Source organism: Spodoptera frugiperda, chromosome 1, assembly GCF_023101765.2.
Source record: "Spodoptera frugiperda isolate SF20-4 chromosome 1, AGI-APGP_CSIRO_Sfru_2.0, whole genome shotgun sequence".
NCBI lineage: Eukaryota > Metazoa > Arthropoda > Insecta > Lepidoptera > Noctuidae > Spodoptera > Spodoptera frugiperda.
Genome location: NC_064212.1, coordinates 2,716,370 through 2,788,458, shown reverse-complemented (window position 1 = coordinate 2,788,458; position 72,089 = coordinate 2,716,370). Strand labels below are relative to the sequence as shown.

At 36.5% G+C, this 72,089-nt stretch overlaps 3 protein-coding genes and 1 non-coding gene across 4 annotated transcripts; 2 read left to right on the top strand and 2 right to left on the bottom strand.

The window, feature by feature from the left end:
• Window positions 1-44,252: 44,252 nt before the first annotated feature.
• Window positions 44,253-46,759, bottom strand: LOC118273652 (juvenile hormone esterase-like). The gene is made up of 3 exons (XM_035590734.2): window positions 46,455-46,759; window positions 44,688-45,976; window positions 44,253-44,446 (listed from the first exon to the last, which is right to left on the bottom strand). Exons 1-3 carry the CDS (start codon window positions 46,638-46,640, stop codon window positions 44,284-44,286), a joined length of 1,638 nt encoding a protein of 545 aa, XP_035446627.2. The 5' UTR covers window positions 46,641-46,759; the 3' UTR covers window positions 44,253-44,283.
• Window positions 46,760-52,789: 6,030 nt separating this feature from the next.
• LOC118273315 (HEAT repeat-containing protein 1) lies at window positions 52,790-60,507 on the bottom strand. The gene is made up of 5 exons (XM_035590213.2): window positions 60,360-60,507; window positions 59,091-60,268; window positions 54,234-58,748; window positions 53,408-53,827; window positions 52,790-53,037 (listed from the first exon to the last, which is right to left on the bottom strand). The coding sequence occupies exons 2-5, from the start codon at window positions 60,251-60,253 to the stop codon at window positions 52,845-52,847; spliced, it is 6,291 nt and encodes a 2,096-aa protein (XP_035446106.2). The 5' UTR covers window positions 60,254-60,268; window positions 60,360-60,507; the 3' UTR covers window positions 52,790-52,844.
• A 1,355-nt stretch (window positions 60,508-61,862) lies between these two features.
• Window positions 61,863-71,761, top strand: LOC118273341 (lysosomal thioesterase PPT2 homolog). Its single transcript, XM_035590244.2, has 6 exons — window positions 61,863-62,226; window positions 63,211-63,352; window positions 63,833-63,940; window positions 64,716-64,887; window positions 67,986-68,087; window positions 68,719-71,761. Exons 1-6 carry the CDS (start codon window positions 62,092-62,094, stop codon window positions 68,915-68,917), a joined length of 858 nt encoding a protein of 285 aa, XP_035446137.2. The 5' UTR covers window positions 61,863-62,091; the 3' UTR covers window positions 68,918-71,761.
• Window positions 66,903-66,974, top strand: Trnaq-cug (transfer RNA glutamine (anticodon CUG)). Its single transcript has one exon. It is a non-coding gene; the product is annotated as a tRNA-Gln (tRNA).
• Window positions 71,762-72,089: the final 328 nt, after the last annotated feature.

Genomic DNA, 72,089 nt, shown 5'->3' with positions numbered 1-72,089 from the left:
AGAATTCGTACCAAGAAAAATGTATAACCCAATTATTGCCGGAGATCGACCAGACTTTTCCTGAAACTCAAACACGAAAAATAAATCAGAAAAAAATGAAAACTTCAACAACGCAACGTAGGAAAAATCAATAAATCATATTTCATTCAATTTCTGATTCCGAAACCAATTTGCCGACATGGATAAGAACGTTCGAGTATAAATAATAAATAACCAACCAAGAAAAATATTATTATTCTGGAAAAAGTTTTTCCCAAAATGTATTATAAACTTCGGCGGACCAATTTCCATATCCAATTTTAACCCGTTCGCCGCCACGGACTTTTTAATTATCTGCACCGGTAACTGTTTTTCGACGAACAAAATAACTATTCGCTGTACCCACATCAATCAGATATTAATTAATATAGATGGATGAGAGTTATCCTCGGAAAACAAACAACAATTTTAGTACAAAATATATATTTTGGTAATTTTTACTGAAGAGCGTAGATTTTGACAGGTAATGAAAACGAAAATTGCTTGTTGTAGGTTTTTTTTTATATTTGCTATAATTATGGTAAGCAATTATTTTTTTACCTTTGCCCTACACTAGGGTTTTTTCTTTGTCGTGGGTGCCTTACAAGCATACAAGTTCACATATACAACACACATACAAGACCCGAAACAACAATTTGTGAAACATTTAGTAGGTTGCTCCGTGCGGGTCTGGAACCCGTAAAATTTTGCATGGCAGCCAGTTACCCTGCCACCACCACAACAGTGTTAAGTCAAACTGTGAGGCCGTGGTATCACCCCGGTCGAACCAACTCATTCGTGCCGAAGCATGGCTCTCCCACACTTAAAACCCATATTAAACTACAACTAAACAACACTTTTACTTGTAATTACATGATATAAATTCTAATTAAAATACTGCACTACAATAGGAAGTTCATACAAGCTCTCAAAGGCAAAAACTAGCATACCCTAGGGACAACTTACTACAATTATTTACCCTACAACATAGAGGCATAAGGACCAAAACACAATTTAACCCTTAAACCTAAGAGTCATAAGGTTCAAAATTGCAAAGAGCACATAAGCCTTTATGTCTGTAAGGTCTAGATTTATTTATATTACGACTTTAAACCTAATACTGTGCTAGTGTGTGCCTCCAGGCGATGTCTACTTCCTTTTACACAGACTAGTTGTATATGAACGGACTAAAGAGTTGGTAACATGCAATGCGACAATACAATGAGTATTTATTTACTTACTAGCTTTTGCCCACGACTTCGCGTGACTTCAAGCACAATTTGTGATGAAAAAATCATATTCTCAGCTCATCCCCTGTGGGTGCGTTTACAAACATATAAGTTAACATACATATGACACCCAGACCCGGAACAATAATTTGTGGATCACACAAAAAGTTGCTCCGTGCGGGAATCGAACCTGCGACACGTTGCGCGGCCAGCGCACTAAACGATTATACTTAAGTTTGTGTAGATGAATATTTTTTTAAGTAAGACTAGTGTGAAGAAAAAATTATTATGTGTCCAAAAACAAAATAGGAAAATGGTCCTGTTAAACGAGAGATTTGTAGGCTTTTATTTATGGTCGAAAATAAGGAAAGCCACCCTTCAATTCTGCTTCATAACATCACATTTTTCCCCATGATTGAGGGTCTATGCCGAACCCAACCTCGTTATATACGAGTCCATATATAAAATAACTGTACAAAAGAAATAACAAATAAAAAATACTCTTAGATCTCGAATTCTAAAACCCAATAAATCTTAATACTTCACTTACCTTAATCGAAGTGTTTAATTTCCTTTTCTAATTCAATTAACTTTGTGGTAATAAACACCCACGCAAAAAACAACTATATAAAAGCTAAGGTTTTTTTATATATAAAACAGAGAAAGATTTCTTTTATGTAACATTTAATATATATCAAAAATATTAACGAGAGCGCGTTCGGCGCTCTGATTGGTTGGTTCGTTCTTTCCGGCCAATCAGAGCGTCGAATACTCGTTTAGATCTCATTCAACGTAAAACCAACTCAGCGAGCAAGGGTAACTCACAGCCCTACCAGAACCAGACCGTGCGCCGAAGAGCAATTACACCACCTGTTAGTTAGTGTTAGTGCTCAGTAAGGCTGATGCCTGCTCCGGAGCTGTGGACTACCTAGTTTGTCTGTATGTAGGGCTTCGGTTCCAAAAGCATGAGTAGGAACGGGGACGAGGAGGTTTTCTAGACAGTAAGCGTCTAACACTTCTCTGCCACGCCCAAGGTGGGAGAAGTAATTGGATGATTGTCCCCTCTTAAGAAAAATCACATACTGAGAGAAGCTGTGACCACGAGAAGACTATCCAAAGTAATTTTTCTAGTCAGACAAAGCCGCGGGCACAGCTTGCTAGTAAGTAAAATATCACTATCTGCGCACACCAGGAATATAATATTATTGTATATAATAATAACAACGCAAACTCACTTCCAAGCAAACTGATGTACCGATTTACGCTCTATGACTTCGTTTACCGAGCAAATCGGTTGCGGTGATATAATAAACGACTTTGTCGCTACCCCGCTACCCGTCCGAACCGAAAGATAGGTTGGGACAAATCGACCCCCTGTCGCTCGCAAGTGTTAAGTGTGACTTCACTTCGGCTTTCGATTTTAAGTCAATTCGTGTGTTTATGTTTTAGTTTTGAAGTTCCAAAGGGTTGATTAGTTGGGAAGTTGTGAAGGTTATATGTATTTAGAGTTTGTTTATTATTCATCGTGATTACTGTTTTATTTAATGGGTGTGTTGGTAGTCTAATGGTGTATGGGTTTGGTATCTGGGTCAGTCAAGACTTATCTTAATTATTCTCAGGAAGAAATCTTATTTTTTTTTTGACGGGCCAAAATCATCAAATGTCTTCTGGTCTCTAAAGGGAGTGTCAGACTCTTACTGACTAAAAATCACCCCGTTCCTTCTCCTGCTTTGAGCCGGAGCCCCGGTAACATGTTAGGTTGTCCGCAGCTCATAAAGAAATCTTGGACTACTTTTATTTCCATAAAAATACAGCTGTCGATTCCCGCACGGAGTAACTCTGTACATGATCCACAAATTGTTATATAAGTTTTTAAATGTTCTAATAATACTACAAATTGTTGTTCCGGGTCTGGATGTGATGTGTATGTGAACTTGTATGTTTTTAAACGCACCCACGACAAGAAAATCCTAGTGCTGAAAAAACTATTTATTAAAATAAACGTATAACAATATAATGTGTCCGGACATAATTAATAAAGGGCTGTGGTTGAATTCATTTTCAATTACTTTATTTCCAGTTGTAACAAGTAAAATACATTTAAAACATTTATTTTATCTTATGAAAATATCCGTCAGCTGCAGCGATGAATGCCTCTTATTCAATTTTAATCCTTAATCCAATACTAATACGACTTAAATCAACATAAAACAACATTCACAGAACTAACTCGCGCGATAATTACTAAAAAAACGAAGATTTACCAACCGTCATCACATCAAAGAACGCAGAAATTCTAATTTTCTTTCATACCCTGCAAACGCCAGAGGAAAAAGGGGGTAAAAAAGACCCCGCTGCAAATTATTATTAATTATTAAAACTGTAATTGGTCGGGTCCCGTCTACCTTTGCTTTGCCAACCCTTTGACCGCTCACCGTATGAAGCTTTCAAATAAACCCGGGGTAATATTTACCCCTAATTAAGGTATTCGTTAATTTATTTGTAATTTAATTATCGTTTGGAGTTTATTAATTTAGTGATGCGGGTTAATTTAAGAGATTGTTGATGTATACGCAGTATGCGTCATAAATTATTGAATAAAACGTTTTAAGATTTTAATAGTAATTGTAGTCATAAAATATATGTAAATAAATATGTCTACTGTATACAACATTTTCAGTTCGATACTCAAGTCTCATAACTATTGGGTTAATCGTTTTTATCTAATATATTAAATAGTGCAGTGCAAGCTTCTCACCGGATACCAGCGTGAAGTGCGACTGAGTGAGTAAGTGAGTGCAAGAGTGAGTGCAAGAGTGAGTGCAAGAGTGAGTGACTGAGTGAGTGAATGAATAAATGAGTGAATTAGTAAAAATGGTATAGACATGATAGTATTTTGGTGATATTTCTACATTCCATTCCAGGATATTTCTTAATTCATACTCATTAAATTTTACCATAAGTGATAATTTACGGCCAACGAAAAGTGTTTAATTTAGTTAACTAGTAAGAACTTTTACCAAAAATAATTTCGCAAGTAGGTTTCATTTTTAATAACAATCAATTACTCAAAGAAAGGTCTAATTTTGAGACCTTTTATCTAAACACTAAAAGCTAAATATAATAGGACACCAAATTCATTATGTACATAAATATTACCTGAGTGGAAATGAGAACACCAATTTTCTTTGAAATACAACGAGAATTACTTTAGGTCTCATCGTTTTGTTTCTGAGAATTACCTCATTTTACTACGCGGTCTTATAAAAATGTAATAGAAGACGAACAAATATAAATTATTTAGATTTTGTTAGTAGTTATGCTATAAAGACTATATTGTGGGTTTAGTAAAATATTTCAGCCAGAGGGTGAAGACACGATATTTAACATTTTTTCACAAATAACGTTTATAATAAATTATGTTTTGACTTCTGCTAAAATAATAAAATTTAACCAAACCAAATCTGACATTTCAATACCATTTCATTCAATTACTTCAACACAATACACGAAAATAAATCTAAAACAAAAACAGCATACGAAATAAAGCCCTAAAACAATTTCAACAAATTGCAAATTTATTTCAATTTATCACCTAACCCTATCAACGGCGACGTCCCTTAATTTTATAAGTCGTAACAGAATGTACCATAAATGTCTTGTAAACAGAAATTCACAACGTTATCAGAACATTTGCATTGTTCCTAGAGGTCGCTGTAACAATATGGCGTCTGGTACCGAAATTAATGTCCTGCCCCATCATATTTGACAGCTTGGTCCAAGGTTTAAGCGAAATTTTTGTCAATACAAGAGAAATGTGTATGCAAAATTCACTTTACTCATCTGCCAACTGTTTACTCAGCTGTCGATCGCAGTATTCATCATCATCACCGCCAGCAGCTTCGTCCACTGCTAAATGAAAAGTTTCCTCTAAAAAGGAGGTTTACCATAAATTCCAATCTTTTATCAAATATTTTGTCTTAGAGCATGCTGCTATCGGCCGGCGGCTGATCAGATAACCTGGGAAACCTGGAGTACCATTCCAAATTCGCGATATTTTTTATAAAATGACAGTAGCAAGAAAGCACACGACCCAGTAAGTGGTTACCGCGGCCTATGAACGCTAGCAACACTTGGGCTTGATTTCCATTGTAAATTATAAAACGCTATTTAGGAATTTTGCTGAAGCTTGTAACAACAAGCCTTAACCCTTAACCATACCTAACCAGTTACACATACAAATGGCTAAAAAGAAAATGAAAAATAACTCTCTAGAGACTTGAACCACAATAAAAACAATCGAGCGACACAAACAAACGACTACTGACCCCAATTAAACCGCGATGACGCGACATGACGGAACCCACGTGCGCTCGGACACGTGTCCGTTTGAGGGTTAACTCATAAAATTACGTATTATTGAGGATTTAAATTAAATGCCTTGGACAAATGAGATATGCTTCTGGACTCCATTAATTAAGCTTAGAACTTAATGTCGTAGAATTTGTTGGTGCAAAGAGGTTCGTTATAATGTGTGTTAACAATTTGAGTTTGTTAAAATTCATTATGTGTGTTGTTAAAAGAAGATTTATTTGTTACTCGATGTTTGATTTTGTGATTGTGTTGTTTATACATACGTATTTTTTTGTAAAATAAACCGGTAAACTAGCTTACGGGTGGCCTGATATTAAGCAATCGCGAAATACCCAAGGCAACCGTCGTTTCACGTCGGTTTTCTTTAAAGCCGTGGTATCAATCTGGGCGAGCCCGCCCATTCGTGCCGAAGCACCGCTTACCCAGTTAACTACTAGAAATAGAATCATTAAAAAAAATTAAGTACCTATAATTATATGTAAAAACGAAATCCTTTATCAAAAAACTAAGTAACAAACCAATTAAAAATCAATTATGTAAAACGGGTTGGCTATAAAGCAAACATGTTTACAAATGGGGCGTGACCTGAAATTGTCGTGCGTTATTCAGAAAAGCCATGAAATATGTATGAGAATGGAATTAGCCGGTAACGGTACAAGGCGAGGCGTAAATGACGTTTTATTTTACATTTTTATTACATCGACATGTTTTTTTTTCTCGTCACAGCTGATTAAATGCGTTTAGGGAATGCTTTCTTATTGTTGCTTGTTCAATTCCCGTTTTGAACCAATAAGATATTTTTTTAATCGACTTAAAAAAAGAGCGTTCTTAATTTGAGCTGTATGTATGTTTTGTGACACGATTATCTCGCGTTTGAGCTGAACCAATTTAGATTTTTAAGACTTAAGACAAGGTTTTAGGGATATTACGTGACTTAAAATGAATAGAGACGGTATAAAATACCCGCGATTCCCCGACAACCTTTAAACACGCGTAGTTTAAATTTCTAACCCCGGAAAAGGCCGGCAACGCACTTGTAACTACAAATGACTGGTATGTAAAGTGTCCATGGGCGGCGGCGATTGCTTTTTACCATCAGGTGATCCGTCTGCTCGTTTACCGGCTTATACAATAAAAAAAAAATATTGAAATCAGAAACAAAAGAAACTTGCTTTATATTTTTTTAGGCTATTTGATATCTATTGGATTGGCAAAATGGCTGTGTTGAAAACATTTATTTCAATTACAAACGATTTTCGGGTCTCGTGAAGTGTTAAGACAATTTCAGATTAAAATTTTCTTTTGCAAAATCATTGACATTGTTTTTACGCTTAGTTAGCTTATAAAACGGTCGACTGCGTTTCTATTAGTTTTATTTTTCACTATCTCTTGTTTGTGACTTCGCTCGCTTTTATACAGATTTTATTTGGCTTCTGTTCTTTAGAATATTATTGTCTTTGTGTTACAATGTCTTTCTTACTATTAAAAAGCCGTAAGTCGTCAAAGTCATCGTTTTCTTGTCAAAGTCTTATCTAAAATAAAAACCGACAAAGTTCGATTTATAAGGGTTGTGATATTTAAGCTTCCTACTCTGCCGCACGACTTAGAAAACATCACGCCAAACCATAAACAAACAATTTATGAAGAAGATTCTAAGGAAATATGTAAATCAGGTATTAATGAAACCTCACACCAGTGCCTTTAGTACAAGTTTGCTTTATGTTTAATGAGATCGAAACGAGACCGCGTTTGGCGCTATGATTGGTTGGTTCGTTCACACCGGCCAATCAGAGCGCCGAACTTAATATGTTGTGAAGAGATCGCTGCTGTCCGATTTCTGTCAAATGTGTTGTCCTGTAGTCACCTCATAAGGTACCCACAGAAAGAGCCATGCTGGTAACGTGATATTAAAGCTTCCTACTCCGCCGCACGACTTAGAAAACATCACGCCAAACCATAAACAAACAATTTATGAAGAAGATTCTAAGGAAATATGTAAATCAGGTATTAATGAAACCTCACACCAATGCCTTTAGTACAAGTTTGCTTTACGCTTAACGACATTGAAAAGAGAGCGCGTTCGGTGCTCCGATTGGTTGGTTCATTCACACTGGCCAATCAGAGCGCCGAACGCGGTCTCGTTTCATTTTCGTTCAACGTAAAGCAAACTAAGGTTACAGAATAACTTATTTGTATCGTAAATATGAAATTAACTGATACCCACACAGACTCAGCCCGTTTAGCATTTTTATTACGATGACATTTTTCCTTTCTTGTCACGTTAGATTAAACACGCATTATGGCTGCGTGATTATTTTCTTATTTATTTTTATATTATGTTATTACATGCCGTAATGTATACCTCTGCCTACCTCTTCAGGGATAAAAGATACGATACGAACTCTATTAGAAAATGGCATCGTTATATTATAACTTTCGTGTGACATACTAAATTACTACTCAGTAACAGTTTGACAGTCAGCGCGTCGTGTGTCGCGGATTGCTACTCATGAATATGAGCCTCTAGCATGGCTTGAAACTAGTCGAGTTCCTCGTCAAATGGTTACATGAGTAATCCGATAACATAATAATTAAATGGCACCTGATTGTCTTCAAAAGCTTGTAAATATTGCTAGCTCATTACAAGTTTGTTTTACGTTTGACAGGATCGAAATAATGACCGCGTTCGACGTTCTAGATTGGTTGGCTCCATTAAACCAACCAATCAGAGCGCCGAACGCAGTATCGTTGCAACATCGTTAAACGTAACGAAAACTCGTACTAAACCCTCTGTATATCGACATAAAACAAACTCCATGATACATTCTATTTCTTTTATTGTGCTATATACACGCCACTCTCCCATCTAGGCTTAACTTCACGCGATAATCTTCAATCCTTCAAGATAACAACAGGTTTCATTACTATCGCGCCATTAAGTGTTATTTTCTTTTTATTTTATCTGTGTTTCGCGTTTGCTGCCATTGGTCCGTATATCATGGAGTATTTGTGTTATTGTTTAATGGTATTTGTGAAAGGAATTGTTATGTTGTACTGTTTTTAGTAAGATTGATAAAGTTTTGGTTTTATAAGTGTGTTTGTTTTATTAAATTTTATTGATTCCTTGAAGAATGAAAAATATTTTACAAAGGTTGATTTAATTATTATGTTATCGACATATTCATGTAACTGTTTGACGTGGAACTCGATCAGTTTCAAGACATGCCAGAGGCACGTGAGCAGACACAGCGACTGTCGCGCGGCTACTGGCGATTCGAGTTCCTGCAGTAACGTGAGCAAGCCGATAACATAATTTAGATTGTCAAAGTCAAAGGAAAGTTATAATTAAAATGTTGATTTAGTTTTAAGGCTTTCACTATTTATAGAAATAAAACAATCGTAGTTATAACCTGGCGAGCCAAATATCAAAGAAAGGATTTCCACAATTACAGCATTTTAACTCTTCACCAACACAAATCACATTATCAAGAACAAATATTTCGAACAAATAACAAAAACGCGAAATAACGTAATTTCCTTTCCCTAATTTAATAATGCTCGCAACATGACGTTGTGCCTATAACATTAGGCGGTCTTTGGACGATCAACTATTTATTGCGCAATATCGCGCATTGTGCAATATTATTGACCATTTAATGAAGATTCATATTTAGAGCTTTCTTGGGTTAATATTGCACAATATTTTTTGTTGTCACTTGCAAGTCTATATATTTGTCAGACTGATTTGTAAACTTCCGTTTAGAATACCAAATTAACTAAAAATAACGGTTTACTCACGAAAAAATACTGAGAAAATCTCCACTGTGCAGCCTAACCTGCCGATAACCGTTCGTACTAAACAGTTGGTTGAACGCTCTGGTTGGTTGGTTTATTCAATCCGGCCAATCAGAGCGCCGAACATGCTCTGATTTCGATTACTTTAAAGATAAAGCAAACTCATACTAATGGTACTGAATACTTGCCGATCTAGCTTTCGAAAAAGACCATTGGACAAGTCGCTACGTATAAAGTATATTTCTCATCAATCAAAGAACAAGGTGGTAAGATTTTTAAAAATAAATGATCCAAATGTCACACAAAATTGTCTCATACCAAAAATCGTTGTGCTATTTTTATCAGGTAGTAGGTACTGTATTTAATATTATTGTGTATGTGTGTGTAGAAAGCCTTACATAAGAATAAAGAGAATCAATTTTTGATGCCGGAGAGCAAAATCGTGACGTATTCACACGTTTCACGTAGGAGGTCTTGAGAGCAGCGAGGAAAGGAGCGATTTGTATGTAATATATAATGTAAGTACATTATGTATGTATGTACGTGATGACATAACGTTCCTTTAATGATGTGAGGCTGTTGTTAGAGGAGATATTTCGTAGGTTCAGTGGCCTCAGTGTGTTAAGAGACAAAGTTTGAAATAAAGGATTTTTATGGATGAAGCTGGGCTAATTGCATAGCTTTGGGATTGGCTAGTTTATATTGGCATTTGTGTGTGTTATCTTTGCTTATGTTTAGGGTCTGGCTATTCCAATAGAGTGCTGTGCTCTGTAGATGTGTTTGGCTTCCACTAATCATATTCATTGGTACACATATTTTATATGGAAAGATGCGTGCTACGGATGGCTTCCTTACTATCGATAAACCGCGCATACTCGAGTTGCGCATCTTCATCAGCTACTTTGCATCAGGGTACATTCCTAGCTCAGCTACACAGCTTAGTATCAATGGAAACAAACGGTCACATAGTTTCACAGCTTAGCTATTACATCTTCGTAGGAAAAGCACCCTTAACCTCCTACCTGAAAATAATAAGAAAGAGCAGGTTTTCTACAGTATAAAAAATACAGAATGTTTTACTTCCTCCAAAATCGAACGCAAAAGATTATAAGATATGATCGAACTTCTACAACTGATGTAGAAGTTTGTCGTGTTCAAATCCTATAAACCAAATCTGAATAAGTTACAAAACGAACGAGTCTTTCATCAATATATTTATTATTTATACTAAAACACCACTCAACTTGAAGCCGGAACGGTTTTAGAATGTATTTCTGTCTCTTCATTTCGCTTTAAAAAGACAGAGACAGCATGAGACTTCATTGAAAAGTGAGACCATTTTCAGTATTTCATGGCCTCATGTAATATGCATGGCGCTGTCTTCAGCGCTGAAGTCCTACGCGCTGACAGTTACTCCTACACTATATTTTATTTGGTGACATACGATACAGCTTAATAGAATCATATTTGTTAGGAACAGTCTCCGCCTTTATTACTGTGCACGTATTTGTAAAGCGACTTTATTTGTGTGTACGTGAGAAGATATTGTATCTTTAGGTTTTTTTTTCTTGTAATTCGTAGTAATGTGTAGTAGTATTGTTGTCTGTTATTTTCTTGAAAATATAACGGATGTATAAAGTATACTTTTATTAAATAAATTAAAAAAGACGACGACAAATAATTGGTAAATATACTTACACTACACCCAACGCTTCCTACGCTTCATTGTAGATATCCCACCCACTCGCAAGAAGCGCTTCGCTTCAAACTTCCTTGTGCGAACTGTTAGGAGTAGAATTCTTTGCCAGAGTCTGTGTTTTCTGATGGGATGGGATTTCTATAACCTTGGTGTCTTCAAGGCCCGAGTGAACAGGTTGCTTATGAGCAGTCGTGCTCCATCGTAGGCCGCATCATCTCTTACCTTGGGTCAGATGGTAGACAAACGTCCACCCACCAAACAAAAAAAAAAACAGACATTTTCGAAACTGAAATATCATAAGTAATCTTAACTAGAAAATTAAACATAAACCTTCATACACCAAGACAGTTACCTAATAAACACCTTATTATAACTAACCTAGCTAGACTTTACATTATACGAAGTACATTTTCCTACCCCCTTTAGCTAGTCTACCCACAACGCCACACGCCACAGTTCCTGAGCAAACAACAACATGATGTCATCTCACGTGTTCGAGTAATGGCGTGTTGATGCTCATCAGCCACTGTTTAGCATAACCTAACAAATACATACATCCTAGGTAATGTAATGTAAGATAGAAGATATTAATGAAATGTCCTCATATATCTTCACAAATGTTGTTACTTGAAGTATTACAACACTAGTATCTCTATTTTTCTGATCCGGAGTTGCGGACTACCTAGCGGGTTTACCGGGGCTCCGGGTCGAAAAGCAGGAGTAAGAACAGGGTGGTTTTTAGTCAGTAAGAGTCTGACACTCCCTCTCGCCTCGCCCGAGGCGGGAGAAATCATTGGATGATTTTTCCCCCTTAATAAAATAAAAAAGTATCTCTATTTTTATAATAAGTATCGTGAGACATACTAAATTAACTAAAAATCACGTGCGTTAATGGGGAAAAGCTTTACTATTACTGTGCTTTTTCCGAAAATTCCTCTTAAGTAAACGGAGTCCGGCAATAGGCTAACCCCCCCCCCTCTCCTATTACATGGTACATATAACACAAATGGTGAAAAGTGAGTGTACATAGTACAATTGCATTACGTGCCGTAATATACACCTCTGCCTACAACCTCGAGGAAAAACGGTGTGACGATACTTTATATGCAGAAGTAGGAGTAATTTAGGCTGCTTTCATTAATCCACGCAAGCGAAGCAGTGGGCACCAGCTAGCTCACAATAGATTTTAAAAAGTTACAAGCCAATTAAAAAAATCAATCTCAAAAACGCCACCATAAAAATAGCTTGAACAGCAATATTCTCAGAATTATGAAGCCATTGTTCATACCAGGGACCTAAACTAATTAGAAATTCTGGTCGGCAACTGTCATCAAAGAAAATTACATTGTACCCAGTACCCAGGGCGTGACCTAAGCAAATGGAATTTACATTAGGTACACTAATAGACTTCAATCTCGGTCTAGATTTTTGTTATGAAGACTAAGATTTTAGTTTGGTTTGGATTGGATACTCCATTAGAGGTTCAGTATCTGTCATTAAATAATATTTTTTGTTGTTGTGTTAAATAAAAATAATTAATGTTAATAACAAAGTGTTGATTTGGTATATTAACATTTTAGGAAACAGTGAATAAAGTTCTCTAAGAAAAGGAAGATTCTTTGACCAGGCGACGTGATCATGCCTAGCGGGCTTTCTGCCCAACTGTTGTTAGTTGGGATTTTCTATCCATGTTTATTCGCATGTAAATTTAATGTGTGATAGTTGATAGTCTATATGCCACTTCTGTCATCTGTTGCCACAACATCAACAGCTTTTGACAATCAACTGTTGGACTCTCCTGCATGGTTATCAGCGGATTGGTAAACGCAGTTTAAAAGATTCAGGTTTATTAGAGAGCGATGCTAACCTGTCTCCATGAAAGGAGTCGTCTGTCAGACTCTAACTGATTAAATAACACCACGTTCTTACTGCTGCTCTTTGAGCCGGAACCCCGGTAACTCTAGGCAGTCCGCAAATCCCATGCATCGTCGCTTAATAGATTCCTACGGCACTCGCAAGAAGAATAGTGATGGTAATACGCATTTTATTCCGCCATGCCCACATAGCTATGGTTCAATTTTGAAAGCATACACATTGAAATTCAACGCCTATAATCCTAGGTTACGCCCTAAGAATTCATTTAGACCTTCATTTATAGCGATCCAGTCAGCCCATTCAAATAACTCGGGCTTCACAAACTTGACTTTAAGTCAACATCAGTACTATTAAATCACCCCCTCGGTACCTATTTTGAATAGAAATTTTCAACGATTTAAATATCTAATGACAGACATTAAAGTATCTGGAATGGTGAATTTATTTTTTTAGATTTACATAATGAAGCCGATCTTCTTTTTTTTATTGTTCTGGTGTTTAAACAGCCTGTATTCATGATGAGGCGCTCTGTGTGCCAGTGTTTATTTGAAGCAATTTTTTAAATGATGAAATAACGCACCCTTTGAATGAAAGTGACCGAATCCAAAAACTGCAAGTTTTTATGTATTAGTTATAACGCCAGTTTATGATAAAATCGAATGTTAAAGAAATTTTGAGATAAGTCACTTTCATTCTAAGGATGCGATAGTGCCGTTATTTATTTCCAAAAGGTTAAAGTTATTTAACAATACCCACACGTACCATATGTTATGTTATATGGGCGAGTCTATCGTCATACATGTGGCATAAGACTACGCTCCATTACTACTGGTTATTTAGAAAACTATAAGTTGTACCCGTTCACGAACAGGGATCGAACTAGAGCCTGTAATGAAAAAATATCCCAATAGTAACTTTCGTAAGCAGCGACACATTAATAAAATTTGGGAATCCCATATAAATAGCAATGAACCCCAGTCTCGATGGGAAAGTAAACTGTTTTAGGAGTTAGAGCAAAACGCAAAGGTTTTGTAGATAAGTTTTCTACATTTAATATTGTAAATATTTCGCTTTATAGATAAATAATGTTGGATTGACATTAGTTATACCTACTATAAAAATAAATTAAATAAGTTTTGCCCACGACCTAAACGCTTAGAACAGTAGTATTTTATTTTGCCCTAGATTTATTCCTAGACAAGGAACAACCTACAACAACCCTTAAATTCCGAACCCTCAAAAAACCAGTAATGCACTTGTAACGCCTCTGGTGTTTCGGGTGTCCATAGGCTGCGGCGATTGCTTACCATCAGGTGATCCATCTCACAGAATACGAGTATAAACAAAGCCAAATTTTGGTGAAGCAAAGAAGTTGTTCAGTTTCATGGACCTGATACATTAATTTATTGTGTGTTCATACCTACTATATTAGGGTACAGTGGGACTGGCATACGCTATGCGTCATAAAAGTCCCTAAAATATAAAGAAATAAAAAGAGAGTAAACCACGGGCCCTAACCAAGTATTCAAGTAAATATATTCAAAGTTTACATTCACATCCTTCCTAGCTTCTATAATATTCTACAAGCTTAGACGTACCTATATACCTATATCTATATACACACAACCGTCCATACATATCGAAATATATTATAACAAGAACTTACCGGGATGCATCTCGCATATTGAAGTGATTTAGTAAAGAGCTTTGCATATTATAGTACTTGCAGTATTATACTTCAAGTTTCTACTGAGTATTTGTTGGTATGTTTCGTCGAGAAGTCTAGAAAGGTGTTGCGTACTTCAGTTAGATGGTAAAAGCCATATAATTTAATAGTTTATTAAAGAAATACAGATTTTAATCTACCAACCAATACCAAAATATGGACTTTTACGGTTAAAACAACATATTATGTATAAAGACTTGTAATTCGATGGTGTCCATCCATCCAACTAATATCCTACAAAATTAGTCCTGAGGTCCCTGGTCCGAAAGTGGCTAGTTTCTGAGATATTCAAAATTTTTGGTTTTGGTCAAAAAATCCCGAACTAACTACAAAAACATCAATGAGTAAAAAAGTGCTGGTGTGATTTAAGTTGTTTTAGTTTTTTCAGTTGCCAATACGTCTAAAACCTTCTAAAGGGCATATATTTTTTAATTTATTAAAGGACTTCTGACTGTCACTTAGAGAAATCATCGCCCAGTGCCTTTAAAATCACAATAATTTATGGTCTAAACAGTATTGTCATCACATGTATTTACCAAGTAATCCAACAAATGACAGTCACTTATTATACAATACAATAACCTAAACTAAAAAGGTTAATCAAACCTAATACTTATTAAATACGTATTCAAAATAAGAAAACCGATACACAAGCAAAACAAAAAAAAAAAACACAGCCTATAAACCCTCTCCAGTTGCATTGCAAGCACCCTATACACAGCTAGGTATGTATGTAGGTACGTGGTTAACTACTAAACGTTTCGAGAGCAGACCCAACAATGATGGGGCTGATCGAAGTGATCGATGCTACCGTATTGCAATATAGCTAATGTGGAGATGAATAGAGGCTGTGGTTACGCAATTTTAGACTAACAAGCCTAGCTTAGAATAAGGGTGCTTTTCCTATGCTATGTAGCTATGCTACGAAGATGTAATAGGTAAGCTGTGAAACTATGTGACCGTTTCCACTGATACTAAGCTGTGTAGTTGAATGAGGAAGATGCGCAGCTCGGGTATGTAATGCATCGATAATAGGAAAGCTATCCATAGCACACATCTATAGTACGCATCCATAGCACGCTTCTTTCTATATAAAAAACATAGCTTAGCAGAGTCCGTTTCCACCAGTGTTCAGCTATGTGTGCTAATGACTATAATTGGTGGAAGCCAAACGCATCCACAGCAACGTAGCATAGCACATCTCTAGTAGAAAAACACCCTAAGCCTTCCTACGCTAATATTATGAAGAGGATTTTTTTATTTGTTTGTTTACTCCGAAACTACTTCACTGACTTTGACCAATCTATAACTAATAGAAAACTATATGGTCAAGAAGTAGCACAGGTTATAAATTTTCCCATTACCGGGACTGACCGCTAGTGTATAATAAATAACATTGACTATGAATTTTGACCGGAGGTCTAAGACACCCACTCCTCATGCATAAAAGTGCGGGTTCAAAACCAAGCAAGCAAGTACCAATGTGACTTTTTCGGAGTTATATGTACTTTCTAAGATTATTTAGACACCACTGACAATGGCGAAGAAAAATGTTATGCTATATTTCACAAATAAATATTTTGACTTTGACTATGATAGGGCTGATTGATGCTGCATGCAATACAGATAATGTAGAGATAAATGATATAAGAGAAATTATCTTCTGTCAGCGGTATCATTCGTGTTCCGGTGGGATAAAAAACATCATATCACGTAAGTGAGTTCATACCAAATTATTGATATGCCAACTTCCATCAAAATCCGTTCAGTACACTGAAAGTGTGATTGACGGATAAACATCCAAACAAACAAAATTTCACATATTTTATAATATTAGTGTGATTAATTATTATATGTTATCAGCTTACTCACGTAACTGTTTGATGAGGAACTCGACTAGTTTCAAGCTATGCTAGAGGCTCATATTCATCAGCAGCTTTCCGCGACACATAACGACGATAGTCGTCGTCGAGTAGTCGAGTAGAGAAGCCTATAACATATAATAATTAATTTAGTATGTCTCACGAAAGTTACAATAAAATTATAATATTAATGTGATATTTTTTTTTTGCTAGTTTCTATAGTATGATATACTATAATGCCAAAACAAGACCAATGCCGTCACTATCCCCCACATGTCGGCATTACAAACAGACCGGGCACGTAGAGGCACGATCCTCGGTACTCCACCATGCTGTGTGTACTTTGACGGACTGCTGTGTTTGATTTTATGTGTGTGTTCTGTACTTCTGCCAGTATAGGGTAGTAGGAGGACTGGGTGCTCTTGCATGCAAAGGGAAATATTTCTGTATTTTTTGTTTTTAGAGTAAAGGACTAGATTTTCTTGATTGAAAGTGGTTGATTTTGTCTTTTTTATTTTTGAAGCTATTTCTTTTGGTATCCACTGTGATATGACACCCGAAACAACGATTTGTGGATTACATAAAGAGTCAGCATGATTGACGGACACAAATCCAAACAAAAAGCTTTCACATTTATTAAAGTGTGGAAGTATGATATAGAAACTATCAGTAACAATGCCAAAACAAGACCAATGACGTCACTATCCCCCACATGTCGGCATTGCAAACAGACCGGGCACGTAGAGGCACGATCCTCGGTACTCCACCATGCTGTGTGTACTTTGATGGACTGCTGTGTTTGATTTTATGTGTGTGTTCTGTACTTCTGCCAGTATAGGATAGTAGGAGGACTAGGTGCTGTTGTATGAAAGGGGTGAATATTTTTGCCATTTTTGTTTTTAAAGCTATTTCTTTTCGTATATATATCTACTGTGATTTTCTGGTTTTTTAATTTTAAATTTAAGAGATTTCATAGTCAAGTTCTGTGGTTAGGATCTTGATTAAATTAAACAAATAGTAAAAAAAACACATAAATGTTCAGCATTCTGACCTAACGTAACTTTATGCCAATTAAAAATAAGTCTTTCCTCTTATTTATAATATTATAAAATCGAATGTTTGTGAGTTTGTGTGTTTGTTTGTTACTCAATCACGTCAAAATGGTTGAAAGGATCGGGATGAAATTTGGAACAGGGGTAGATTATGGTTTGGAATAACACATAAGACACTTTTTATCCTACGGGCCCGCGGGCGGTTATCGGAGGCCTAATTACACATAAATGTTCAGCATTCTGACCTAACGTAACTTTATGCCAATTAAAAATAAGGTAACGAAGCGTTCAGTATATTTTAGTTTTCATTAAACACTCTTTCCGTCTAGAATATAACACTTTTTTCCTATCGAATTTTAAGTCTAAGACAAACAGAAAGATAAATCCTATAATAATGGACCTACATCTAAAAACCATACTTTCCACTATAAAACCATCATCCAACATTACAAGACTACTTTATGGCGAAGCTAAAAGCTGCTCCTCGCTTCTATCATTATTTCCAGTGATTATTGTTAATATACACCCCTCACCCCTTCCCCCCTAGCACCCCCTCACACCCCCTCTCTACGGAATGTACTCGTAAACCGCTTTTACGCTCGATATAAACACCGTTTTGTACGACAAAGTAGAAAATATTGCGTTCTAAACTGGGCTGGATTTTGAAGTGGTTTGTCTTAATTATTATGTTATCGGTTATATATCAATATGAGCCTCTAGCATAGCTTGAAACTAGTCGAGTTCCTCGTCAAAAAATTACGTGAGTAAGCCGATAACATAATAATTAATTAGGTTTGTCTTATTGATAATATTACATAATTTGTTTTAAGTGAGTAACATAGTAATATATGTTATGCAACGTCACGCCTTTTATCCCCGAAGGGGTAGGCAGAGGTGCACATTAAGGCAATTAATGCCGCTATACAATGTACACAGACTTTTCACCATTGGTGTTATAAGCTCTATGTAATAGGAGGTGAGCCTATTGCCATTTGGGCCATCTGGGCACAATTTCAGGATGGGACGTTGGATGAACTTCACTACTCAAAACAAAAAACTCTTTCACCAACGAAAAGTCTAAAATAATTAAAATATGAGGTAACAGGAGCTCAAAATATGATTAATACGCAGAATCCGTCTCTGTATTTTATCACGAACACAGGTTTACTACCCATCTAGTCAGAAGGACAGCTGTAAATAATATATTTAACATCTCTGACGTCAGATATATATAGATATATAATATATCGTTAACGTTTGTACCTTTGGAACTGTTACTTTTTTATGTATTCATTCCACTTAAGTGCTTTTAAAGGTTTATTACGAATTTTTGAAGAACTCATTATGGTGTTTATACTAATTGAATTGAACAGACGATTTTTCATTACAATTAGTCTTTATTTTTATTAATATTATAAATTCGATTGTTTGTTAGGTTGTGTGTATGTTTGTTACTCAATCACGTCAAAATGGTTGAAGGGATCGAGATGAAATTTGGAACAGGGGTAGATTATGGTCTGGAATAACACATAGGACACTTTTTATCCCATGGGACCGTGGGCGTGAGTGAGGTTACCGGAGGCCTAATAACCCTCTGCCCAATTCCCCAACAACCCTTAAATTCCAAACCCCCAAAACGCCGGCAACGCACTTGTAACACCTCTGGTGTTCCGGGTGTCTATGGGCGATGGCAATTGCTTACAATCAGGTGATCCGTCTGTTCGTTTACCGGCTTATAACATAAAAAAGACCATTATCATCCACCACAAATATAATTCATACAACGGCCATATTAATGGTAAAATTAAGGAAATAAGGAGCTTATAGTAATTAAACAGATTCATTAACAAATGTCAGACGGAGATGGATTTATGCGTTATTCATTAATTTATGAAATTTGATATTAATGGGGAAAATATGAAGATCCGCGTGGTTCGAGGGATTTTAGCCTTAATGAGTGTTAAATGATTGGGGTTAGGCGATGAGATTTTTTAATTTAAAGTAGGTAAATTATATTAGGGTGCAGATATTTGTTCACATAAACCATTGTTCAGTCTAATAATATTTTGTAGGGATTAGTGTTACGCCAATGTAGTAACAGTTTAAGTTAATAAAAGAACATAATTATGATTTTGTTAACATTTTCGTTAATAACAAGCGTCCTATAAAACTAAGATTCAATAAACTAAACTTAAAAAAAATACGACACAAAAACCATAGCGTAAAAAACCAGAAATCCTTGTCATCAACAAATCCAGAAACAACCCTTTTAAAACATAACCCAACATAATACCTTTCTGAAAAATAAACACGAAATTATGACCATGTAATCAAAAAATTAAAAATTCATGATCCAATCCGTCATACGTAGACCTAACGTCATACCTTCTAATCCCGGAAAGGGTAGGCAGAGCCGCAGAGGTGCAGAAACACAATGATATACTTACTTTTCACCAATTATGTTATTAGTCTAAAGTAGCAGAGCAGAGGGTGCAATTCCAGACTTCGTTCTACTACTGAGAAATTTCGAAAATCTGGAACTGATCATTAACATTTTACCGAACCTAAAACTCAGGACCCATAAATCTGTACCCTTAGTACGAGTTTACGTTTAAAGTAATCGAAACGAGAGCGCCTTCGCTGTGATTGGTTCGCGCTCTCATCATCTCATATCAGCCATAAGACGTCCACTGCTGAACAATGAACATAGCTGGCTTCCAGATAGGCCGATTGGCAGCGACCTGCATCCAGCGGCTCCCTGTGACCTATCAGGTCGTCTTTTCGATAAATCGATTACTTTAAACGTAAAGCAAACACATCGTAAAGTTACTATAATTAAACGGACAATCAACAAAACAGTCACTTTAATTTTTTTTATGATACACGCCAGTAAACGAGCAGACGTATCACCTGATGGTAAGCAATCGCCGCCGCCCATGGACACTTGAAACTCCAGAGGCGTTACAAGTGCGTTGCCGGCGTTTTAGGGATTAGGAATTTTAGGGTTATTGTTCGAGAACCTGGGATTGGGAAGGGGGAATTGGGCCTCTGGTAACCTCACTCACACAACGAAACACAACGCAAGCGTTTTTTCACGTCGGTTTTCTATGAGGCCGTGGTATCACTCCGGTCGAGCTCATTCGTGCCGAGGCATAGCTCTCCCACACTTAAATTCATATAAGTAAATATAACTCAGACTGCAATACCGAAGAGATTAAAAACCTTACCACCAGCGGTTCGGTGCTGACCACAAAAACATGTAATCCTCATACAATATGGATGACCACAAAACCATAACCTTTTACCCTGGAACACGTGAATAAATAAAAAGTACTTAATTTTTCACGGCCACGACGTATAGGGCGGGCGTTTAGAGCGCGATTGTTGATATCAAAAAAGGAGGTCGTGATTTTGATTTGTATGTATGTTTAAATGTCCGTACTGATGGTGTCAAGAAAAAAATAGGGGTTCTTTATGTACAAGTAAATTAGGATTAAATTGACTTTTCCACCAGAGATGTGCCAGATATGCTACGTTGCTGTGGATGCGTTTGACTTCCACCAATCATATTCGTTGGTACTCATTGTTTAACACTGGTGGAAATAGACTCAGCTAAGTTTTGTTTTTCTATATAGAAAGATGCGTGCTATGGATGCCTCCCATACTATCGATACATCGCATACACGTTGTATGTCTTCCTCGCATCGCTACATAGCTTATTATTATCAGAGGAAACAGTCACATAGTTTCACAGCTTAGCTATTACTTCTTCATAGCATAGCTACATAGTACATCTCTAGTGGAAAAGCACCCTTAGCGGACTGTCTCACTGTCTCTGACAGTGTGTTAGAGATACCTTTGAAAAGTTTTTAATTTTTAGCGAGTTAGTTAAATCTATTCCTGTGGTGTGGTATTTGTTATGCTATGACGAATAAAACATTACTATGAAGAAAACTAAGACAGGATAAATCTTTCTAATATTTTATATCCTACCTGTATATCAAAACCATCAAATACCACGCAGACGGGGATAACAATAAAACATAAAAATAGAATTTAATATTAACACACGCTGTACCTATAAACATGTTCAACATGTCTTATGGATTTACCCTCGTGTAATATTTTACCTAAATGTTGGGTAACACCTAATATGATTTTATTCAGAATTAATTTTGTATTCATACACTTTATACCTCTCATTATTTGGTACTCTTTAGTTAATGCTAAACGGAGATTAAATTCATCTTCTAAACCATGTCTGTGTTTTCACATAGATACAGGCTGTTTTAATATTTTATTAACTCCTATTAGTGATGTGTGTTTTATATTTTTTTCGGTGAGAGTTGGTTTTTTTGATAACTTTGTGTGTTATCTGTGATTGTTGAAATGGAATAAGTTTCGTTTTATTCGCTTTCTTTAATGTAAAGCAATCATATAACTGCATATAAATAACAAAATCACAGTGCAATACAACATACATACATACACACGCATATAACCTCACGCTTGTCTCCCATAGGGGTAGACAGAGTCTATAAAACACAAATTGCTACAAATCTTAGATACCTGTTTCGCTTCATCAAATAGTCATCATTGTTTTTATGCACGATCGTCGGTTAAGGATACCTTTAATATGGCCTTTCTTTAATATACCGCCAATCTGGTAGATATATATCCATCTAAGGTGCCCTGTAACCTCTATAATGTTTTATTAATTTAAAAAATGTTAGCTATATTTATGAATCATTCATGTTAGTAATTGTAGTATCAAAACATCACGATTTTGTTTTTAAATCACTGAAAATCACTCAAATTCATTTTAAAACAATCTAAAAATCTTCACTAGCCAAATAAAGCCTTAAAATCCCTCCTCCTCAGCCATACCAGTTCGTGTTGAGTGTAACAAATGAAGCCATCCATTCGCAAACTCCGAACAACAATAATATTTCATAACACGTTTTCTATTTTGTCTTCAGTATGCTATCGCCTGCAGCTGAAACTACTGAAATATAAAAGCAAGCTCCTTATATTTCTTCAAGATAATGATGATGGATATAAAAGTGCAAGTTTGCAATGCTATGCTGAATGCTGAATTTTTATTTTTACTTTTTTTTTTCGAGTAAATTATGTTTTGTATGTGAGTGCTGGTTATTGCAGGCTTTTATATTCGTTACATAGTCTTTGTTCTACGCGTATTACTTGGCATAAGCTGTGTGTTCATGACAAAGTAGGATGCATTGGTCACTATTCATATTCTTTACGTGAGCATCGTAATGGTTCGTGGGTTATCGTAACAGCTGACTAAAAGCAATGCTCTATAAAAAACAAACTCTATAAACAGGAGGCTCATAGTCCAACAGTATACCTTCACTGGCTCCCAAGCTGCGGACTGCCTAGCGGGTTACCGGGGCTTCGGCTCAAAATGCAGGAGTAGCGAGGTTAAGTTTTTAGTCAGTAAGAGTTTGACACTCCCTCTCGCCTTGCCCAAGGAAAGAGAAATTAATGGATGATTTTACATAAAAAAATAAAACTTCATAGACCTTTTGATATACGTATAGAAGTCAATGATCGAGTCAAGAAAGATCAATTGCCAAATACCGATTTTGATTCGAGACTCCGTAAATCGTAAGTCGTAATCGTAAATAATCCCGATCCAGGGAACGAGTCTGGGAGCTACTCTATTAATTTGTAATAATAAGCAATCAATAAAAAACAAACAGTTCACGATATAAAAAGGCTTAAATTCAACAATTCCTAGAAAGCTAGAAAGAAATTATTCAATGTAACTGAAAAAACAGCGATAAAAGTTATTCAAACAGGTCTCGATAATAATTTAGATGTTGTGAAGAATCGATTAATAACGAGTCGAGTTGGAGGTCGCGACGGGGGATGAAATGTCAACTCGATTACAATAGAGCATTATTTAACATCCTGTAGATGGAGGCGACATAGGTGTGAATGTTTTGGGCTGGAACTTGAACATTTTTATTCTTATAGAATATAAAAAGTTTTTAAACCTGTCGCAAATAAATAGCAAGGGAACCCGGGTTCGACTTCCAGATCGACGAAGTGTTAATGAGTTTTCAGTCAACAATTTCTCGATAACAACAGGAAACTATTGACAATTTACAGAAAATCGCAACCCCTATAACACTTTATCCGACTCTGAGATTTATCACGAGACGTATGGCTAGCCATACGTCTCGTGATAAATCGACGCATTTGGATGTTTAAAAAAAAGGTTAAACGTTTAACTACAAGCAATACAACACACATCTCATTTTTTTAACAAGTTACCATACACTCCTATGTCGTGGTATCCTTAACAAACATACAAGTTCAAATGCACATGACGTCCAGACCTGAAGCAACAATTAGTGAATCACATAATGATCTGCTCCGTGCGGGAATCGGAACCGCTACACGTTGCACTGCCCAGCTACCACTAACCGTGCAGTCCTGTGATTCAAATAAAACACCAATAAAATATAACCGTAGCGTTTACAAACCAATTCTCCGTCCAAATGTTTCCACCTCTCAAGTTCCCCGGTGTGGTATCCTTGTGATTTTACGTCGCCATTCACCACTTTCCAACTCAATTATTCTTTGTTTGATTCTTTTTTAATGCAACTCATTTTATTAGTGGGACTTTGTGTTTGTGCTCGCTTTGTCGCTTTGTGAGGACTGGATTAATTGAAGATTGATTTAAATTAGATACGTTTTCACTTTACAATGTGAAGATTATTATGGTATAAGCCGGAAAACGAGCCGACGGACCTGGTGGTAAGCAATGGACACCCGAAACACCAGAGGCGTTACAAGTGCGTTGCCGGCATTTTGGGGGTTAGGAATTTAAGAGTTGTTGGGGAATGGGTGTAATTTGGCCTCTGGTAACCTCACTTACAGAACAAAACCTTACGCAAGCGTTATTTCCCGTCAGTTTTCTGTGAGGCCACTCACAGTCAAGTAGGCCCATTCGTGCCGAAGCATAGTTATCCCACACTTGACTTCAACTTTCACAATTTTATAGATTTTCAAGACAATATTTCTCACTAACCCAATTCTATTCAGTCCAATAACCCCACACTTCTACAATACAACAGCGTCAACACTTCAAGAGTACTATTCTCAAGTTGGCTACAAAACTCGTCATTACGAACGAGCCTATCATTGATCCCGCTCGATACATCTAAGATATCACTCACGCCGAGCGAGTATCCATCCAATAATGTAAGGATTACGTCAATTTTATCCCGTTATTACTGTATTTTTCCTTTAACATAAGATATAAGAGTTCAATTTGAAGCTTTTTGAAGATTTATCGAGTGCCTTGGGAATTAATTCGAAACGAAATCTCGATGTGTTATAGTATTCGTGATTGTTGAGTGTGATGTTATTGCTTTTAAGAATTGTTTCGTTCATTGTAATTTTGTAGTCTTAATGTAAGTAGCTTGTAAAGGTATAAGTGGCAGTAGGTGGAAAATCAAAACTGTACATTGAATATTTTTTTTAACAATACTTGGGGCGTGATGAAGTAATTTTTTGACGAGGAATTCGATTAGTTTCGAACCATGCTATGAGCAACATTCCACGACACACGATGCAGCGACAGTCGCGCTGCTACCGAATCTAGTCGAGTTCATCGTCTAATAATTACGTGAGAAAGCCGAAAAACATAATAATTAATTTAGTATATCTCACGAAAGTTATAATATAAAAATATAGTTTTTAGAATTTTTGTCTATATGTGTGTAAACTCAAAAAGTACTGCACAGATTTAGTTCAAATTGTGCATGAATATTACTCAACTAGGGCTACGGGGGAGGACCTATGGGAAAACTATCCAAAGTCACTACTCCACGCGGACAAAGTCGCATGCAAAGTTAGTAATAGATACAGATATTTCTAATTGGTCAATCTCAAGTAGAATACAGTTCATGAACACAAATTCCGATAGCAATTTGAATTGCAATTTGCACGAAGCGTTTCGCTTCGAAATTCCACATACGGACCTCTAAGCTCTCTAAGGAGTGGAACTCCTTGCTTGAGTGGCTTCAGAAGGGTACAACCTCCTGTCTTCATGTTACAAGTGAGTATGTTGAAGGTCTAATATCTGCACGATGTGTTACTAGTGCTGGCCATCTGACGTGCATTGTCAGTAGACATGTTTTGTTTATTCTATGTGTTTAAAAATTGAAAATAAAAGTCGAAGCGAATACATTTGTCAATTCTTAGTAAGTTTTTTCAAATTCAATATCAGTAACTTTATTGCAAGACAAGTTGATTATAATTAGGTGAGGATAAGGAACGAAAACTGAACTTTTCAAGTAAGTATTAAAATAATTCGACTGGAGCAATATTTTGTTCAATTTTTATTCCAATAATATTTAGTATGCAGCATCGACGTGAAGGAATTTTTCGACACAATGCAAATTGGTATTTTTATTTATTCTTTTTATACATAAAAATTGTATTATACAGCTTAACTTTACGTCTGCAGCATAAAATATATTTGTACATTTTATTGTAGGTAAATAGATAAGTACTCACCATTTGAAAAAAAATTGTCCATCTATTATAGTGTGCAAAAAACATTACCAGCGAAAACTGGGTGTACTATAAATACACTTCTGCCAGTCTGCAGGGACCAGCAGGAGTGATATATGGCAGCACATCAGACGCAAAAAGGTGAGGTCTCAAATGAGACATAAAAATACCCGGATCCATCAACAGCAACATTGACTTTAATTAAAATACCAGGGCTGTACTTTAAAAGTAATATCTTTGATTTATTTTTTTGGTTTAAAACTTTTTAAACTTATGAGCGTGTTTCATGACCTTCATAGATTTGGTTTATATTTTTATAAAAAAATACGATTTAAAATTACAACTACAAGTGCGTTGCCGACCTTTTGGGGGTTAGGAATTTAAGGGTTGTTGGGGAATCGGGTTTTAAGAAGGGGTAATTGGACCTCTGGTAATCTCACTCACACAACAAAACACAACGCAAGCGTTATTTCACATGGTTTTCTTGTATTAAATGGCTTGCAAGCGTTAAACATAGATCATAATTTCATCTCCAACCTTAAAATATCACAACTCGTTTTATCACAAACACCAAAATAAACAATTACTACTAAGACAGTAAACAATTGTTTCCTTGAAGCCTCAAAGTGGCAACAATCGTATTGTGCGAACAATCGTAAATTTTCATCGTAACATTTCGATCATGCCATCAATTTTCACTGCAGGATGACCGTAAAAGGGCGGTGCCATAATGCCGGATGGTCCTAATAGAATGTTTCCCATAAACGGTGAAATGGTGGCTCCAGCAATATGGTGGTATTAGCACGCACCGTATTGATATTGGCGGTGGTTAAATCAAATGGCTGGTGTGTATTTCGGGTTATGGATAGTGCTTTTAGTTTTGTTTAGTGGTAATAGAGGTTTGTGATAAGGTTGAAATATGAACGCAGTCCCAATTTAAATATATTTGTGAACGCATCCTAATTTGTGACTTATGACTGTAGATGTCGTCTCTCTCTCTCGAATTAAACCGCTCATCGTTTGAACCACGCTCCGTCCTTTTATTTCAATAATCCTTAATCTAACTAGTCAATCCATAATCTTAATCATCCAATAGTTTTCATCAGATAATGTCTCAGTAGTTATTTATGAAAAAACGGTTAAAGTAATTAAATAATAGCCTCTAACAACACTCCTTTCTGCACCATCCTATGGTTTACTATCAGAGAATCCCCACGGCATTATGATTAAGTCTGCCAATTTCACAGTTAATGTGCAATAAAGTTATTTAAAGAAATAAAATACATAGCTTTCATGTCGTCGCATCGTCACGCCTTTTAACCCCGAAGGGGTAGGCAGTAGTGCACATTACGGTACTTACTGCCGCTGTACAATGGACATCCACTTTTCACCTTTGTGTTAATTTAAGTCCCATGTAACAAGGGTTGAACCTATTGCCATATACTGAGCACAATTCCAAACTCCATGCTACTACTGAGAAATTTTCGAAAAACCGAAAATAACCCAGGTATACTTTGCCAACACAGGAATAGAACCCGAGATCTCAGCCCGGCAGTCGCACTTGCGACCACTCGACCAACGACACATCTTTTATTTAGAGCTCCCCAAAATAATACAAAATAAAAATCAAACAATATCGAGCGCTAACAATGATAAAAATAAAAGAACAAATTTTTATAACCTTAAAACTGTCGTAAAATAAAAATTTCTTTTCACGGTCACAAAACACGGGGATTATTAATCAAATTTCTATGCGATGGTGAAAGATTAAAGAATTTCCGAGGTTACAAAGGGAAACTCACCTTTTTATAACGTCTGATACCTGTTTGATGAACGTTTTTACGGCAGGCCCAAGTAATTAAAGTCTTTTTTTCGAAATTTTTTTGCCTTTTTTTTGTGTTGCTGTTGATTATTGTGATGAGATTTTTGTTGTTGTTTTTTTGATAGAACATTAACTGCCGTACTCGGAGACATTTAATGATTACTTAAACTATTCCTTAGTGCCGTAGCGATTTTGTCCTGAAAATAATTGCTGAGGACTGGTAACCATGATTCGGCAGTTTATTTTTGTGGAAGAGCCATGCTTCTGACGCTGAGTGATACCACGGCTTTACAGAAAACCGACGTGAAACAACACTTGCGTTGTATGAGTGGGGTTCCCAATCCGCGATTCCCGCCAAACAACCTTTAAATTCCGAACCGCCAAAAGGCGGCAACGCAATTGTAACGCCTCGATTGTTTCGGGTGTCCATTGACGGCGGCGATTGCTTACCATCTGATGATCCATCTACTCATTTACCAGGTAATAACAAAAAAAAATAGAATTTCTTACCTTTCAAAAGAAAACACCAAATCCGCAAGTAAAAAAAATATACAAAGATTTCAAGACAAGAGATTCTAAGACAAAAGCCGGGCCACATGACAAGTCAGAATCATCGAAGTATGGCTGTCTTTGTGTCCCCCATTGTAAGAGGCACAGCTTCCCTTCCTTTCCCGTTTGCTAATGACACATGTCTTAATAACACGCAGCGTGGAAGTTCAGCGACAATGAGACACAAAGAACGTGGGGAAACGTGTCAGACAATGCCTTGGAGTAATTAGAAAAGGTGGCTTTACCAATATTTGATGTTGGTGTTGAAAGAAGATTGAAATTGTGTTGATGATTGTATTATTTTTTTATAGTATATTACAATCGAGAATTAGGGAGATTGGGGAAATTAGGCCTCCGATAACCTCACTCACACAACGAAACACAACGCAAGCGTTGTTTCACGTCGGTTTTCTGTGAGGCCGTGGTATCACTTCCGTTGGGCCGGCCCATTCGTGCCGAAACATGGCTTTCTCACAAACTAAAATATGTTTCGATGATTGCGTTACTGCAATGTTAGTGGTTTTTTTAAGTAGCTAGTTTTTATGTTTCTATGTGTAGCTACGACGATTACGGGCTGTATGATAAGCGGTTACCGTAGCTTAAGTACATTTGCACTTAATTAATTTCCAAAAGCATATAGATGATAATTACTATCTAAACTAAAATTAGCATCATGTTTCTGGCTCTATCCTCATTACACTCGACAACTAATAAACAAAGTGTAGCTGAACATAATTCAGGACTGAAAATCACTGCAACAAATTGGCTCACTATTGCAGTCACTAATTAGAGTATGAAGGGTTGATAGAGCGCTGATATATTTTTGGTTACAGAAAAGCACTTTATTTGGTGAATACATTTTATCAAAAATGTGACGGCAAAAAGAAGAAGTTGACACGAAGGTAGTTCTTTCTGAAATATAGGTTCTTATATATTTTTTTAAAATATTATTTTGTTTTTTATAAGTAGTATTTAAAAATGTAGAAGAGAAATTTAAATAAATATAACTATGGAAGAAAAGACAATAGTATTTGCTGGCACAAAGTCGCAAGTCAAATGTTTTTTTTTTTTATAATGTTAAAGATTAACCTTAAAATTTTATAAGAGGGTTAACTTGTATGTCTAACTAAAAAATATTTTTTTTTCACAATCTTTGTAATATATGTAATATAATATGTATGGTATTAAGTCTTTCCAATTTCACAGTATATATAAAATAAAGTTTTAAATAAAATAAAATAAGTAAAATAAATGAAGGCAAAACGTTGTTCCCATTTAAACATAGTAACAGACGAGATCTGTGTTAATTTCTTTCAGAATAAAATTTTAATTACAACGTTAATTATTGTACACGTGTACTATTAATTAGATTCCCTTGAAGCTGTCGTTTTTGTGGACATTCTTAATTACTTCATAATTATTATCATTTTACGAAAATTACAATATTTATTTTAGTAATTGTATTTACTTTGGCGAGCCCGAAGCGCTCTTTGTCTTATTCATACTTTGTGTTAAGAGACCACCCAGTTCCAATCTTGTCACCGTATTTGCATCTCAAGGGCCGTAGGATCGATTCCCGGGTGAATACAAAGTGGTTTCCGCATTCGGATGCAATGCCTTTGCGACTTTGTGAGGCTTTTCTGCATCTGTCTACTGGCGGCTCTATTCCTGAACATGTTTTTCGTCTACTGGGAGAATGAAGGCTTTTGTTCTACGTATGGGCTTTGAATTGAAAGTATATTCATTGGAGTACAGTCAAAGGCTTTTTGATTCATTGCGAAATCGAAAAGGAATGGCAGTAGCATTCCTTTGTATTTACTTCGACATATACAGTGTTACGGTGCTTTTCCACCAGAGATGTGCTATGCTACGTTGCTGTGGATGCGTTTGGCTTCCACCAATCATATTCAGTGGTACACACAGCTTAGCATTGGTGGAAACGGACTCAGGTAAGCTATGTTTTTATATGGAAAGTTGCGCGCTGTAGATGCGTGTTGTGGATGGCTTCCCTAGTATACATAGATGCATCACATACTCGTGCTGCGCATCTTCCATAGCACATAGCTACACAGCTTAGTGTCAGTGGAAACGGTTACATAGTTTTACAACTTGGCTATTAGATCATCGTAGCATAGCTAACAGTGGAAAAAGCACTCTAAGGCCGGGACTCCACCAAAGCAGAGATGTGTGCGGTGTGCTGTGTGCTGTGCGAGAAGAGATGTTTTTCAGCTCGCGGGACTCCACCAAAGCGGAGATGTGTGCGGTGTGCTGTGTGCTGTGCGAGAAGAGATGTTTTTCAGCTCGGGTGCGGGGCGTTGAGTGCTCAGTACGCATTCTGACACGAAAGGTAGACTAGCAAGATGGCCGGCCGGCGCGCGCGCGGGGTTCTGCGGGTTGCTAGCGGGCGAGAGGGGGGAGGGTGACATCGCTCACTGCACGCCGCTCACATCTCTCGTCTCCACTGCGCGTCGTCCGCGCACAGCTCACATCTCCGCTTCCATCGCGACATACAAATATTACACATCTCCGCACAGCGATCTCCACTGAAGCTGAGCGGAGAGGAGACGTGTCAATAACTCAATTCTATTGGTTGTTTAAAAAACATCTCCTCTCCGCTCGTCTCGTCTCCGCTTTGGTGGAGTCCCGGCCTAATAGTGGAACTTAGTTAATATTGTTATTCACATAAAACCTATAATGATTTGGTATCATACATACAAATCATACTAAATTATTAATGATAAATACTTGAATGACTTACCGTACTACGCTAGTCATTCAAATTGATCAGTGATTAGTCAAAATTAGCCCGCGATTCAATAAATTCACATTAATATAGGAATTATAGTGGTACGTTTAGTCAATTGTTACATTCTATATATAACTTTAATTAAGTGTAAGAGAGCCATGCTTCGGCACGAATGGGTCGGCTCGACCGGAGTGATACCACGGCCTCACAGAAAACCGACGTGAAACAATGCTTGCGTTGTGTGAGTGAGGTTACCGGAGACCCAATTACCCCTTTCCCAATCTTCCCAATCCCTGATTTCCCAACAACCCTTAAATTCCTAACCCCCAAAAGCACGGCAACGCACTTGTAACGCCTCTGGGGTTTCAGGCGTCCATGGGTGGCGGCGGTTGCTTACTATCAGGTGAGCTGTCGGCCCAATTACACGCTCGTGCAAGAGAAGCCAGCATCTTAAACCTCCGGACCACCACGACATTCTCAAAACAAACTCCGAAATAACTCAAAGTTAAGATAGATGAGTAAATAAATAACTCGAAAGTTATAGTTGTCTTGTTTGCGAACAATTTATTTGTTCAAATAAATTACGCTCGCGACGAGAATGACAGGAAAATACGGAAGGCAAGTCGATAGCTTTGGAAATATACGGTGATGTATTGTGAACATTACCGAAGTCTACTATTACTGTTAATATTATCGCTTGACTAATATTACCAATACCATAGCATTATGCAACGTCACGCCTTTTATCCCCGTAGGGGTAGGCAGAGGCGCACATTACGACACGTAATGCCGCTATACAATGTACATTCACTTTTCACCATTTGTATTTTAAGTCCTATGTAATAGGGGGTGAACCTATTGCCATATCCGGGCACATTCCAGACTCCGTGCTACTACCTGTTTCCAAAGAAATCTTCATTGAAGGCAATCTACTTATTTTATTTCGTATCAAAATTATAAATTGTGAGAATACTGAATATGAAACGTAATTATTTAACTTAATTAAACAATTTATTATTATCTTCATTTGAATTTTGTTGCTTTGTCTTTCAGCTGTGTATTTAATTAGTTTCAGGTGTCAGGGCCATAACCTGTAATGTACATAGTAGGTGGAGGTAGCACACGTATTCAGGGTTCGATTATTGGCTCAAGCAAAGGTAATTTTAAGAGAATTTAGATTTTTTTTTGATTCATGTAACTTTATTACTTTTGTAATTTTTGCTATTCAAATATGCTAGGAATTTTACCATGATGTGTTAAATGTTTTAGTTATAATCTGGATGATCTGGGAATCAAACCCAATACTATGATCCCCCAGCCGACGCGAAAGACACTCCGGGCGTCGGGGATCGCGTGACGATCTCCGGCCACCGTAAGTGCGGGTCTGCGGAGGCAAGCAAGGGTAGCTCGCCGCCCGACCAGAACCAGACCCGTGCGTGCGGTGTGTTGCGTTCCGCGCGCGCCTCAAAGAGCCATCAGACCACCACAGATGGGGCCCAGTAGGGCTGATGCTTGATCCGGAGCTGCGGACTACCTAGCGGGTTTACCCGGGGCTCCGACTCGACAAGCAGGAGTAGGACACAGGGTTCGATTATTGGGTCCAGCAAAGGTAAACTTAAGAGATTTTCGCCTTATGAAACTTTATTTAAATATGTTACTAATTTTACCATCGTCCTTGCTATGAATAATTTTGAAGCTAAAAACTCAATTGTCCTAGGTATGATCCCTAGATGACCTAGGAATCAAACCCAATGCAAGTAAAACACTATGTCAAACCTTTACATAGATCATTTTTGCAAGACGGATCTTTAAATTTGTTTAAAAAAATATATCTACCTCAATTTAATCAAATTCAAGATCATTAAAATTGACCAAAATAGCAATCAATCTTAATCACAAACAAATTAAAATGCCAATGTCCCAATCAAGCAAACTAACCGTATAACTACAAAACTACTTACCCCAATCAATTACATCGGATAACCGTAAAGATATCTCCCAATATTGGATGCATCCAAACCCTATGATGGATGAGCTCCTCAATATCAGCCTCAGGCGCTGCCTAATGTCCGGACGATACGTCAAATTGTACAATAATGTCGGGTTTTTGTACGGAACACGCGGTTCCGGAGTCACAAGAAATTCTATAGGTTTTGTTAGGAATAGTTGGTGGCAAGAAGTTAATATTGATCTATGAAAGATATTAATGAAATAGGCTCATTTATATTACATGGGACTTATAGCACAAATGGTGAAAAGTGGGTGTACATTGTATAGCGGCATTACGTGCGGTAATGTGCACCTCTGCCTATCCCTTGGGGGAAAAAGCGTGATGTTGAAAGAAATGCATTTTTTGTGGTATAAGCCGGTAAACAAGCAGACGGATCACCTGATAGTAAGCAATCGCCGCCGCCCATGGACACCCGAAACACCAGTGTTACAAGTGCGTTGCCGGCCTTTTGGGGGTTAGGAATTCAAGGGTTGTTGGGGTATCGGGGATTAAGAAGAGGGGTAACTGGGCCTCTGGTAACCTCACTTACATCAATCCGACAACCTCCGGTAACCTCACATTAATCCGACGTGAGACAACGCAAGCGTTATGTCACGTCTGTATTCTGTTAGGCCGTGGTGTCACTACGGTCGAGCCAGGCCATTCGTGTCGAAGCATGGCACACCCACACTAGAAATCATCAAAAATCACTTGAGGTCAATTTTCATACTGTTGCAGTATGGTGCGGCGACTCTGTGTCTGTATGGTCACGCTGAAATGTAACCTTTAACCTTAAGGGTAAGATAACCTTATATTTAATTATATTTCAATTTATGAGACCGAGAAGCAGCTTTCTTTAATAACCCCCATTTATTTTAATGTGGAGTGTGCAATACGTACATAAACAGCTGCAGTGAACTCCCACAGGCTGCCCATTGATAATAAATAGCTATGAAAATTCAACAAGACCATTCAGTGACAATTTGTAATAAACCATGTTTATATGAAAATCACAGATCGGGAATAAAAGCCGTTGACGCGAGTCTCACTGACACCCTCTATTTGTCTTCATGGCCTATCCGTACAGACATCAAGCTACCCCATTCTATCAAATCACTTTAATGGATTTTCAACCTTACACCTGTAATGTTAAAGTTCGAAATTGAATTCGAAAGTACAGGGTAACTTGAGGTGCTGTTGGTTACAATATTTGTTTTACAAAGTTCATGTGAGATGAGTTTATTCGTATAGAAAGTCGGGAACACGTTTGTGTGTGGAGTTATGGTTTTGTCTGAAACTAGTTCTGTCATGTGGTGTCGCTTGTATTCACTTATATTGTTACATTTAATTAGGTATATTCAAGGTATAAGTATTATTATAGGTAGATTATGTGTGTATTTATACGATCTTGAATGAAGTTAGCTTACGTTGCCATAATTAAAAAAAATATATCGTCACGCCCTTTTATCCCCGAAAGGGTAGGCAAAGGTGCACGTTACCGCACATAATGCCACTGTACAATGTACACCCACTTTTCACCATTTGTATTATAAGCCCATGTAATAGGTGGTGAGACTTATACTGCCTATACTGGGCACAATTCCAGACTCCGTGCTACTACTGAGAAGTTTTCGAAAAGCCGAATAAAGCCCAGCAATTCTTTGCCCGACCCGAGAATCGAACCATCCATCCATTCGACCAACGAGGCAGTTGAATAGTAGCGCTACTGGCCAGTTTCAGTCTAATCTATTATTTTATCTGACAGACAGTTACAGACACATAATAAACAAACAAACAAAACCTTTCAACCAAATTACACATGAATCACACCCATGAAACATCAAACCACCAAATTATTTTGACATGTGAACAAAAATTCATTCGAACAAACATAATTTGTATTTACCAAACAAATCCGGTTGTCGCTCGCTAAACAAGAATGATGGTCACCCTTGCCCGGTAATTTGCACAAAATTTGTCGACACCCTACTGCATTGGCCCAAAATTGTATGCGAATTTGATTGAGATGTGTTGAAATTGAAAATGTAATATAAAACAAACATTTGAACATAGTGCCTCCATCTTTTTTGAAGTCGGTTAAAATGAACGTTACTGTTATTATTTAAAATGTAATATAAAAATCAAACATTCATCTTTTTTGAAGTCGGTAAAAAGGAATGTTACTATTATTATTTTTGAGTAAATATTTTAGTAGCAGCTAGATTTAAACTGCCTCGTTGGTCGAGTGGCAGCAAGTGCGACTGTCAAGCAAAGGGTCTCGGGTTTGATTCCCGGTTCGGGAAAATTTGTCTGGAATTGCGGCACAATCTTGAAGTCACAATCGCGAAGTTTGGAATCGAATAAGCACGAAGTTGGTGATAGGCGTACTATCTATTAATTACATAGAATATATTATAACATTACTGGTGCAAAGTGATACATAAAAATACACCATTGCCTAAATACCCATCACTTATTTAACAATAAGCACACCAACAGCACAGTCACATATTCAATATCACTGCAGTCCCAAAAAATGAAAACTAAAACATAATAAAAAAAAAGGTTACAACAAGTTAATTTAATTTTTTCATCACACTCCTGCGCGGTCCCCTAATCTTTGAAGAAAATTTGATAGAAAAGAGAAAATGTAATCAACTTTCAACCATAATTTCACTTTCATCTTTTATCAAGTTAAATCCCCTTTAGGTTTTAAGCAATTTAGGGTCTCAAATTAAAGACCTCAAATTTTAATGGTCTGTCGAACTATTCATCCATTTTTTATAGAGATTATGACACAGAATGATTATGATGACGTATATACTCTTTTGTGATTCATTTTAGCTATCAATTTTGTTAGCCACCGATTTTTTTTGTTTTGATAAGATTGGCAACTGACGATTTATTAAAAAAATATCTAGACTTTAAATAAAATTGCCTCGTGGTTGAGTCGCAAGTGCGACTGCCGGACAAAGTGGTCTTAGGTTCGTTTCCGGGTTGGGCTGGTACTGGACTTTTTTAGGTATATTCGAGATTTCTCAGTTGTAAACCGAGACTGGAATTGTGCCCAATACAATTATGGCAATAGGCTCACCTCTCTATTACATGGGACTTATAACACAAACGGTGAAAAGTGGCTGTACATTGTACAGGGACATTAAATGCCATAATGTGCACATCTGCCTATCCCTTCGGGAATAAAAGGGGTTACATTGCACCGTTGCAGTATTAAAAATGGATTTCACTATTTTAACAACATATTCGACAGAAACTGGACAGAAGCAAGCAACTAATAAACCTAAACCTTTTAAACCCAGAAGGATATTATAATTATGTTATAACTTAGAACATCTAGAAAAACTCCCTACAATAAAACTAAAGCAAATTACAATACAATATCCTTAATAAAGACTAGACTATAAATTAAACCTTTTTTTCTGCTTACACTACAAGATACCGTTTTGTAAGTAATCCGGCCTATAAATATCGAGGCACAGCAAAGTCCAGCTTAACAAAGAGACGTAACTTAGTAAAACATTACTTAGGAACGTCTACACGACATGGGTTTTCATACACACTTATTTTTTTTTGGTTGTGGAAATGGATAAACTGATTGTAACATGACTTGGTACCTATTTATACATACGCAGTATATATGACACGGTCAGAATAGTAGAAAATGTTTTTGAAATAAATACGGTATACATAATAATATGTATGTACTTTGTACTATAAGCGGCGAACCACGTAACCAACGTGGTTGGAGTTTACATTGAAACTTAAAGCTCCCACTCCTCCACTCTCTCTCTCTATTTCTTTCTCTCACTCTTACTCCCACTCCCACTTCTTTCTCAATTTCACTCTCTTTCTCCTTTCTTTGATTTCTCTTTCTCTTTCTTTTCTCTTTCTTTTTCTCTTTGACTTTGTCTAAAATCACACACTCTCTCTCATTCTCTTTCTGTGTGTGTGTGTATTTTAAAAGAACTCTTATTTTCCCCTCTCTCATAAAAGTCTTTAACGAACTATCTAGACCATAATAGGTACATTACGTATTTATATATACCTACTATAAGTTTAATGAAAATCGACTTATTCATTTCTATAAATAACTTTATTACATAATATTAAACAACGAGTTTCTAGTTTGTATGAAAAAACGCCCTAGACAATAAACGCTTAAGCCTCACAACTTTCTTAGTTACGTAAAAAACTTTTCGAAAGAAGAAGAAAATAAGTATTGAAAGGCATAATCAGAGATCGGCAGAAGGGAATTAAACTAGTTAATTTTGTTTCGAACACTTTTTGCCACTTAAACGTTTACAAAGTTCCCGATATTCAGTTGTTTTTTGGTGAAACAATTTTGTGAAGAGCCCATGTTTTTTGCTAATGGCTTTAATAGGCTCACGTTATAGGAGCAAGTTTATTACCAACTAGCTTCTACCACTGGCTTCGCCTGAGGTCCCGTGGGATAAAAAGTGTCCTATGTGTTATTTCAGACCCATAATCTACCCCTGTTCCAATGACTACCGCTGCGGACTACCTAGCGGGTTTACCGTGGCTCCGGCTCGAAAAACAGGAGTAGGAACGGGGTGGTTTTTAGTCAGTAAGAGTCTGGCACTCCCTCTGGCCTCACGAAAGGTAGGAGAAGACATTGGATGATTTTGCCTCCCTTAAAAACCCGGTTCTAAATTTCATCTCGAAAAATTTTTTTTTAAATCACATTTCTGGGTCTCGTTTCTAGTAACACTATGTAGTACTATGTTTTTTTATATTATTTTCAATGCACAGAATTAACACTTCCACAGTTTTACTCACGTATAGATGAGAGTTACACGAGTGGAATATTCAGACTAAGTGTGAGCATGTGTGTGTGTGTGTGTCAAAGGTGTTCCAACCGTATGGTGGTGTGGTAACCTTATTTACCACACAATGCTTGAGTGACTGACTGTTGTGTAACATGTCAAAGTCAAAGTCAAAGCATTTATTTCAATTAATCCTTAATTAAGAACTTTTGAAACGTCAAATTGAATTATCCATCAGTCTAATCACAAATAGGTTCAGGAAGTATAAGTCATGACAGTTTTAAATACGAGAAACACAATCAAATATAAATGGATATGAAAACCTTATCCAGCAAAACGCAAAAGAGCCATCCTTATATCCACTACACCAACAGGTCAATCCCAATGAGGCTCATTATAATTATTACCCGAAGATTTTCCCCTCTCGCATTCACTCCCATTTCTTTTTCCAAACATTTTTACTTGAATACGGATCACGATGACCGACCCTTTCGCAACCCATTCATACACAAAATTACTTTAGAAACGAAAAAATATCAGCAAAACATCACAATATCCCACTTTTGACTGAAAACCTTCCAAATATCGTGATGCTTTTAACAATGGCACGCTCGAACAATGGTGAATTTTGTGAATTTTGTTAATTTGACAACCCTATGGTAAAATATTATGTTACCAGCCCTAACAATGGTATTCATTTTGTAAATCAGCGGACGCCTTAGGGTTGGGTCGCGGCGATAATGCCGGCTAAACGGGAAGTAAATGGGAGCAGGGTTTATTATGGTGTTACATGTACAAAAATAAGCCGAGTTTCAAAGAAAATAGTCGGTTGAGGAGACCCTTCCACATATTAATGGCTATAACAAATGTGTTCGTCATTGCTGTGTGTGTTACCTGTCTATATAATAAACACTCTGTATAATTTTAGATGTCATGTCGTGGTGGCCCGGTGGTTTAAGACGCCCGCTTCTTATGCATGAGAGTGCGGGTTCGAAACTTACCAACGGCAACCTGACCTTCACTTACATTGCACTCCGTGTACCACCTTTTTTTTGGAGGGGGGAAAATCATCCAATGACTTCTCCCGCCTTGGGTGAGGCGGGAAGGAGTGTCAGACTCTTACTGACTAAAAACCACCCCGTTCCTTCTCCTGCTTTGAGCCGGAACCCCGGTAACCTTTTACGTTGTCCGCAGCTCACTCCGTGTACCATCTACGCTTTTGACGTGTCATAACAAGTTATACTTTAAAAATTCACTCAGATCGAGAACAAATCGATCAAAAAAGAGTATACATTGCTTCAAAGTACTACAAACTTAACAACAAACAATGTAAAATGTATACAATTTTCAGCTACACCGGCCTATTAGGCTGTAATTACAAAATCTACCAGTCTACTCTACAGCCTACCAGTTTAACTTTTCGAATAACAACCTCTTAAACTTATAATGATCTCGCGATCTAACCAGTCTATGTTGATCCTTTGTTGCGTTCGAGTTTTTGTGTTTTACATTTTACGGTTTATTTTTTAAATAATATTTTTGAGGGTATAGTCATCCAATGACTTCTCCTTGCCTTGAGTGAGGCGAGAGGTAGTGTCAGACTCTTACTGGCGTGAACCACCCCGTTCCTTTTCCTGCTGTGAGCCGGAACCCCGGTAACCTGTTACGTTGCTTCCGCAGCTTCGTGCGGCATCACCCTACTGGGGCCCATTACTGATGGTCTGGCTCTTAGAGGCACGGGCGAATCGTGCCGTACGCACGGATCTATTTCTGATCGGGCGGCGGGTTACACTTGCTCGCCGTCCGAAACCACTATGGCCCGAGATCGTCACGCCATTCCCGACGCCCGGTCCATGGGCAACTGGCGATTGCTTACCGTCAGGTGATCCGTCTGGTCGTTATACTATAAAATATTTTTGAAACATTACACACCATTGATTTTTAGTGCCTTACAAGAGTTTTATTCTTATTTGTGACATGTATTACAACCATCAAATACCAATATTTCAAACCATAAACCGATGGGACAATAACTAACCGAGATTACACGTCACCAAACATCAGGACACCATTACAATGTATCGCCAAGCGACGTCATAACACCCGATAAGCACTCCATGTATCAGCTTAGTGCATTAGCGTGAAACATGATTGCATATAGCATATACCTAGAATCTAGAATATGGACGGCTAAACTGAAGGTACATAATGTTGGATGCAGTAATGGTAAACAATGTGTTTAGTGGCTGGGGAATTTCCTACGAGTAAATGTAGTTTCAAAATGTGATGCGTTTATGAAAATATACACTGGACTAATTACAAGTTTTACGTAATGAGAAGTATATGCAAAAAATTTGTGTCGTTATGTGTTTGTGTGTATGATTGTTACTCAATCACGTCAAAATCAAAGTTAAAGTCATTATTTATGAAATAAACCAGGAAGGTACTTTGGAACTGAAGGGATTGGGATGAAATTTAGAACAGAGGTAGATTATGATCTGGATTACTATATTTCTCTACGCCGTACTACGAAATACTACGCCAGTAACATAACTTTATCCATTATTTCACTAATGTAAAAAAGCTGTTCACATGTGACGCAACTATTTTAAATCCGAACCCAATTATTGAAAAACAAGTACTACGAAAAAATTATGTTAAACGGTTTTAAATGCTGTATTGAGGAAACAATCTGATTATAATATATTGTAAGGTTATTAAGATTCAGAGTGTGAGACATCAGATCAATCTGTCGTCAGGAAGGGGAGGAATTCCAATTACTAAGACCAACAAACAAACAAGTTAAATAACACCGTTTAATAATTTCCTAAATAAAGTTAACTGTCCAATATAATAATAATATAACAAGCAGTGCACAACAGCTGATCAATTGATTAATTTACGCCACAGATGTTCACAACCGAACACTTTGCTAATTAGTTTTTAATGAGAGAAGTTTGATTCGAGTTTTGTGTTCAAGTGCTCATGTTTGAGATTTTCATAACATGCGTGTTGGACTGTTAGAACAATGGATAGTAGTGGGGATGAAAAATGGGGTAAAGTTTTCCAATTTTCTAGGACAAAGAGTTATTTAGGTAATGGTAGTTGTCTGTACGATGTTAGTTCGTTGTTATTTTTCGTTAATTTATAGTTTTTGTACTGAATATATTATTTATAATATAAAAATAAGTCGGGTTTTCCTTCCTGACGCTATAATTACATCTTAAAGGTAGGTTTATAGTAAAGAAAATTTAGGAAAAATACCCATAAAATACATCAAAACAGGGAAATCACTTGGTGGCGAAACGGAATTCGCCGGGTTTGCTAGTTGTTTATAAATAGATTCCATGTCATATACAAAATAACTAAGACCACTTGATCGATTAAATATGTTTTACCAAAAACGACTTGGTACGGCAATTACTCGCTCAAGAAACGTACATAGATATACTTTCCGTGTAAACAAAAGAATGCATATACAAATAATTGATCACTGTTCACACTGCCGGCGAGGGCTCGCTTCACTTGTTTGTTTTTGTTTTCACTCGAAACTAGTTCTAGCTCTACTCGTTACTCGTTCATCGTTGCCGGTAATAACTGCCTTAATATTGTGACAATTCTAATCAATTAATTCAAAATTCATAATATTCAAAATTCATAAAAATCTTAACTCGATTTGAAATAAGAAATTAACGATTACTTACCCATAACTCCCACAAAAGCAAGAAGTCAAAGAATTTATGCGATAATTTAGTCGGCGTAATTAGTGTGCAGCCCTAAATTTATCGCAAAATTCGCATCGCAAGTTCCTGCGATGCGTTCAATCTGTTTTGTGTGGGAGTAAACAAGGTGCCCGTATTTCCAAAATCCTAATTAGGCATCGAATGGAGAAAATTGTTTACATTTTTGTAGCAGGCAGAAACTTCAAAGATATCTACAATCGGTAAACGAACCTTTTCAACCTCTTTCTAAACACCTTACTACAACAAAGTATCTCATACCCCAAGAAAAACCCCACAAACGTTCCCGTAAGAGTAAATTGAAGTACGTTATCCCTAATTTACTCTCTTAGCTATTTACTCTCACAGCTTTAGGGGATGACTGGCACTTGCGTTTTTTTCCTCATACACACATTACGCCGACATACGACTACGCCAAGATACGCTACGCCATACGCCATTCTACACATACGCCAGTCACTTCACTACGTACGTATCCCATCCTTTTTGTGCTAGTTGTAAAAGATAATGGCACGGTAATAAAGTATTCTGAGTGTACTTTCGTGAGCGTTTTCTTATTAAAACAAATGAAAGTTGGTTTGTTTTTATGTTTATTATTATGTCTTTTATTTTTAAAGTGTGATTTAATTTGAAACTTATTTACTTAAACTTTGTGGTTTGTCCTAGAATAAATGGCAGAGAAATAAATAAGTAAATAAAACAGAGATTTAATGATATGATATTTCTTACATAAGACTACATAATACACGCCATATAATACTAAAATTAGTAGACAGAGGTAGAAGAAACAAAGTAACTTCGACTTGTCGTGTTATAAATCCCGTGTAACTGAGGTGAGCCTATTGCCATAAAGCGATTTACACACATATAGATTGATAATTTAATCAAATAAATAAACCACAACAATAACATCTTTCCACAAAATATAGGCATTAAAACACGGCATCAAAAAACCAAGAAAGTCAGTTAAAAAAAGCCAAACGGCAGTCATTGCATTGAAAAAAGATCCTTATAAATAAATAGTACCAAGTCCTACTAACAAAGTGATTCAATTAAAGTTCTAAATCCGATGTCAATCCCGACCATCAATTTTGACAGTTTACCGGAGTTGGGGCCAGACCTTATTTTGGATCAAATTAATTTCCACTGAAAACATTTTCCAAGGGATCAAGTTGCTTCAGGGAGTGAGATGGGATTCCATTCCATACTGACGTTATATTTTCTTTCACCTTAATTGCTGATAACGATACCGCGGCTTTGGGGAGTGTAATCATCATTTGTTTTTGCCATGTTGGTGAAGTGGTTGCAAGTGAGGTGGTTGAACAGAAGTTTGTAGGTATACATCATATACACGATTCTGGTTGTATTAAAATTGTTAACATGGACAAGTAGAAATTGTCAAATGAACACGAAAATTTAAACTGTACTCCAATATCTGCTTGAAAACGTTTGTTAAGTAATAGGAATAGGACGTCATCTCCGCTCCCCCTTAGGGCGGGAGAATTATATTAGATTACTGACACATCTAGACAAAAACTGCATAACTTTAGAAAGAACGGTTGACAACCTTGAGCCTTGGTACGATCAGAATGTTGCCAAGGGCAGAGAAAACTCAGAAACGACGCGCGTCGTTGAATTAGACTTTGTTTATTGTTTACAATTCAACTTTGAAGATTTCGTCATGACATCAGTTGACATAGGTGCAGCGAAATTGCTGTTATGGCGTCCGACAGTTTGCAGCTGTATGGCGCAATGGATGCAGTTTAAGATCGCGGCAGCCACGGACGCCAACGGTGCCGACGGCATTCTGCCGTGGTTACGGCCCGCTTGTAGTAAGGTAAGCTCTTAAATTTCTACAGTACTAACAACCGTTCTACGATTGATGCAAAACAGTATTTATGTTACCTTCACATTTTTTCACACCCCACTTACATAGGTGCAGGAAATAGATCAAGTGTTTCATGCGAATGTTTCAACGTATCGCAATCAGTGGTATTCATTATCAGATTTGCGGTTGGCCAAACTCCAATGCTGCAGACGGCTTGTGCCTGACGGCGCATGAGAATCCGTTTTAAATTTCTGACATACTGCCTATAAGATACAATTTCTTCGAAATAAAAATGTACGCTGAAGCTCAATTCAGTATTTTAATTTTTGTCAATAAAAATTAGTCTAACTTAACTCTTGTACAATAGAAAAACTTTAATACTTTTAACCACGTATAGCATTCCTATCACAACAGTAAACTATTTTTACAATAACTATCGTGAGACAGAGAAACCGCAAAATAAAAATTCACAAAACTCTATCTTATTTTACTCACATAAATTAATAGAAAACTCTACTTAGTTTTATCACAAGGGACAAAACTTTAAGACTTTTAACCACCTCATTACGTGAATGTCTAACCGTGATTTTTACAAATTAAACTACTACTCTATAATTACTACTGAGCTATGAAGCACGATATTGATCATACAACTGCTTCCAATACTGCACAGTTTCCGTAATTGGAGGATTACGGACTATGGAGAGCTGGTCATTGATGTTCAGTCTTGTTGGCAAGGCCAGGGAAGTAGGAGGCCAGTTGAACTCACTACCTTCTGGTGTAGGTGTCCTGTGAACAAAGAAGGATATAAAACACCATCATCGCATCATCAACGCTTGCGTTGTGTTTCAATTCCCCTTCAATCAATCCCCGATTCCCCAACAACCCTTACCCCAAAAAGGCCGGCAACGCAATTGTAACACCACTTGTGTTTCGGAAGTCCATTGGCGACGGAATTGCTTACATCATCATTCAGGATGCTCGTTTACCAGCTTATTCCAAAATATAAAATTTCTTTTATAATACTCACCCGTATTTGGCAAAATTAGTCCACAAGGTGGTCATAGTCCTGATCATTTCAGTCTCAAACATGATTGGTATAGGAAACAAACTGAACATGTAGAACAGCTCATCGGCATGAGTAGCCCCTGGAGCACTCCTGAATGTAGACCCAGCAACAAATTTTGGAATATTCCTCCTCCCACTGTACTGAAACTCATACTTATAAACAGGCTTATCACTCGTCTTTAATATGAGATCAGTCTCAATATACTCTGGCAAATTAAAATATGGTTCCCCATGGAATCTGGAAAGCTTCACAATGTTCTCCCGCGAAATTTTCTCATCACCCATATATATCTTCTTCAAATTGTTCGCAACTTCTTTTTTCTTTTCCTTCGATGGGAATTCAAGGTCAAACAGTTCTATTGAGCGTTCAAAACTTAGATTCGACAAAGTTGTATCAGTATCTCGGCTTGCAAAATAATATCCTTCCTCACTGTTGGAGCCTATGATGACAGGAACTTTGTTATAGTCTCCTTTAGAGAAGATATTAAAAGGTGTATCAGTTATAAACGGTTCAACGCCACCTATTGGCTGCTCAGTGCACGGTACAAATGGCAGATGTGCAAATTGCAATCTTCCTTTCACTCGCGGTATTTCTGTACCAACTAACTCATCCAGGGACATTTTATTGAAAGCTTCATACAATTTTTGGGGATCATTTATATTCAAACCCATAGCTTTTACTAAAGCGACTGCTTGATCTAATGGATCCCGTTTTCTCGCAAACGCTGATACAGAGGATCCACTTTGAGCTATAGCTCTGTGAAACAGTCCTTTAGACATTGGCGAAAGTAAATGGTAGGACACCGAAGCACCACCGGCACTCTCACCAAATATAGTAACGTTGTCAGGATTTCCACCAAACGCTCGGATGTTTTTCTGAACCCATTTGAGCGCGGCAACTTGGTCTTTAAGTCCTGCGTTACCAGGAGCATCCTTGATACCTAAGCAAAGGAATCCATGGACGTTTAGTCTATAGTTGAAAGTGACAAGAACAACTCCTTTGGCTACTAAAAAGTCGGGTCCATACAGCAGAGAGGCTCCAGATCCCTCTCTGAATCCACCTCCATGGATGAAGACCATGACGGGTAGTGGTGCACCATCCCAGGCATGGTTTGGACTGTAAACGTTGATCGTGAGGCAGTCTTCGGTCCCAAGTACTGGAGGGAGGAATTTGAAGTTTGTCTGTGGGCATCGTATATGTTCCCTGGTAGCTTCGAATACGCCATCCCATTTAGGAGCAGGTCCAGGAGCCTGGAATAGTAGTTATTGGTTTAATTGGTGATGATCTGATGTTTGGGTTATCAAGTATTTGCAGTTTATTAGTGTTTTTATTGATGACTGTTACTCCATTTGGTAATGAAGCCAACATTTTCGTTTCCCTGCTATGGAACTGTGGATTGCTTATATTCTTAAGTGAGTGTGGGAAAGCCATGGTTTGGCACGAAAGGGCCGGCTCGAATGCAGTGATTCCACAGCCTTACAGAAAACCGACGTAAAACAACGCTTGCGTTGTGTGAATGAGATTACCAGAGGCCCAATTACAACGCCTTTAGTGTTTCATGTGGTTTGGCGTGTGCCGCAGTGGGCGGTAGCGATTGCTTACCATTAGGTGATCCGTCAGGTCGATTACCGGCTTATACCCAAAAACTAAATCATAGGTTGTATGATTATCTTAGGTAATTATGACTTTTATGCTTTGAGTTTAGGTTAATAATAAATCAATCCTTACCTTAAATCTATACTTATGTTCGGAGCTTGCATATGGTATACCAGTGTATCGTTGATAGGAACCGTCTACGGAGTACTGTCCTCTCACCAACGATCCATCATGTAGACTCCTTACTGGAGTGGGCTGACGAACAAACCGACCAGCCCATAACGTCCACAGCACTAACCACTTGTAACTCACGAACATTACACCTTATTTTAAATAGAATAGAGTTTATTTTTATTTGTTCACTTCTGTTTTGATGCACTTCTTTTTTCTAGTACAACTACTCGATGTCAAGTTTCGTTTTATAATAATTATGTATTAAAAAAGAATGAGTAATACTGCTGTACCTTGAACGGTAAACATAATCTTATCAATTTGGTTATTTGAAGTAATCAAGAGATTATCGAATACTGAAATCATCTCCGTTTGTTATTCATTCATTGTTTTGGTTTAAACTGGTTGCAATTTTAAATAGATTTTGAAGGTACTTTTTTTAAGGGAGGATAATCATCCAATAACTTCTCCCGCGTTGAGTGAGGCGAGAGGGAGAGAGTTTGACACTCTTACTGGCTGTTCCTTCTCCTGTTCTTCGAACCGGACCCACAGTAACCGCTAGGTAGTCCTCAACATTTCGAAGGTAGGTACTTGGAATCTGGTTATAATGATGGTTAATGGAGAGAATTTAAAAAACTATCAATTTTTGTTTTTTATTAATCGGATACAAACCTTATTTATTATTATCAAGAACTTAGGCAAAGTAGTAACGGAATAATAAAAAATCGGTTATTTGAAGAAAATGTTTAAGGTTATTTTTCAAAAAGTAGACCGATGACTTGTCCCACATACATAATTATGTATGTTATGTTTAGTTACATATAAACGAAATCTTATCTAGTTGAATAATAAATAATGATAAGTACCTAAAGATAGGCTAGGACATTTTGATTATTTTGTAGAGGTCATCATTTCTAAAATATCATATCTCATATTATCATATCTCATAAACAGGGAAAATACCCTTTTTATGAGATAAGCCGGTAAACGAGCAGACGGATCAACTGATGATAAGCATTCGGCGGTATCCATGGACATCCGAAACACCAGAGACAATACAAGTGCATCGTCAACCTTTTGGGGATTAGGAATTTGAAGATTATTGGGGATTCGGAGACTGGGAAGCAATCTCCCCAATGGGAGTAGCGTAATTGGGCGTGCGATAACCTCACTTACACGACGAAACACAACGCAAGCGTTGTTTCACTTCGGTTTTCTGTGTGGCCGTGGTATAACTCCGGTCGAGCCAGATTTTAAGTACTTACTTTAATGAACGGCTCAGCATACCTAAGACTTTTTCCACGAAAACATAAATTTGCCACGGAAAACGTGTAGAAAAACACTTAACTGAAATTATTAACCTTAGTATCGTGAGCGAAAACACTGGTAGAAAACTATAAATAAGGCCAACTAAAGTCTAACTGCCGTACTCAGAGTCGTTTAATGATAACTTAATCCACCCCTTAGCAATCTGCGGACTACCTACCGGGTTTAAGGAGCAGGAGTAGGAACGGGGTGGTTAGTCAGTGAGAGTCTGACGGAAGAAGACATCGGATGATTTTCCCCGCTTAAAAAAAGCAATGGTTTTCGATACAAAATCGTTACTAGGGAATAGTTTAAGTAATCATTAAATGACTCTGAGTACGGCAATAAAGCCATTAGTTAGACAATAACATACCTAAGTACGTTGTTTTGAACTTTCAAAACTGCCATAGAAATAAATGCTTGAAATTGAATAATCACTTCAACTTAAGCAATTATTCACTACATTTCTAAACAGTATGTCAGAAACGCTAAAACAAAATAATTCTGTAGTGGATGGTTTAATTCAGAACTTTAGGTGCTGCTAGATTTTAAAAGTAGATTAAGGCTTTGTATTTGGTCAACAATAGAGGTCGCCACTGTCGCCTGAGTGAATTATAGTGTTGCCAGCTAATTGGTCTATGGTTGAAGTCTGGAATTAATGGAAAGCTCTCTCGCTTGACAGTTTTATTGTGTGTTAACAAATTATTTGTACGTGGGTTTTGTTTCGTAGTTTTTAGGTAGGCAATTATAAACGTGCGAACTGTCATAAGTCATTTTTTCGATTGCTGCGCTGGCCAAAAAGTGATTATGGTATGTTCTGAGGGAAATAACCATTACTAGCCCAGTCCAGAGTCAGAAAGTTTCTGCGGACAACTTAAAAGGTTACCGGGGCTCCGGCTCAATGCACCAGAAGGACGGGGTAGTTTTTAGTCAGTAAGAGTCTGACACTCCCTCCCGCCTCACCCAAGGCGGAAGAAGTCATAGGAAGATTTTACGCACTCACAAAAAAAAGAGTCAGAAAGTTCAGCGGTTCAGTGGTGTTTCACCCCCGTGGCTCGAAAAGCACGTAAACCAGTCCGGCGTCTCTTTCCAGTCGTGTCGGTCTGCTGTCCTGTTGGATTCAGAGAGTGAGGGAACAGAGATTGCACCTGTGTTTGCGCACACACTATTATAATTTCCCCTTGCAGTGTTTCTAGTTTAATTAAACAGCCGCAGTCTGTCACCCGATCCCAATCGAATCTCCTGATCGATTTCGATCACGGTGTGGCCACCGTTATTTACATCTCTAAAACTGAAAAGTATTATTTTTTGTTTCACTTTCCAAAATGTGAAAAAAATCGAGAGTTTAGCTACTAGTATGCAGATAGATGTACCTAGAAGTATGTAGATAGATATATAAGTAAAATGCATTTCGTTTAATGTTTGCATTGGTTATGTAAGTACGTAATACCTGTCGACACATGCATTAGTTCAATTGGATTTTTCTCTATGCGCCGCTGGGATGTGAAATGGTTAAGTCAGAGTCGCGTTTTAGTGGACAGGACCTGGGACCGAAAACAGAATAAATAAATTTTGTATTTTTCTTGAAATTAATATGGATATTACGACTATTAAGTTATGTTTTTTGCTGAATCAATTCATCAATCAATTGATGTGATTTTTAGCATAGTATTATTGAGACATAGAAGAAGATTTTAGAGACATTACCTGACTTAAAATAATTAAGGCGGCAAAGAAAATTGAAGGCGGTCCCTATTTAAAAAAGAAATAGTTATTTATTAACACGTTAACTATCACGTAGGTCACCGGTGACCTACGTTAGTGGAGGATTTGCCTTCAATAGTTTTCTGATGGCAGTTAAAGGCTTAAAGGAATCTAAAAACGAATGATAAGGAAAATAGCACAGCGAAATAAAAATAGGTGTCTATTTTTACTTAGTTATCTTTGAAAATCCAGTCACTATCACCGTAACTGTCAGACCAAAACATGTTTACACTTTTAGACCTTAAATAAGGTAACGGATATGTATAAATAGCTCACAAGAGCTCACGGTTCAGAATAAACTGGTGACGTCTTAATATCCTGAAGTGCGGTGGCGGAGGCAGGAAATATAACGTGAGTCTCCGTGAAGAGTATATTTAGGTGAGGAGTGATATTAATATGGGAAAACGGAACTGTTTATAGGGTGAGTGGTAATTAGTGAACGATATTTAAACACGTGATTGTACTTAGGATTACAAACAACTTTCCCAAAGAAACGTTTTTTGTATTCTCATTAGTTTTATTTTTATCACAATGACAAAACAACAAAATTTCGTGCGCTTTTGCTTTCGCATGATCAGCAGTCGGTAAACGAGCAGACGGATCACCTAATGGTAAGCAATTGCCGCCGCCCATGGACACTCGAAACACCAGAGGCGTTACTATTGCATTGCCGGCCTTTTGGACTTTGAAATAATTGTTTGTTTTTGCAAATAGACTACACTTTTACATGTAAACAGAGTAGGTAGGTATTTACCTAACCAATCCAGGCCTGTACGTATATTAACAATATATTAATTTTGTCACATTAATACTAATTAAAGATTTTTGTAACTAGGATATATTATAAATAATTGACATTGTACTAATAAAAAACATCACTTTAATTAAAAAATACCGGAAATAGAATATAGGTATGACATCAAAACTGAACGAAATAAATTGACATACGGTACCTACTCGCAGAAAGATAGTTACCTACCTAGTTCTCATAAAATCCGCAACTTGCATCGTAGACCTCTTTAACTTTTGGTAATTCTTAGTCAAGTTTTAATTTCTATCCACTTCGGTGTAAACGAACCTCTTTGCCTTATAAATAGGGGTTGCAACCCGTCGTTAAGGATCTCTAAAAATATAATATCTTCTACAAGTAGAGGCTTGCGTTTCAATTTAATTAAAAATACTCCGCTGTTGTGCACCCGGGTTATTCTGAGGTTGAGGTGTTTTCTCTTTTGGGTTTTATAGTTTTAGTTTTAGAGTTAGTAGGTAAAAGTGTTAGGGTTTATGTTCAATTGCTGTTACTTTTAGTTATAAGAGATGACAGTTCGATACCAACTTAAAATGTAAAAAAAAGAAATGAGAAACTCGCGCATTTTTTTCTTTATAAGAAGCAAATGTTGACATTAGGATTTTTTATTATACAACAGACAGACAATCGATTAATGGTGTACACTAATCTATCTATCTATTAGGTAATTTTAAACATCCATTTTGCAACACACTCAAAACAACGCTATCATTAAAAACAACGCTACAAGCATCTTCCCTGTCTTCAAACTGCACTTGAAAACTTCGGTCCCTTTCAACACTTTAAGAGTTCCCTAACAAGTAACATAAAGAAACAAACAACTCGAATATATAATCGTTCGCAATTTTTACGATAACAACCATGTTTTTATAGAGAGCCCCATTTAGTAAAACACTTACCTACCACTTAGTACTTACGATCTTTTTTCACAAAAAAAAAGGAATGATCCATTCTAGTCCTAATTATTTATTCTGCACTAGATTATGCCTATTATAATAAGCCTCACGCCTGTCTCTCATGGGGGTAGCCAGAGACTATGGAACTCTAATTGCTACGATTCTTACATACTTACCTGTTTCGCTGCATCAGCAATAATACTCATCAGCAATAATGCTCGTCGATTAAGGGTACTTTTAATTTCGCATTTCTTTAATAGGTACATCCCAAATCTGGTCAATATGTCTGTCTAAGACGCCCTCTACCGGTCCCATTCAGATTGTGCTAATAATTAAATACTAAAAAAGGGTTTCACAAGAATCGATTAAGGCATTGCCCATTTAACCGAAATCGGTATATTCTTTTTTTATCTTATCAATGATATTAGCTTCTCTCTGCATAGCTTTTCTTACGTTTGATGGGTCGACGTTTGACCGCTATCTCGCCTGATGGTAAATGATGATGCGGCCTACGATATAGCACAACTGCCAATAAGCAACCAATTCACTCGGGCTTTGAAGACACCCTGGTTATACCCATCAGGAAACAGATTCCAGCAAAGAATTCCACTCCCTAAAATCTCTGATAAAGAAGTTCTCTGATAAACCTGAACCATTTAAAATACAAACAAAAATTAGACTCTGAAGTCCAACACTTCGACCATCAATCATAAAGTTAAAGAAAAAACTGGCGTACCTAAGCACTTACTTACTTATAGAGTAACACGTCAGCAAAAACGAAAGTGCCTTTCAAATCCTGAAGTAGCGAGTTTCAAGGCAAATATTTATATATTACTATTACTATATTTACTTGGCCTTATTTACTTATGAGATGGGAACGTTATCATTACATATGTGTGACGTGTTGACAATAAATGTGGGTAGGTTATGAATGTCAGAGCCAAGAGTGTGAATACGAAAATTGATTTTTCAAAGTAAATTGACGTTGATGCTTTTATTTAGGTTATCTAAATAACAATAAGTTTTGTTTTATGTGTGGGAGACGCCACGCTTCTCACAGAAAACCATATAAAACCATAGCTTAGCAGTGTCCGTTTCCACCAGTGCTAAGCTATATTATGTACCAATGAATTAGATTGATGGTAGCCAACGCATCAACAGCAACGTATCATAGCACATCTCTGGTGGAAAAGCATCCTTATCGTCGCACCGAAGTTCGCTGCCTTGAAGACACTATCTCCATTAGGGATTTACTTAAATAATCGCATACTCACTACAAACTCGTTAATTAAATAATAAATAAAACATATTTTTTATCAAAAAAAAAACTAACACTAAAGTTGTAGGTACATCCCAAACTACAGCAACCAAAAATTGTTTTGATATAGACACCTAGCGGCATTCCGGATAACTAACTAAACCCGGGATGTTGTAGTTCCACATTGTGATACAAGATGGCGTTGTACACAAACAGATAGCAAGAGTTAGTTTGAAAATGGTTTAAAAATAAAATAAAAGAAAAATACTTTTAATATAAAATCAAAATTTAATATATGTCAATAAACAAATCTTATAATGCACTTAGAAGTATTTTTCGAGCGGTTCTCCCAATATTTGTTCAAGTTTTCTGATGGCGTCTTTAGTAGATGCTTCTATTCTGGAGTCACCGTCTTCTAGAAGTTCAGCCAGGAACGGCACACTCTCAGCCAGTAGTGGTAACCAGCTGCTGCCCAACTGCGTTGCCATGGCGACGAGGCAGTCTAGGGCTGTCAATCTAAAAATAAAGAAAACATTTTAAATATCTGCGCCTTTATATGAAAGTTTTTATGATGATTTCGTTGATCGAAATACTACTAGAGTAAATAGTCTGGTGCTTTTTTTTTAATAACCCCTTTCCACGTTAGCATTTCTCCTGTGTCGTGGGTGCGTTTACACACATAGAAGTTCACGGACACAGACCCGAAACAACAATTTGTGGATCACACAAAGAGTTGCTGCGTGCGGGTCAACCGTGCAGATGTGTACATCTTAATTTGTGTGTCACATGTTTGTAAATACAAGGATATCATGGGATATCAACCTCCTAGAATGGGGTAACATTTTATAAAACGAAAAAAATTTAACACAAAGACAATCACACTAACCTGATCTCAGCATCATTATGCCTAGTCTTCAACAGAATCTGATAATTCAACAACTTCCACAACGAATCATCAGCAGTAGCAACGGCGAACTGAGACACACAAGGGATTAGATACTCTGTAGCCCTCGACTTAAGGTTCTGAATGCCTCCCAACGTGTTCTCCAACTGGTCGACCACAGGTTGCATGAGAGTTTCAAACCTATCCTTGTTTAGGAAACTCTGACTATCGTATAAGAAGACTGTGTGAAGAGTTTTGACAATGTATTTGACTAGAGTCAAACATTTATCTTCAGAATCAAAGTATAGATCCTCGGTTTTGCTGTTGTTGCAAGAGTCAAGGAGGTCTGATGCGTTTTTGATGAAGTGGCCGGCGAAGAGGACGAATAGACCTTTTAGTTTGTCTGCGATAGCACAGCTGAGTCTGAAAGGAGTTGGAACAGGGTTTTGTAAGACCAAAGTGCTATAGTGAGTAAAAATGTATTACAGATTTAATATTTTTATAATAACTATCATGATAAAAAAAGCAAACATCCGAACATAGTACTTAATCCTTTTTCGAAGTCTGTAAAAATGACGGTTTACCCACGTAAATTAATGGATAAAAGCTCTACCAGTTTCGAGTCACAAACAGACTCTTCATCATGAGCAGCGTACGCAGACGAGGCGACGTCGCGCAGCTTAACATTTTAAAATTGTTAGCTTATTATGATTTCTCACCTATAGTGTTCGATGGTATGACAATAAATTTAATTTTAGAACAAACTCTATTTTTGAGTATAAAAATTGTGAAATGAAATCTAATAATTAATAAAAAAAAAACATCTTACCTGTAGAAAGTGATTGCTCGATCCTTCTGTCCTTCAACATTAGTCCTTATGGCCCAATCGTAGATCTTAAAATAGAATGGTCTGAAGCTGGTCTCAGAAAGCTTCAGAACGAGGCAGACCAGAGCATTGACCACTTCATCTTCTGCTCTGTCAATGACGTCAGCACTGACGTCTTTTTCAACCGCATCACTTCTTAATTGTAGGGCCGTCAAGAAGAACGATGTCAAGTCTTGCTGGAGAGCTGTGAAATCTGCTGTAGTGACATTAGCAAAGCTGTCAGCTAATACTGACATCACAGGACCCACGGCATCAAAGTCCTCTTTCTCCAGAAGCATTTGATGAGTCTGATTAACCACAGGGATAAGGACCCTGGGCGGTATAGAGCCAGCGATTTTCTTCTTGATAGTCAACAGTTTTGAGACTATAGCGGATACTTTGGAGCACTCCTGGTCTAGACTCTGCCATTTTGCCAATAAAATTGAATACTCGTATAATATCTTCTGCAAGTAAGGGCTCAGGAATAGTGGTAGACTTTCGACAATCTTTGCAATGGCTGTCACTGTACTAAGTAGGACGAGTTCTTGGGTTTCTGCCTTTCGCTGCTTCTTCAGCACCTTGATAAGAGCTGGCATGAACTTCCGAAGACTGGCTAAAGCATGAGCCTTTAGATTACTGCACAATTCAGCCAAACATAACACAACTGAAGCCATGACATTACCAGCAATGTTCGGGTTACAAGTATAGTCCGTGACTGTCTCCAGAACATTCTTGAATGGCTCAGGATTCTCCGACGCAAGCATCCTAGTCAACAACTTCAAAGACAGCAAAGCAGTTTGCTGGTTCAGCTCCAATTCTTGAGCAGCAATCTCGCTCAAATTCTCATCGCGAACTTCGATTGTCTTTACAATATCCAATAGAGGAGGCAACAACGAGAATAGCAAATCTTTTTCTACACCTTCGAATAATTCGGGACTGAATTGGATTTTGGAGTTCAGTAGTTCCATGGACTTCCTTCTGACGGTCTGCAGAGTATGTTTCAAAAGGCCTCTGACGACAGAGAGGAACATTGGAGCAGAGAGCAGGTTGTTCGTATGATCTAATAAATCGTAGCTGTGATGCAACATCACGCGCCAATATTTAGCCGTCTTATCGTCGGAAACCTTCGAAATAGTTTGGATGAACGTCAGAATGTTGATAATGAAGGTCTTGTAATGAGTCTCCATTGCTTTCTCGTCAGTCACCTGGCTACTATGCTGAATGAACCTGGATGAAGCCAAGCAGGTGTTCATAAACGTGATTACCATGTATTTGTAATGCCGTAGTTGTAGTGGGGAATGTCCAGGCACGCTAAATATGTCGCTTGGGTCTACATCAGTGTCCATAACACTCTCATCCTTCTGCAAAGGCAGGGATTTGATGTAAATGATCAATTTAATAAAGTTCTCCAAAGCGACTTCTGGTGGGAACTCTAGCACGATGCTTTGTCCAAAATCAATGCGGTTGATAGGTGCTTCTTGGTCAGCTAAGGTTCTTGAATTACGCTTATCTACCTTCTTCTCCTCGCTAAAGTGGGCGACGTGAGTCTCAAGGAGTAGTGCAAGGAATACCCATAGGAACTGACTAGGTCCTAGAGTTTCAATCAGTTTCTTGAACAAAGGAAGCCTCCTATGCTCCGGTACATGTAGCACGCAATCAGCAAATATACGCAAAACTGGAACAACACGGTTTTGTAACTGTTCAAGTTCTTTTTCAGTGTGGTCCTCAATACTCTTGTCCAATTTCACCAGGATGGGTATCAAGGTCTCGATAATTTTGATTATAATCTGGAAACTGTAGGCGTCATCGTGTCTAAGAACTGATGTGCCCATGAAAGTGAATATTTCCATCGTGTGGTGAAGTACTTGCTCTGGCAGCATGAATGCAGCGTGCGACAAGAGGATGAGTGCGTGGTGATGTGTTTGAGGGTTTTGAGTACCTCTGATACACTGCACAGCCAGTTCAACATTAAATACGGATTTAAGAGACTTCATTTGTTCCTTGTCTTTTTCGTCAACGAATTTCTTGCAATAGTACCAGAGAGATGATAGGATGAGCTGTTTCGTGTACTCCACGTAAGATTGTTCTTCGAATCTCAAGCATTTGTTTAGTATTTGGAATAGAAGCGAAACGAAAGTGTTGTCCAATTTCATTTTCTTCTTGCTCTGAACGAATTCGAGGAAAGCAACTCCCAACCTCCAGTCATCGGTTTCTGTTACCTGGTGAGATAACATCGATACTGACGACTTCTTTTTCTTAGATACAGTCTCAGCTGGGTCTACTACGTTCAACATTTTTTCTAATATAGGCTTGAAGTGACTGAATTTCAGATGGATCTTCTTCATTACTTTCGAAGCTACACTAGATATAGATGGGTTATTGCTGACCGCGCCAGCACAAGCGATCAAATGCACAAGACCATTACACTTATCTTCTGGCACTTTATTGAAAACTTCTTCGTCTATCTGCTTCATTATTAGCACAGATGGACTAACGAACGATTGGTCCTCTTGTAAGATACACTCTCGATATTCTTTCAGACCTATTTCTATAGAACTCCAGACTTGTTCATTTGAGAATGTAGTCACAGTAGACTCAGTAATATGGTCATACACGCTCTTGAACATGTTAGACTCGTAAATATCGAATGTGAACTTTGTATTCAGACTGTTTTGTTGCAAAGTCTCTTCTAAAGGTTTCAAAGCCTGTACGAAGTGTGGGAATGCTGTGGAATTCTTGACTTCGCAAAGAATTTTAAGGAAACTAGACTTTATGTGCGATGGTGCTCCAGAGTTCAATATACCGACTAGTTTTAAAAGACAGTTGCGTCTGAACAGCTTCTTTTGGTCTTTCTGAGTCAGTATTGTATTCAGAACATATTTCACTTGGTTATGGTCGAGTAACATTTCTTCTTTATGCGACAATAACTCTTCAAACAACTGCACGTATACCAGTTTCTTGTCCGGTTCCTCTCTCATCAACTTGTGAACGAAATCAATCGCCAATTCACGAATAGCGCTTATTGGATTATTCAAACACAATAAGATAGTTAGCACCACAACATCAGAGTCATGCAGCCATGTCTCTTTATCTTGTACAGCTAAGAAATTGGTGAGCAATTTAATACTTCTAAGTTGCAATTCCGGACCAATAACGTCCTTAGGGTCGGTGGCATACAAAATATGTCCACAGGCAAAGTTCGCAATGAACTCGAATTTCTCTCGAGGATTTTTGAAGAATTTCTCCAATAACTTTTGAAGAAGAGCGACGTAGTTTTCTCCGTAACTTGGGATCGCACATCCAATCACACAAATCTCGTAGAGTCTCCTAATAAGGATCGTTTCTGGAGTTTTGCAAAAATCACACCACGGTTTAGGGATGTTAGTCACGTTCATATCTTCAATCACTCGAGAGAAAATGTACTCAATAGTTTGGAATAGCATATTATTCTGACGACACAACGTAATAAATTCAGGCATGATAATGCTGGAGAATACTTGCCCTTCAGAACTGTGGACGATGGATCTATTTTCTACCGATTCTAAAAGCAGATTTAGTATGGCTGAAACTTCTTCGACAGTGGCGCTTTTAAGGGAACTGCTTTTCAACAACATGTAGAAGCAGACATCCAAAGTATTGCCTTTATTCAACAGATTTTCATCAAGGATTTCATCCAAATTCAATGTTCTATCCACAAAGAGTGCTTTAAAAATAACTTCACACAGTTTAGCGTGGTCACCTTTGATGGATCCTTTGATTTCTTTCGTTTTATTGGAAAGACCAAATTTCTTGCCCCAAGCTGATGTCAGTATCTGCCAGGTCAGTTTAGCAGAGTCCGCATCACTTGGGAATAGATAAGGCACTAAAGCTAACACTGTTTCTTGGTTGACAGGCAAAATCTCAGTGGAACAAAAAGTTGTGACTGCTTTCTTGACAACATTTTTCCATTTCTTAGATCCCTTTCCGACAATCGCAACAAAAGTGCTAGTAGCATCTGCTTCGTCAAGAATATCTTTTAAGTATTCAGTAGGGATGTCCAAAGCTGTGTTTACAACTTCAGGGTTATCATCATTTAACCTGTTAATGATAGATTCTTTGACAAAATCAGCATGTTCCGCCTTCAATGTTTTAAATTCTTTAGCAATATATTTGACTGCTTCTACTCTCAATTTAGCATTGACATGGTTAAGATTTTCAAAGAGATATGTGTCACCGACCTTGTGTGCGATTGCTGGTTTGAAGCCCAACAATTTTGAGAGCTGACTCCGTCTTTTTTGGGAATTCTTGCTATTGGAACTCATTTCTTCTTTGACTACTTTGTCAAATGCGTTTGGATATTGACGCTCAAGGTTCTTTAAGAATAAGGCATACCAGTTGAATGCTTTGCTGGAAGTGTCATCTTCATCAATAATTTCTACGTCACTCCCATCGTCATCATCTGTGACTGTGTTTTTAGGTTGGAAGGAGTCGAGGACACACCTGGAATTTTAATATTCATTGTATTAATAGAGTATCAAAGAGATAATTTTAGTAATATATTTTGTTGATGTATGTAACATGTTTAAAAAATACAAAATGAATATAGTCAACACAATCTTTTAAATATGACATAAGATTTAAAATACCATGAGGTAGGCCACCATTGTGGTATAATAATTTAAATCTTGTTTATTACGGCATGGCATTTTTCTAAGGTAATGGGGTCTGTATTTAAGGACTTTCTAAATCCTGTCAATGCATATTTAGTTCATTAGTTTGTTGTGCTATTAAAAATATTATATGCACAGCAAAATGAAAATAATAAAGTAGCTAAAAACTTACTTGATAATCAATTCTGGCTTCTGCTGCTTCAAGTCAATTTCTCCAATCAGAATTTCAGGCAGCTTACAGTACCTCCAGTAATCTTCACCCTGTATCAACGGTAGAACACTTGACAAGAACGCTAACAAAAACGCACTGATCTTGTGCCGTTTTTCAACCAACTTCTTAATATGATCGCATAACGAATTCATGATATCAATAGACATATCATTCAGTATATCTTCGGACATTTTCTTCATGTGGCTCTGCTTCTCATAGACCATGGTAATCAGGATTGCTACGTCAACCGAAATATCAAACTCGGTAGTCAAAAGTTTTAAGACTATTTCGTTCAGCGTGTCCTCTTTCAAACTTGTTTTTGTGAGCAAGTATCCCAGCGTAATGTAGGCAGCTGATCTAAAATCTACAATTGGTGAATCTATTGCCTTAATCACAGTCGGCAATAGTGCATTAACAATAGCTTCTGTGACTTTTTTGCTGGAATCCATCACACCGATCGCAGTCTGACAGAAGAAAGCATACACAGTATTGAGTTGTGTTGCTCTTTCACCGAATTCTTTAACATACTTCAATGTGGTCTTCGCAATAAACTGCAATGTGCTATTATTTGACACACATTGGTTGAATAAAACCTGATTGGCTAAAGGAATGCCATTCTTGTGGATAGGCATGAGCCAGTTCCATCTGTTATTGGTCGATTTAATGTCCATAAGTTGGACGAAGCGGACAAATATGTTTGTGCCATGGTACGGTAGAATTAATGACATGATGGCGTCTTGATTGTATTGCTGGATATGGTATCTGTTGATAAGCCATTCTAGGGCTTTGTGAGAAGATTGTAAAAGGAGGTAAGGTGATAACTGTAGGAGGAACTTCTCTATGGACTGGTCAAGGTTTTGATTAATCTCCTTGGTCTGCACAGCTCTCTCAAAGTCCTTAGACGACAGGCTGAATAGGGTGTCTTCAAACACACGGAACCCTTCGTACAACGCGATTAGTTCTCTCAACCCACTAATACCAATTTCATAAAATGTGTCTCGGTCTTTATTCGCGGCTTCTTTCGGGTCAAAAAGTAATGAAACTGTTTTATTGTCATCCTTATAGATCGTTGATTGCGGTACTGTTAGCTTCTTCAGCTGTTCCGCTAAAGATGTGGAAGCCATGGTATTTTTTTCTGTCTGTAACAATGAGGTGATTGTAAAATTAAAATACCACACTTACCGGGTCTAAGGTTATAGTGAATTTAAAGATATAAAACGTTATACGTACCAACTTATCACTAATAAAATAGAATAATTGTCACTATTTGTTCACTTATATTAATATTATTTCAATTTAAACTAAAAATCACTAAATAAAAAAGCACGTGGAAATCAATAGCTCTCAATGTTTACAACACGAAGCTGTCAGACATACTGACTGACACTGTCACTGACTTGCCTCGACAACTTGACGTTTAGTTTGACGTTACGTTTCGCTTCTCTCAGCTGGAAATTCAAATGTTAAAACATGTTTTCAGATATTATTATAAAGTTTATTTATTATTTACGAGTTAACTAAATTCATATTATGAATGAAAAATAAAATTAATTGAAAATATCATTAATTTTACTTTATCAAGTGTTATTTCTTCTGAATAGCAAATAACTAAACGTGAATTTACTAATGTTGCCAGGTAAAAAGTAAAATAGTATTTTCTATGTTTACCTACCTCCTTGATGGTGAGTGCTACTGCTGAGCAAAGGGCCTTAATTTCCAGGCTGTACTAAATTGGGTAGTATCCTCTGTTAAAAATAAATTATTACAACTTTTCAATACAATAAAATATTTTAAAAAAATCACACTCTCATTCATAAATCTGATGAACTATTTAATTTTCGATTTTTTCTAGCTAAATTTCTAGAAATAAGTTTGCTATTTGACGTCAAAAACTTATGACGTCATAACGCACTATTTCATACAAAGTTCATAGGAAATATCGTTTTTGACATTTCGAAAAAAGTATTGAATTTGACTAGTAGGAAACTAGCCTATTCTCAGTAGCAACGGTAATATGTAATGCATATGCATATGTAACTCCTCCGGTATTGCGATAATATGAATTAATATATAAGTTTTTACAGTAACATTGTCATTTACTGGCGAAATGGGAGCGAAATGTATATTATTATCTATTTTATCTATGTCATCCAAAAGACGGACAATTAAATGTAAAATATAGTCACCGTCTATGCGTTGTGTGCGTTGTTGTTAGATTTTTAGGAATTGGTCATAGGAGAAGTTATTATATACCAGTTACCTTACACATCGATACAGTAAGCGTTGTTTTACGCTAGCACTTGGTTTTTGCGAGGTCGTTGTATGAGCCCAATACCTAAGCATGGTTCTTTCTTATAAGTGAATGTCTTTTCCCCCTCATGATTACGAATATGGGTAAAGGATCAGAGCATCAAAATTAACTTCAGTCAAAGTATTTATTTCAATTAAACCATATAAATAGGTACTTTTGAAATGTCAACAACTAAAGAAATCAATAATAATCTAACATTTTATTGTAACTTTCGTGAGACATACTAATAGTCTAACAGTTAGTTCGTCAGGAAAGCTAGGTCGTTACTAAAACACTTATTCAAATCTTCAAAACTTGAGTAATCAGTATAACTCTTTTAAATTATTATCTACGTACTAGTTTAGTACTACGACTAAAATAATATTGGTATATTTTATTTATTTTTTCATTATACGAAACTGAATAAAGAAACTAGCAACACTGTCAATGACACTGAATTTGACTTGCAATTTTACCAGATGATTCTTGTTTACAAATTCTCAAGGAATTTGCGTATAATTTACGTTAGTAATGTTATTGAGTTTTATCAATTAACAATGTTATATTTATGACGTATATTTAGTGTAAGATAAACACGTGTTTGTGTAGTGTTATTACTGTATTCAGTAAGCATCGTATGATTTAAGTGTACTCCTTTGTTCTCTTGTAAACATGGCAATGAAAATCGTTATTCTGTCTATTTTATTTTTTATTGTTCCTATTTTGAGTTATAAGCCTGTGGTGCTTATCCATGGGGTGATGACGGGGAGTGCTAGCATGGAGTTGATAAAATTAAGGATTGAAGAGGTAAGGTTTTATTCAAGGCTCTGGGTTTTCCCTCTGAACTCTGCGATGTTTTTTCGAATTATTTCGAAGGCCAAGGTCATTCACCTATTGCCATTATGCTGTGTAATGGTTGGTAATGGGATTTCAATTGCAATTTTTTGTTAACATTCACATTATGGATGTAACTAAATTTTTTGTTATGTTATGCTTTTATATTTTGCTAGAGACTCTTCTAGTATTTTCTATTTATTATACAATATACAATATAATGCTCTAAATTTAAAAATGTTGTAGGTAATATTATTGTGCAATTACTTATATTTATTACTGGCTTCTGCCAGCACCTGCCTCTGTCTTACAGTGGGTTAAAAATTGGTCTATGTGTTTTTACATACCATAAACCCCTGTTTGATATTTCATTTCAATCCCTTTAGCTGTTTTAACATGAATGAGTAACAAATAAACATAGGTACAAACTTTTGCATGTAAAATAAACAGTAAAAAACAACATGAGCTCTTCTCGTTTTTCCTTTAGAAAATTTAATTTAGCTTATGGTGACTGCTCATAAGTCCCAACAAATTAATGATGACTCACCCATCATTAATTTGTTGTGGGTTGTCATAAATCTCGGTTAACTATACATATACATTAGTATTAATTTATGATGCTGTTATTAAACAGGAAACAACAACAATAATACATTGTCATTGAGTTTATTCTCCACAGAATTACATCATGTCTCTTCAAGCTTAAGAAAATGAATTATGAGATTCTTAACTACCTAACTACCAAATAGCAAATGAAAGAAACAACTAGTTTTCTCTTCTAATATCATACAAAAATCCTTCAAAGATTGTATTACTTAGTCATATTATTAGCATTTCAACATTACTCGTATTCATCGCCTTAATGTGCACCTCTGCCTTGATAGTTAAAAGGCGTGACGGTGAAATTCCTCATATCCTTAAAAAAATTTATCATTAATCCATTTCTTTATTTTCCAGCAACATCCCGGTACAATAGTGTACAATGTGAACAGATTTGAGAGCTGGTCCAGCTTGGAGACAATGTGGCATCAGGTGCTAGAGATTGGCATGGATATAGCCAACATATCCAGTCAGTATCCTGAAGGAATTAATCTTATTGGTAAGGAATACTATCTAAAAGAAAAATATATGTTTGTAGGTATCACATATATTTTTAGGCTACATAGTATAAAACAAAGTTGCTTTCTCCATCCCTATGTCCTTTTGTATGCATAAATCTTTAAAACTGCGCAATGGATTTTGAGCCGGTTTTTTTAATAGATAGGGTGATTCAAGAGGAAGGTTTATATGTATATAATACATTCATAATATATCACCATGACACCCATGCGAAGCTGGAGCGGGTCGCTAGTTTTCTTATAAAAGTTTAGCTAACTCTTGTAGTTGATAAAAATCTTTTGTTACGCCTAACACTTTTATGTTTAATTCGTTTTACCAATTTTCATGGGTATTGCGGCAAAGCATACATAATCTGAATACAGAAAATAGAAACATTTCAATAATAATATGTATTTTGCATAGCTCATTCACCTTATCGGAGAAATAATTCCTACTAGTTACTATTGTTATATGTTTCCAGGATATTCCCAAGGAGGTTTGATAGCTCGTGGCATTGTGGAGACGTTCCCAAATGTGTCAGTTAGCACATTTATATCTCTGAGCTCACCGCAGGCTGGGCAGTATGGAGGTAAATAAATATTATTTATTATTGTTGTTATAAAATTGAATCATAAGCTCTAATTACAACAAAGGAATGATTACAGAGAATACAAATATTATTAAGTCTGATTAATAGTTTATTTATTTATTTTCCCATCATCAGTTGTACAGAGTCACATTCACATATCATAATAGTACAATTTTACAGAATGTGGGATTAATACTTTTTTTTGTTGGGACTAAAAATAAAAGACATTGAGAAAATTGAGTGGTCGCAAGTACGACTGCTAATTAAGCAGTCCTGGGACCAATGGGATTAGCGAGGGGCTGAGCGATATTGGAGTGTTTCGGATTTCCAAAATTTAAACTCGTAAGATATAACATGGTGCTCGAAGCTATACTCCATTTTTGATAATAATCATTCAATTCAATACAATCAACCGGCTGGTGAGACCCATGGACATACCAGCTGCTCGAAAGCAGACGTGATATGACATACATTCTATTATATTTTTGATCCACTAAAAATGACCTTATGTATGAATTTGTCTGAGCTGCGGATTACACAAGTGGGGTTACTGGGCATAACGGCTCGATAAGCAGGAGTAGGAACGGGGTGGTTTTTAGTCAGTAAGAGTCTGACACTCCTTCTTGCCTCGCACTGGGCGGTTGATGTCATAGGATGATTTCCCCCTTCAAAAAAAAAATTAAAATATAATGTGTTATAATACATGACAACACCTTGACTTGTATTATATGAAAAATTTAAACTCTCCAAATAATAATCTTTCTTAACATTCCAGCTGGTTTCCTACACCTGGTGTTTCCCGGTCTGGTGAAGGATACAGTGTATGAACTGTTCTATTCCCGAGTTGGTCAACATACTTCAGTTGGCAACTATTGGAACGATCCCTACCACCAGAGCCTGTATGAGTCCTACAGTGTGTACCTGCCTTATATAAACAACCATTTAAAGTAAGTATTTATCATTATTATTTTATTCTATTTAATCTAATCGGCTCTTTTAATCTCGGCTGTACCGATGTGGCAAAGCCAGGGAAGGTTTAAAATGTAAGAAAAATATATTTAAGGCGGTACGAAGTTTGCCTAGCCAGTTATATAGTAATTAATATAATTAATAGTAATAAGATATAATATTACCTATATAAGATTAATAGTAATCATTATGAGGTGCAAATTCATAATTATTTGTGCTAATTTCATCAAAATCGAGTGATGCATAGATAATATAATTCATGTTCCAATCCTCATAGTTAATCATAATTTACTCAAAACCTCATTTGGTCCAGAATTATTTATCTGAGTAGCAGTTATCCAAATTGGTAAAGCCATTTTTGAGTAATTATATAAGAAATTTACAAAAACAACATGTTGATATTGTACAGAATTGTACATGTGGTTGTTCTAAAATGATAATGATAATAATCTGTATTTGTGCTAGCATTTCATCATAATCGGTTCAGCCGTTTAGGTGTTAAAGCACTCACGCAATTACTAGTTACTACATGAAATGTCAGCGGGGTTCAGGAATAATCTACTTCATATCTTATATGGTTAACAGTAAGGTATAAGTAGATAGTTAATTAGTCATAGTTATCTAGGTTCAATGTACTTTTATAACGGAACTTTAAATTTTTAACTCTGAAGGGGTAGACAGAGTTATCACACTAATATTATAAATGTGAAAGTAGGTATGTTTGTTTGCATTACGCTGAAACAACTGATCGGATTTGAATGTAATTTGGTATACAGACAGGATATGAGCTGACTTGAGTCCATGACTCAAGTCAGCCGTACTAATTTATTACATTACATTAATAACCAATAAGTTGCTACTGCTGACCAAAGGCCTCTTCTCTCACGGAGAAGGTTTGAGCATTAATCACCTCGCTTACTCAATGCGGGTTGGCGATTTCAAACTTGTAATTAGAAATTATAAACCCAGGTTTCCTCACAATGTTTTCCTTCACCGTAAATAATCTTAGAAAGTACATATAACTTGGAAAATGTCACAATGGTATGTTTCGAACCCTCGTGCATGACATAGCGGGCGTCTTAGACCTCCGGGCCACCATAACGTTTACTATTTACTATTACTAATTTATTACAACATATTATCTACATATAACTTATATATACACTTGTATATAATTATGTATAAGCATTTATTATATCTGCATGATACAGGAGTGCATTGGCCCGGTTCCAAGCCACGTGTTTTACTAAGAAAGTGAACGTGGTTTAAAGATCATGTCGATATCTAATTTTATTATAGCTGTATGTGACTATGTACCAATTTTATGTATTAGTCTAGATTAGATGAGTTTGTCATTAATTATCGAAACAATATTTAGGTAATATAACATATAAATAAATAAGTATTTAAAAAAAAGCTATAACAGAAGCTACTGGAAACATCCAGACAGTATTAAGTTAATAGAAAAAATCCCCCGCCGTGTTTGTTATACCGTCTGAATGTGATAACCTCAAGAACTGCGGAACAGATATTCATACAATTTTCAATGTGGATAGATAAGGTAAATGGTGAGAAATGATTAAGGATATTAATATATTACAGTACTACTAATAGCTAGTTATTATTAGATTAAGATTTTTTTATTAATTTATCTAATTTTAATAATATAATTATAAAGGTGAAAGTCGATTTAGTATAAAAAAACTGCGGAATTTATGTTTATCTTTCTGTTTATAACTAACTGCGCTATTATTTTTAGTTTTTAATCATTATTATGTTTTGTTCATGACTGATAATTGATTTCAAGGCCATCATTGAAATAATTAGTTACATGTTTGATAAATTAAAAATAGTCAACCAATTGAGGTTAAATTTGTGTATATTTTTTTATGCAAAAGCATTAACAAATGTTACCAATATTTAAATTAGCTTTTAAAACTGGTATTAAATTCATTCTTAGATAGGGATCGTTAATTTCGGCAGGACTCTCATCGGTTCCATGGTGTAACGGTTAGCACTCTGGACTCTGAATCCAGCGATCCGAGTTCAAATCTCGGTGGAACCTGATCTTTTTGTATGATTTTTTAATATTGTTTAAACAATTTATTTTGTATTTGTGATATATTTTTTGGATTTTTTATTTGAAAATTATGATAATTATTTATTAATTATATTGGACATCCGAAACACGAAGGCGTTATAATTGCGCGCTTTTTGGGGGTAAGTAATTTAAGGGTTGTTGGGGAATCCGTAATAATTGGGTCCGGTAAACTCAGTCACACAACAAAACACAACGCAAGCGTTGTTTCACGTCGGTTTTCTGTGAGGCCGTGGTATCACGCCGGTCGAGACGGCCCATTCGTGCCGAAGCATGGCTCTTCCACACTTGCGTACTACTACCTTATTGTCAATTTATTGTTGTAATAGAAAAAAATACAATATCTATATAAATTATGTCTATAGACGCAGAACGTTAAAATACAATTTTATTCTAATACTTATAATATGGAGCAGTTGCTAAAAATAACATCTTTCTGCTTACGTCAATGTAGAAATGAGGTCACGTTCGTATCGACGTGGCATTGTAGTTTTGAATACTAGTGATTTAAATATTATTATTTTGTCTAATTTAGAGAAATTAAATAAATTGGATTGTCTGTTTGTTATATTTAAATACTACATGCATGCTTTTTACTAGATGCATAAGTAAATATACATCAATACAACATTTTTGTACAATATTTATCTGTCTGTCTGTCTGTTTGTTCTGGCTAATCTCTCAAATAGCTGGACCTATTCTGATAGGTATTTTATTGGTAGCTGTACTATGCGCTAATGATATCCAAAATGCTGCTATTGGAAGCCATAACGAAAATTATAGACTTGAATTGAAATAAAAAAATTATGAAATTTGGTATACACACATGGTATGAGCTGACTTTTTCCCTCGGGAACGTGGACGAAACCGCTGGTAGAAGCTAGTTATAAATATTTAGATAAACATGATGTAGGTACTTGAGTATGTAGTTTTTATTTTGTTCTTATAAATAATGCTTTTATATCGTAACATTTCCAGGTCAGCCAAGTCAGCAGATTTCAAGAACAATTTGCTGAGGTTGAAGAGATTGGTGCTGATTGGCGGTCCCGATGACAACGTCATCACGCCTTGGCAGAGCAGGTACCTACTTACTTGACACTTTTATAAATATTAACATCATTCTTAAAACTGAAACACGTCATCCCCGATCTCTAAATCCCTAAAAGGCTGGTAATGCAATTGTAACGCCTCTGGTGTTTCTAATGACCTTGGACGGCGCCGATTGCTTACCATCAGGTGATCACTCTGCTCATTTACGGGCTCATACGACAAAACTAAAATTTTAACTGTACCCTTCCACTGGGAGAAGCCCAGTGGCAGTCGCCAAGTTTTAAGTCATATTTCCGTAGTGCTTGGCGACTAGGCTTGCCATTAGGTGTATCTGGCTCTTTGCTGCGTTTAGGCTAAAGTCATTATGTTTCCTGCATTAAATTCACCGAAAAAAATAACGTTTTAAACTCCTCTAATAATATCTTCCTGATTTGTTTCAATGCGGGATCGAAGACAGTCATTCATGTCCCTGAGACATGTCGGACTTCAGCGTTCTGTTTTCATGGTTGTATCTAGTGTAGATCCTTGGCTTACAGGAGTTGCAGCGATATGGGAGGTTGGGGCGGGTGTGTCCCAATTAAAAATAGTACAAAACAACACAACTTGTAGTAGATTTTTATTTTTATTATTTATCTGACATTTCTATATTTTATAATTCCAGTCAATTCGGCTACTACGATGCGAATGAAACAATCATAGAGATGAAGGCTCAAGACATATATGTAGAGGACAGGATCGGGCTTCGAACCCTGGACGAGACGGGGCGACTCCACGTGGTCACTGTGCCAGGAGTGAACCATTTCAATTGGCACATGAACATGAGTATTGTTGATGATTATTTACTACCGTTTTTGGATTAGTTGCGTTAATCTTTTGGTTGGGCTTTTTATACCCAGTTTTTTTAAAGGTGATTTGTATTTTGTTTTTGATGTTTACGTATTTGATGATTTGTTTTTTGAAAATAGTATTGTGAGATCTATATTAATTTATTTAAGTAACTTTTTTGTAATGGAAGCCAATATGTGTTCGAGTATTTCTTAAAAATACATTGAATTTAATGCACATAGATAGATAATTCTTGTTCCATTTTTTTTATATTGCATTTTTTTCGACGTAAATGAAGTATGTGAACACCAAAAACAAATACGACCACATAAGTTATTAAAATGGAATAACTAAAAATGATGTATTTAAAAAAAGTGATCTAACAACATAAATCATATGGCTATTCAAATATAAATTAAGATAATAATAAAGAAATCAATTAATAACATTGAATATGAGTGAGATAAATTTGCCATCGCTAAAATCAACTGTAACTTCAATAGTTGAAGGTGCAAATTGGCATGCTATTTTGTAAGTAGATTCCAGACTGGATAGAAAAATAAAAATGTGTCTTATATCATTGGAATAAGGTTTACAATTCGGTAGATATATCATAATTTATAACTATGATTCGGTATGTCATAATTTGTAGCAGTAAAAATCATTCCTAAAATGATTATATTCCTAAACAAGCCAAATTTAAATAATAGTTGTAGAAGCTAATTTGGTAGCCAAATACAAAAATTGAGGTAATATATTTTGTATGTATTACTCAAACATTAGTATCGTTTTTTTTTAACAGTTATCTTACAGAAACTAGCATTCGTAAGTAAATAATACAAAGATGTTATAGTTACTAATAATAATAATAACGTCGCAAGTGCTAGTGCTGGGTTCAATTCCCGGGTCGGGCATAATACTATTCGTCATTTTTCAATTTTTCGAAAATTTCTCAGTAGCTGCATGGAGTCCGGAATTGTTCCCGTCGTATGGCAATAGACTCACCCCCTATTAAACGGGGCCTACACACAATACAACACAAATGGTGAAAGGTGGGTGTACATTGTATAGTGGCATTGCGTGCCACTTTCCTTTGGGGATAAAAATCGTGACGATAAAAATACCTTTATATGATGATATTAGAATAATTTTGTAGGATTAACAAGCTTTCTCGATATATTGAATCTCGAATATTTGCTAAGTAACTCATTCGGTATAAGATAAAGGGGAACGCACACTTATCCGAGCTGAACACGTGGAACGCGTCGAACGCATGAACTCAAGGATTCTTGCACAATGTCAAGAATCGACCGCCACGATTTCTATTTCCTTTACGCCTGTCGCTGTGCATAAACTGCGTCGCATCGTCCTTTGTTGGAGATCCTAAATAAAATAAAATCTAATGACGTCATTCTAATTAGTCACTCTAGGATTTCTGGAACTCTTCCAGATCCGGACCGATTTCTAAAATTCGTTTTGTTCTTCTCGTTCCGCATTCAGCTCGGATATGTTGAGAAATCCTTATATTTTATGAAACTTTTATTAATACCTAACGTATAGTCTGTGTTTAATAGGTATGCATATTTTTAAAACGGTTTTTGATATTCTTTCTACCAAAATAAAAGATACAATTTGTATCCAGTAGCTTACAGAAACAAACTCAGTGCACCTATAGTTACTTTTAAATTAATATTTTACCTACTGTATCAATACATAGAAATTATTGCTTTTAAATAGTGCAAACCACGTGATTATTTTTAGTATACCCAGTATTTGTTAAGCCATAAAATTGTAATCGTAAGTAAATAGTACATTTTAACATTAATTGTATAATTTATATTAATTTTACATGACTAACTTCTTTTTAAATACTCAAACGTAAAAATTTTCTTGGAAAATATATCTTAAAATAAAAGAGCATAAGGTTTCATTTCGAACTTACAATGCATTACATAGACTGTGTATCTTAAAATACTAATGTAGATAGAGGATATTTGTTTTACAATATTCAACCTTAAACACATTGATATAATGATCTAATTTAATTATCTCTATTGCCTGCTTGTAGATGCCTAAATAAAGATTGTAATAGCCTACTACTGGGTGTCTTTAGACCTAAATTAAGACTAGTGTTCTATGTATACGGTACAGATATATACGTCCATGTATATACTACGTATTTATATGTATGTCATAATATGTAAACTTGCGAATATTCATATCGCTAAAGGCCTTAAATCGTATATTTTTATAATAACTATTGCAAAACATGCCAAATTAACTAAAAATAACGGTTTACTCACGTAAATATATTGAGATAAACTCTACTAGTTTTGAGTCACAGAGGGACTCTTCATCATGAGCAGCGTGTGCGGACGCAAAGACGTCACACAGCCTAATAACTTAGTAGGAAGAGTCCCTCTGTCAAATCGTCATGAGTTTAAAGCATCTCAAGCAGCATTAAAAATATTTATTGGTTAATGATTGGCTAGCAAAACTCTTATACATTACTTCTTGTTTTGTAAAATGCTTTTTATTTAACAAAGTTTAATAGTTGCTCAATATTAGGTAAAAATTAAACTTATGCCAAAATCAATATGAAACAATAATTTCGCAAGTTGAATCATGAATATGTAATTAGTATTTTATCAATAATTAAAATCGCATACTTATTGTATGACTTATATTTTTGTATGTCTTATTATTTATTTTATTATCTCTATAGGATGGTCGTAATAGCTCAAACGATTGCCTCATGTTTTGATCAATATGAAATATGTATGTCTAGATAGATTGTTGCACAAAATAAAACATAACAATATGCAATACCCGCCGTGCGGGTCCTTTACAATCAATGGTCATGGTAAAAGAAATGTAAACTTTTTGCTCGCGTTGGCAAGTTTTTGCTCAATATATATAATGCAAATAATTTACCAAAAATTATGCGGATTATTGACCGTACAAAAGTGATTAGTTTCGGGTCAAAAAGTGTCTATGTGCATGTGAGACTTAACCGTGAAAGAAAAATGTAAACGCACCCACGACACAGGAGAGAATCCTGGTGTGGGGCAACGATTTTTTAAACTGTACATTTAAATAGAAACGCACTATAAATGATACCATAACATATGGTATCATTTATAGTGCGTGCCTGATTAAGTCCATTGACAAACTATCTAGACATAACACATTATTTTTTATACTGAC

Coding starts and splice junctions, on each gene's coding strand:
- LOC118273652 (XM_035590734.2), bottom strand. CDS start 46,640: ATGTTCGTGAGTTACAAGTGGTTAGTGCTGTGGACGTTATGGGCTGGT. Junction 45,977..46,454: donor AACATAAGTATAGATTTAAG/GTAAGGATTGAT, acceptor CTACTATTCCAG/GCTCCTGGACCTGCTCCTAA. Junction 44,447..44,687: donor ACTAATTTTGCCAAATACGG/GTGAGTATTATA, acceptor CTTTGTTCACAG/GACACCTACACCAGAAGGTA.
- LOC118273315 (XM_035590213.2), bottom strand. CDS start 60,253: ATGGCTTCCACATCTTTAGCGGAACAGCTGAAGAAGCTAACAGTACCG. Junction 58,749..59,090: donor AAGCCAGAATTGATTATCAA/GTAAGTTTTTAG, acceptor TTAAAATTCCAG/GTGTGTCCTCGACTCCTTCC. Junction 53,828..54,233: donor CGAGCAATCACTTTCTACAG/GTAAGATGTTTT, acceptor AACTCCTTTCAG/ACTCAGCTGTGCTATCGCAG.
- LOC118273341 (XM_035590244.2), top strand. CDS start 62,092: ATGGCAATGAAAATCGTTATTCTGTCTATTTTATTTTTTATTGTTCCT. Junction 62,227..63,210: donor TAAAATTAAGGATTGAAGAG/GTAAGGTTTTAT, acceptor TTTATTTTCCAG/CAACATCCCGGTACAATAGT. Junction 68,088..68,718: donor ATCACGCCTTGGCAGAGCAG/GTACCTACTTAC, acceptor TTATAATTCCAG/TCAATTCGGCTACTACGATG.